Source organism: Panicum virgatum, chromosome 3K, assembly GCF_016808335.1.
Source record: "Panicum virgatum strain AP13 chromosome 3K, P.virgatum_v5, whole genome shotgun sequence".
NCBI lineage: Eukaryota > Viridiplantae > Streptophyta > Magnoliopsida > Poales > Poaceae > Panicum > Panicum virgatum.
In genome coordinates, this window is record NC_053138.1 from 59,454,370 (window position 1) to 59,512,907 (window position 58,538).

General features: G+C 46.7%; 5 protein-coding genes across 9 annotated transcripts; all 5 read right to left on the reverse strand.

The window, feature by feature from the left end:
- Positions 1–14,008: 14,008 nt before the first annotated feature.
- Positions 14,009–16,572, reverse strand: LOC120699956 (cyclin-D5-2-like). Of its 2 annotated transcripts, none has more exons than XM_039984069.1 (5): positions 16,052–16,572; positions 15,878–15,964; positions 15,461–15,773; positions 15,227–15,363; positions 14,009–14,838 (listed from the first exon to the last, which is right to left on the reverse strand). In XM_039984069.1, the coding sequence occupies exons 1-5, from the start codon at positions 16,373–16,375 to the stop codon at positions 14,629–14,631; spliced, it is 1,071 nt and encodes a 356-aa protein (XP_039840003.1). In that variant the 5' UTR covers positions 16,376–16,572; the 3' UTR covers positions 14,009–14,628. The 2 variants fall into 2 exon arrangements, with proteins under 2 accessions (XP_039840003.1, XP_039840004.1); XM_039984070.1 differs by having other exon boundaries at positions 15,470–15,773; positions 16,052–16,569.
- A 4,719-nt stretch (positions 16,573–21,291) lies between these two features.
- LOC120699954 (cytoplasmic tRNA 2-thiolation protein 2-like) lies at positions 21,292–24,182 on the reverse strand. 3 transcript variants are annotated; one of them, XM_039984067.1, is made up of 8 exons: positions 23,796–24,139; positions 23,174–23,522; positions 23,005–23,091; positions 22,794–22,915; positions 22,640–22,718; positions 22,077–22,471; positions 21,796–21,868; positions 21,292–21,667 (listed from the first exon to the last, which is right to left on the reverse strand). In XM_039984067.1, exons 1-7 carry the CDS (start codon positions 24,107–24,109, stop codon positions 21,823–21,825), a joined length of 1,392 nt encoding a protein of 463 aa, XP_039840001.1. In that variant the 5' UTR covers positions 24,110–24,139; the 3' UTR covers positions 21,292–21,667; positions 21,796–21,822. The 3 variants fall into 3 exon arrangements, with proteins under 3 accessions (XP_039840001.1, XP_039840002.1, XP_039840000.1); XM_039984068.1 differs by having other exon boundaries at positions 21,292–21,671; XM_039984066.1 differs by having other exon boundaries at positions 21,299–21,868; positions 23,796–24,182.
- Positions 24,183–24,551: 369 nt separating this feature from the next.
- LOC120699957 (transcription factor RSL3-like) lies at positions 24,552–29,552 on the reverse strand. The gene is made up of 4 exons (XM_039984071.1): positions 25,612–29,552; positions 25,291–25,518; positions 25,052–25,183; positions 24,552–24,961 (listed from the first exon to the last, which is right to left on the reverse strand). The coding sequence occupies exons 1-4, from the start codon at positions 26,071–26,073 to the stop codon at positions 24,875–24,877; spliced, it is 909 nt and encodes a 302-aa protein (XP_039840005.1). The 5' UTR covers positions 26,074–29,552; the 3' UTR covers positions 24,552–24,874.
- A 140-nt stretch (positions 29,553–29,692) lies between these two features.
- LOC120699958 (adenine phosphoribosyltransferase 1-like) lies at positions 29,693–32,144 on the reverse strand. The gene is made up of 6 exons (XM_039984072.1): positions 31,838–32,144; positions 31,178–31,288; positions 30,960–31,052; positions 30,704–30,853; positions 30,426–30,484; positions 29,693–30,017 (listed from the first exon to the last, which is right to left on the reverse strand). The coding sequence occupies exons 1-6, from the start codon at positions 32,067–32,069 to the stop codon at positions 29,958–29,960; spliced, it is 705 nt and encodes a 234-aa protein (XP_039840006.1). The 5' UTR covers positions 32,070–32,144; the 3' UTR covers positions 29,693–29,957.
- Positions 32,145–32,831: 687 nt separating this feature from the next.
- On the reverse strand, positions 32,832–51,308 carry LOC120699959 (kinesin-like protein KIN-12F). 2 transcript variants are annotated; one of them, XM_039984073.1, is made up of 38 exons: positions 51,015–51,308; positions 50,305–50,926; positions 49,779–49,934; positions 49,617–49,700; positions 49,417–49,536; positions 49,092–49,205; positions 48,915–49,007; positions 48,659–48,819; positions 48,503–48,577; positions 48,310–48,397; positions 48,169–48,227; positions 48,012–48,075; positions 47,853–47,918; positions 47,612–47,773; positions 47,251–47,355; positions 46,922–47,157; positions 46,763–46,832; positions 46,618–46,683; positions 46,478–46,540; positions 46,282–46,361; positions 46,136–46,208; positions 44,427–46,010; positions 43,972–44,286; positions 36,123–38,471; positions 35,912–36,019; positions 35,642–35,802; positions 35,475–35,562; positions 35,287–35,361; positions 34,966–35,199; positions 34,787–34,885; positions 34,640–34,711; positions 34,508–34,569; positions 34,307–34,418; positions 34,098–34,208; positions 33,841–34,011; positions 33,690–33,755; positions 33,472–33,591; positions 32,832–33,228 (listed from the first exon to the last, which is right to left on the reverse strand). In XM_039984073.1, the coding sequence occupies exons 2-38, from the start codon at positions 50,923–50,925 to the stop codon at positions 33,097–33,099; spliced, it is 8,415 nt and encodes a 2,804-aa protein (XP_039840007.1). In that variant the 5' UTR covers position 50,926; positions 51,015–51,308; the 3' UTR covers positions 32,832–33,096. The 2 variants fall into 2 exon arrangements, with proteins under 2 accessions (XP_039840007.1, XP_039840008.1); XM_039984074.1 differs by having other exon boundaries at positions 32,846–33,228; positions 34,508–34,566; positions 51,015–51,307.
- Between the last annotated feature and the right edge of the window lie 7,230 nt (positions 51,309–58,538).

A 58,538-nucleotide genomic window follows, 5' to 3' on the forward strand; every position in this document is an offset into this window, starting at 1 on the left:
ATTTTCTCGACTCCTACTCAGGTTACCATCAGAACGCCTTGAAGAAATCGGATCAAGACAAGACCTCCTTCATCACGCCAATTGGGGCGTACTGCTACAACACCATGACATTCGGCCTCAAGAACGCGGGTGCCACATACCAGAAGTCCATCTAGAAATGCCTCCAGGGGCAGATCAGGCGCAACGCTGAAGCCTACATAGATGACGTCGTCATCAAAACAAGGTTCAATGATCAGTTCATTGCCGACCTTGCCGAAACATTTGAAAATCTCAGGAGATTCAAATGGAAGATAAACCCCACCAAGTGCGTCTTTGGCGTCTCGTCCGGAAAACTACTCGACTTCATCGTAAGCAGTCGGGGCATCGAGGCCAACCCAACTAAGATCAACGCTCTCAGGTTCATGAAGCCACCTAGGTGCAAGAAGGATCTGATGAAGCTTACAGGTTGCATGGCTGCCTTGAGCCGGTTCATCAGCCGGCTCGGCGACAAAGGCCTACCCTTCTTCAAACTTCTCAGGAAGTTTGACAAGTTCAAGTGGAATGAGGAAGCTACTGTAGCCTTCCAACAGCTTAAAGATTTCCTTACAACTCCACACGTCCTCACAGCTCCAGAAGATGGGGAGACCCTGCTCCTCTACATTGCGGCAACCACCCATGTGGTTAGCACCGCCCTGGTCGGCGAACGAGATGAACCAGGCCACGTCTACAAGGTACAACGACACGTCTACTTCATCAGTGAAGTACTCGGCGAGTCCAAGCTACGCTACCCCCAAGTGCAAAAGCTCCTCTATGCGATTCTCATCACGTCAAGGAAGCTGCGGCACTACTTCCAGGTGTACAAGATCAGGGTGGTCTCCTCCTTCCCACTCGGCGACATACTACACAACAGAGACACCAACGGCCGAGTCGTCAAGTGGTCGGTGGAACTCGGGGCCCTTTCCATCGAGTTTGCCCCCCGCTCCACCATCAAATCACAAGTCCTGGCTGACTTCATCGCCGAATGGACGGAGATTCAAGACCCCCCACCCGATGAACGACCCGAGCATTGGGTCATGTACTTCGATGGCGTCCTCAACCTTGACAGCACCGGCGCAGGCATCCTCTTCATCTCTCCGAGAGGTGAGCAGCTAAAATACGTCTGCAGCTACTCTTCAAGGCCACTAACAATGCAGCCGAGTACGAGGCCCTCATCCACGGTCTCCGCATCACTTCCTCCCTTGGCATCAAGCGGCTACTCGCCTACGGCGTCTCCAAAGTCGTCATACAACAAGTCAACAAGGACTGGGAGTGCTCCCAGGAGAAGATGGACACCTACTGCAAGGAGATACACAAGATCGAGTCCCACTTCTACGGCCTTGAATTCCACCACGTCCTCCGCGACTACAACGTGGCAGCTGACGTACTCTCCAAGCTGGGCTCCAAGTAGGCTCGTACCAGCTAGAGTCTTCGTACAGGCTCTCAACTCTCCCACAATCAAGATTGAAGAGGAGCCTCCAACAAAGCCTGACCTAGCGCCAGCCCTAGGCCAGGAAGTATTTGTCGCTGATCTAGATTGGCGAGCTCCGATCCTCGATTTCATCATCAACAACAAGTCCTACCCGAAGGACAAGGAGCACGAGTGACTCGCCCGCCGAGCCGCAAACTACGTCGTCATCGGAACCGAGTTGTTCAGGCACTCAGCCTCCTTAGGGACACTTTCCAAGTGCATCTCCCAACAGGATGGAGTCCGACTCCTTGGCGAGATCCACTCGGGAATCTGTGGAAACCACGCAGGATCGTCAACCCTGGTTGGCAAAGCTTTCAGATCGGGCTTCTACTGGCCGACGGCCATGGCCGACGCCTAAGTCATCGTCAGACGATGTCTCGGGTGTCAGTTCTTCTCCAAACAGTAGCACGTCCTGGCTCAGGCCTTGCGGACGATCTGTCCATCTTGGATATTTGCCTGCTGGGGACTCGACTCGATGGGACCGCTCAAAGCGGCACAAGGCGGCTTTACCCATATATTTGTCGCCATCGATAAGTTCACAAAGTGGATTGAGGTTAAGCCAGTTTCATCTACGTCAGCAGCCAAGGAAGCCGAGTTCATCGAAGAAATTACACACAGGTTCGGAGTGCCCAACGGGATCATCCCCGACTCGGGCTCCTCCTTCATCGGATCCGAGTTCTGAGACTTCTGCCAGGACAGCTGCATCGACGTGTACTATGCCTCCGTGGCTCACCCAAGGTGTAACGGCCAGGTGGAATGTGCCAACGGCTTGATCCTCTAGGGGATCAAAACCAGAATATTCGATCCGATCGAAAAGTATGACTCCAAATGGATCCAAGAACTACCCAGAGTAGTATGGGGGCTGCGCACGTAGAGAAGTCGGGCCACCGGCTACTCCCCCTTCTTCATGGTCTACGGTTCTGAGGCTATCCTCCTGATGGATATTGCCTTTGGTGCCCCGCACACCCAGAACTACGACCAAGGCAAAGCCGAAACCACTCGGAGAACCGATCTCGACTCGGCTGAGGAGCACCGTCTCACGGCAGCCCTCCAACACGCCCGATACGAGCAACAGCTCCGTCGTTATCACGACAAAAACGTCCAGCACCGCGAGTTTAACGTCGGCGATCTGGTACTCCGCCGGGTCCAGACCCTCGGAAGCAAGCTAACTTCCCCATAGGAAGGCCCCTTCATCGTGAGCAGCGTAGTTGTCTCAGGGACCTACAGGCTCCAACGCGAAGATGGGACAGACATGGGCAACCCATGGAACATCGAACACCTTCGTCGTTTCTACCTGTAGAAGAATACTAAACAAAGCTATGTACTCGACCCATCAGTTATTAATAAAGTTCAAAGTTTTTAATTATTTGCATCTATCTTACCTCCCCCTTGATTCGTTCAGCACGCCCGGGGGTTGCGCGTCGGCCAGCCCGACTCGCCCAAGCCTACTCAGCGTAGGCACCCCCAACGTAACCGGCTATTGCGAGAACAACCCAGCTAGTCATGGAACTGCCCTGCGTCACCTGTTACCAACTGCGTGCTTGATGACCAGCTCTCAACCCGACGCGTAAAGGCACATCGCAGGGTCGTCTTTCCTAACTAATCGGCTAACTCTGTAACTACTCGGATTACGGAATAAAACATACTTCAACCTTGCAAATTTATTTACATACAAAATAAATATTGTTCCTGGCCATTTACTGACCATCTTTCTCTCAGCTCGCGCAGCTACAGGTTGAGGTCGGCCACCACGCGCTCCGCGATCGGCCGGGCACTGGAGAGGTAGTCCGCCCAGGCGAGGTCGGAGGTGTCCGGTGCCATCCCGTCCCCCTTTCGGCTTCAAGTCGGCCTCCGGGAAGTGGGACTTCACGAGTCCCGGGGTGATCTGGATTGCGTCCTCAGTGACTTTCTTGACGAAGCCCTCCAGTCGCCCCCACACCACCTCCAGTCGCGCACTGAGATCCTCCGCCAAAGCCGTGCCGTCCGGCTCGAAGGCGGCAAGGATGGCGTTCACCTTCTCGGTGAACCGCTCCATGTCATCCTGTGCCTCGGCCAGCCGAGCCTCCGCGCTTGACAAACAGATCAAAATTCAACTCTGCAGGAGTTCGGCCAATAGAAAGCAGGGTGGTTTCCGAACCATACCTTCGCGCGCCCGTCGCTCTAGGCAGAGCTTGTCCTGGACAGCTCCTTCCCGTGCCTCGGCGCCCTCCCGGCTCTTTTGCAGCTCGGCATTGGCCTTGGTGCAGGCCTCCAGCTCGTGCTTCAGGGCGCAGACTTCTTTCTCTAGTCCTAAAAGGGTACCTATTAGCCCGAACGCGAAAGAGTCGGCATAGAACGTGGCACGTTCCTTACCGCGCTTCTCCTCCGCGAGCGCCTTCTCGGCCTCCGCCTGCTGCTTCTCCAGCAAGCGGTTCTGCGTCTCTAGCTCCTCCACCCAGAGCTTCAACTGCTAGAGTCAGCCGTCAGCGGCCGGCGCCTCTTGCAGCTTCATGGTGGCCTGCCGGCTCAGGCTGGCCAAGGCCTGATGACGAAAGCCACGTCAACATACAAGCAGACTCCAACAGTTCACACAACAAAGGGAAAAAACACTCACCTCAACCGACTCCACCGCTCGACGTGCGGCGGCCTGAAGCTCTTCCACCAACCCGGTCACCACGTCACGTCCGGCCTCTTGCTGCTCTGTAGGGAGGGCCCCCGGTGACCCCTGGTCCCGATTGGCTGGGAACAGCTCCCTGCCCGGGCTCTCAGGTGGCAGACTTCGTGGCGATGCGGGTGGTGTCCGCACCTCCCCCACCGACGCCGCCTTCTCAGCCTCCACGACCACTTCCTTCTCCACCTCCTGCGCATCCGCAAGGCAGGCGCGGATCCTGGGTTGACTGCTCACTGACACGAGAGATTTAGCCGCCTCGACCTTGGCGGCCTCATCAGCGGACTCCTCCGCCATCCTCTTCACGCCGCTGAGCGGCGCCTTCCTGCAAAACTCAAAGTTTTGCCAGATAAGAACAAAATCTTGGACAAGAATAGGATACAAAGGCGACAAGTTCAAGAATCACTTACCCCCCTCTGCGGCGTACGTTGAATGACAGTTTCAGTGGCGCAGGCGGTGGCTGTGATCGGCCCGCGGTCATAGGAGACCCGATGCCCCCCATCCGCGTCAGCCCCAGGGCTGCTTCGCCCTCCTTCATTCAGGTGGCACCGCCAGATGATTGGGGGGTGTCTTCCGCCCCCACCTCCTCGCTTCCTGTTGGCGCTCATTAAGTACCCATTTTGTTATACAATTAGGAGAGGTTTTGGTAAATTCTTCGGGATGATTCATGTACTAACCCGCCACTTGGCACCCGAACTTGACCGTTTTCGATTTTGTCCTAGATTTTGGAGCATGTTGTATTTTGGCAGGAAATTGGACATTTTCGGAGATGTTTCCACGAGACCCATGATCACGCAATAACACGAAGGAAGACAAAGGCCAAAGCCCAAGCAAAGGACCAAAGGCCATGACGACTAGAAGCCCGTTCATGCACATACACCCTCCAATGAAGCCCAAAGGACAAAGCCCACAAGATGAGATCGAGATACTTTGGGGCTAAGCAAATCAAATAGAGATTTAAGGAAGGATTCTCTATCCTATCCTTTCCCTTGAAGAAATCTCGAAGATAACGACATCCAACGGGGTGCAATCGTGAAAGGTATAAACTCTAGAAGACTCCAGAAGACTTGGGGAGAAAGGAGGATGCGAGGCGGCGAGAAAATGGGCCAGGCCGGCCGGCCTGGGCCCATTGAGCCGGCCGGCCCAGGCCCTTTCCAGGGAGTCTCGGCCTCCCCTTCGACCTAGGGTTTCCTGAGGCTATTTAAAGACCCCTCCCACAGGCTCACGCAGAGATCATTCGGGGAGACGACGTCAAGGAGCAGAATCATTTAGACACAAGAGAAAGGCGACATCGGAGGCCTCATCGTCCCTCGGCGCCGCTGCAAGTTGGAGAACAGCAAGGGATCCATCACTTGCCGGAGATTTAATCACCATGATCGACTACGCTTCGCCTAGCTTCATGGGGTAAAGTCCTCGTTTGTTCATGGGGTTGTAAGGAGATCTTGAGTTGTAATTGCCGAATCTTTTATGAGATTGATCTATCACGATTCTTGTTGATGGTGCTTTGATGCTTAATAGTTTGCGACTTGGCTTTGGGTTTGCTTTGCTCTTGCATGGTTTACTTAGATTACATCAACTATCGTGTTCTTGTTGATTCATTACTAATTATCCTCGTGTAGTGACAGTATGCGGGAGGGAAAGGTTTTGATCTTGGAACACACCTTTGGTAGATTAGATCCATTCTTCGTTGCTTGGCGATTACATCTCTAGTGATCCTAGACCCTATGGACAAATGCTCTTCATATCTTGTGCACACACCTATCATTGCTCACTAGTCTAGATTAGATTAGATTGGTTAGATTAGATCTATTTCACACTCAATCACTCAATATAGATCTTTTACCAACATCATTAGTGCTTAGTTAAGCATAGTATTACACTTGTTTCGTGGATTGATAAACCTTGGGGAAATACTCTAAGGGAAAAGCTACACGATCCGTGCGCTTGCGGTACGTAAATTGGCGCTCTAAGGAGCGTCAACACTTCATGACCTCGAGGCCGCGGCAAGGTCCCCCCCTCGGTGGGGCCCCCTCACACTGGCCTTGGAGGCCGAGACCTTCCTCACGGCCTACCTCATCTTGCGCCGCGCCGACGCGGGCAGGTGAGGAGGAGCAGTGGCCCCTGTCACTTCAACATCCGACTCATCCCCGACGGACAAATTGGATGACATCTCAAGATCCGCCGCCTCCGGCTCCTTCAGATTGGCCGGGGCGACGGTGTTCTTCCCAAATATCCTCCTCTGGCAGGGGAGCAGGGGACCAGTACTCCAACACTTTCGCCTGCAAGAAAGAAGACATTCCGAGTTGATTACAACCCAACGGGTGCGCTACATACGGAAAGCGAGACAGAACAACACGGAAACAAAAGCAGAACAACTCTAAAATAGAAAAAGAACAACTCGGGAAATACATAATACTTACGGCCCTGGTCGGCCGCTTCAAGCAATGTGCCTTCGGGCACCCTTTGTCATGGATCGCCCCTTGCATCGTGCGGGTGACCTGGTTCGAAGCTTCATCCCGGGGAACTTTGCGGTTCTGCCCCTGGGTCGGGTCTTGGCGACCCCAGTACTCGAAGCCGGGGTGCACCTTGTCCTGAATCGGCTGCACCAGCCGCTTACTGAAGGACAAGGCCACCACGGCACCTGTCCGCCCCTGGGCCGACAGGCCGACGATCTCGTTGAGGAGGAGCGTCGCCTGGACCATCTCCTCCTCGGTTGACAACTCTTCCCAGCACGTGCGGTACTCTGGCGCGCGGCGGCCCGAGCAGGCAGACAAGGAGCCGGGTTCGACACCACGAACCACTCCTTGTTCCACCCCTTGTTACTGTCAAAGAGTTCCTTGGCCGGATACGAACGGCCCTGGCGCAGAGAGAAGGTGGCGCCGCCCACCATGTTGCAGCGGGCGTTCGATGGGTACCCCTTCAGGTGGTACAATGCCCGCCACAAATTGAAGTGGGGGGTGATGCCCAGGTACGCCTTTCACAGATGGATGAAGATCGCAATTTGCGCAACAGAATTTGGCTTGAGATGCGTTACCTCAAGCCCGTAGAAGAAAAGGAGCCCGCGGAAGAAGGCCCCCACGGGCAAGGCGAAGCCCTTCTCACAGAAGGACCGGAAGACCACTGTCTCCGTGCGGTCCTCCATCGGGAAGTCCTCCCCTTAGCAGCACTTCCACCCAGAGATCTCCTTCTCGGGGAGGAGGCCGCGCTCCACCAGATCTTGGATGTCCTCCTCCCGTAGGGTGCTTGGCACCCACGCCTCCGAAGGCGGCGGCACATCGCCGGCGCTCCCCGACGCGGAGGAGGAAGACTTCGGCAAGACACTAGCCATTCCGGGTGGCTGCGTGTGGATCGGATCTGCAGAAGGATGGAGAAGAGATGGGTAGCAACAAGGAGGCAAGAGGGTGAGTTCTAGAAGGCTGGAAAACGGGTAGCCCTCCGCGGGCCGGGCCCTTCCCTTAATAAAGATAACCGGACACGTGTGCAACAGCAATCCCGAAGATCGCGTGAATCGACTTTCCAGAAACCGCCCGAGTCGTACTCAGCAAGGAGTGGGTCCCCAATGGTAACTTTTTATCCGTTGAGGCTGAGGTTAACGGTAAAAATACGAATTACCTGGACGGTCAAACTGCCCGACGTGTCTCCGCGACTCCGCCAGCGACCCTGCTCGGGGGCTGGGCGCCACGATCTATCCGGCGTGTCTCTGCGACTCCGACAGCAACCCTGCTCGGTGGCTGGGCGCTGCGATCTACCCGGCGTGTCTCTGCGATTCCGCCAGCGACCCTGCTCGGGGGCTGGGCGCCGCGATCTACCCGGTGTGTCTCTGCGACTCCACCAGCGACCTTGCTCGGGGGCTGGGCGCCGCGATCTACCCGACGTGTCTTCGCGACTCCGCCAATGACCCTGCTCGGGGGATGAGCGCCGCAATCTACCCGGCGTGTCTCCGCGACTCTGCCAGCGACTCTGCTCGGGGGATGGGCGCCGCTATCTACCCGGCGTGTCTCCGCGACTCCGCTAGCGACCCTGCTCGGGGGCTGGGCACCGCGACCTACCCGGCGTGTCTCCGCGACTCCACCAGTGACCCCGCTCGGGGGTTGGGCACCGTGATTTCAGAGTTAAATCTGGTCTAACGAATGACTGGGAGTATGATAAGACAACACGAAAGCCTGGGCGCTCTGGTAACTTGGGAATTCATATGAACAAGACTTCTTTATTGACCCTCGAAAAGCTTCTTCGAAACCTTTCGAGGCTCGGGGGCTGCACCCAACGGGTGCGCCCAGGGGCGCATCCCGTTGAAGACTAGAAGGGGACCAGACTCATCATTTGAGTACCAAAGGACTTCACAACAAGACGCCCATCAAGATTCAGTTCAGCCCTTTAGTACTCGGGGGCTTGACGGAGGTACACCAGGGTACCTTCCCGCCGAGTAGTTATCTCCCGATTGGGTACCTACTCGACCGGACCACTCGGCACGACTACCCGGCGCACAGGCACTCGGCTGGACGTTGGAAGGTTCCTCCGAGGATTAAGATCAAGGCACGGATATGGATTCCGGATATCTAGGGATCTTAACTGACCTGATTCCATGTAACAACCCGAGTAGATATCCTTCTTTACTTGTAACCCACGGCACCTGGCCTATAAAGGCGCCGTGAGGGGACCCATAGAAAACGGATCATTCTTTCATCGTCGTCTAGCTCATACAATACACAAAACACAGAACGTAGGGTATTACGCTTCCGAGCGGCCCGAACCTATCTAAACCCTAGCGTCATCATGCAACCATCTGACTCTTAGCTCCGGAATCCCCCCTTCACGTACAAATCTACTGCCGGGCATACCCCTGGTGGACTTGCCGGATAAGCAATCCGACACCGCCCCCGCCGCAACTCCTCGCCGGAGCAGCCCGCCCCCGTTGCTCCTCCCATGCCGGCGAGGCCCGCCCCCGCCGCTACTCCTCGCCGGACCGGCTCGCCCCCATCCGCTCCTTCCCGCCCTCGGGTCCCGCCGCCTCCCGCCGCATCCCGCCCTCATCATCCCATCTCACTGGTCGAGCGGTGCGGCCATCGGCGGGCGCGCGCCTACGGCCCTCCTTCGCCCGAGAAGACCGCCGTGGAGGAGGCGCGAGAGGATGCCGAGGAGCTGGACGCCAAGGAGGAGGCCCGAGAGGACGCCGTGGAGCCGGACGCCTAGGATGAGGTGCGAGAGGACGCCGTGGACCAGGACGTCGAGGAGTGTGCGAGGGAGAGGCCAAACTGATTTGGAGAGTCAATATGGAGAGTCCGTTGGTTCTTTTACACATTGAATAGTTTTTTATTTTTTTACCTAGTCTTTTATCTCTTCATTTAGCTAGAAGTTTTACCTAGTCTCTTGGAGATGTCCTAAGATAGGTGGAGAAAAAGAAAAGCCGTAGAAAAAACAGCGCGGGTCACGTGCAAAAAAGACGCGAGCCATGCAAAAGTCTAGAGCGGGCCGATTGATGGGCCACGGTCGCGCGCTCGCCAGTGAACGCAATTGGTCGGCAGTTAACATTTTCCAAAAAAATATCATGACGTCGGCTCCAATACATTCCTGGGCCGAGAATGGTCACAACCCATGGAGGACAGTGACAGCCTGGAGCCCATGGGCTATTGGTACGAAATAAACTCGGCCATATTTTTTGGGACTGAAAAAAACGCGGGAATTTTTTTTAGAATTCTCCCAAATTTAAGATTTTTCCAGTTCCTAAACAAAAACACAATGAGAAGGGCTGCTGAAAATCTCCAAATTACAGGTAGCACACCTGTGACCTGGGACCTGCAACTGCTCATCTTTCTCTGTATAAAGTATACTTCGTTACAATATACCTGTAACGCATAGCTAAAGTATACTACGTTGGATCCTATAAAATAAAGTATATTACGTTGGATAAGTGCTGCATTGGAGATTTCATTGCATCCACTGATCACAATTGCACTAGAAAAAAAACACCAATTTCTCCTTTTTTTCTATTCATATGTTTTAAAAATCCTATGTGCTTGTACCGTAGACACACCGTAGAGTACACGTACTTGGTACTCAGTTTTTCACAGAGAAAAATGAATGAGGGCCTGTTTAGTTCATTTTGCAAAAAAATTTGCAAAGGAATCTTGGTCATTTGATGTACTAAATGAAGTCTGTTTGCAAAACTTTTTGCATAGATGGGTTGTAAATCGCGAGACGAATCTAATGATGCTAATTAATCTATGATTAATTAATAACTAGCGGATGGTTACTGTAGCATCGCTGTTGCAAATCATGGATTAAGTAGACTCATTAGAATCGTCTCGCGATTTACAGCCCATCCATACAAAAAGTTTTGTAAATAAACTTCATTTAGTACTTTAAATGACCAAGATTCCTTCACAAAATAATGCGTTTACAGCGTTTTTGCGTTTACAGGTAAAAACTAAACAGCCTGAATACGGTCGAGATCGAGCAGGAGTTTTTCTGTACCGACCGAGTTTTCAAGTACGGATCCGGTCGCGCTCAGGAACCGAGGCCGAAGGCGGTGGCTGGCAGCCATGGGGATGGCAAGGCATGGCTCGCTCTGATCAAGTAGGCCTGGGCTGCAGCCTGTCCCCGATCTCGAGGTTGACCAGACCAGCCTTGTAGCCGGCAGCTGCACGGCCTCCTCATAATGCTCGCCCTCTCCAGCTCTCCTCCATCACAGAACAAGGCCAACTCCCTACGGGTGCTGTTCCTGAATTGCTGCTCAGGCAGGCAGGCTAATGCTCATCAGCATGATCATCTGTGGTTGGTTCCAACGCAATCATTTTCTTCATTTCTCGAACGGAAAATCCGAATCGAGAAGGTTCTCGTGCTTCTTCGAACAGATCAGGATCTGTGGTTGAAGAATTTGCGGTCGGTTTGGTTAAATTGATTGTCTTCTTCGGCGTAGTAGTTTAGATCTATGGTTTTTATAAAAGGAAAAAATAGTGTAAGAAAACTCGTGTCGATTGTTAGAGTACTACGACAGGGTAAGAATCGGGACCGCACGCCACACCACACCACCCAAAGGAGAGACAGTTCATCACATTCACAAGCAGTGCCATCACGCAAGAACCAAAACAAGCAATACAAAACAAACACCATGTTTCCTTGACCAGATCAGGATTTGTGTGTGTGTGTGTGTGTGTGTGTGTGTGTGTGTCACTGTGCTACATGCTCTCTGTTGTGTGATGCATGGGAAGATGTCTTTGTGCTGGCCTCTTTGTCTTTGTGCAGGCTTGTTTCTAGTCTTTAGACCACACCCCAAGTGCTCGCCCCTGCCCCTGCAGCACAGTGAACAGCCAGGGCCACACCCTGCCATTGATGCAATGCAAGCAGGCCATCTTTGCCCCAGGCTTTCAGTTGAGACATGAGACTCACAGCTGTACAAACTCCAACTGCCATACCTCATCTTATTCCTTTGCTAGTTTTTTACCCTTCAATTTCATCTTCATGTAGTGCATTAAATACATGAACACGGGGCACACACTGCAAGTTAATTAGAAGCAGATCTAGGCATCTGTATCGCCAAAAATTGAACACAAGTAATTAGATCGACTTTTGATCATACAAAATCTTGTACGATCTGAATACCGCCAAAAAAGATTGTGGTTTGCTAGGACCAGGGGCAGCCGGCCATCCAGTGTGGTGGCCACTCACTTCTAGGTGGCAGCTGTGGCACTCCTTTGAACCAACAAAATTTTAACCAAGCTTTGTCTCCAAGCCTGTTTTTGACTGCATTGGTGACTGAGAAGCTGTGCAGGTTTGTGAACCCTTTCTGGATCCTCATGTTTATTCACCCAACAACCATATGCATATGCACCTCTAGGTTTGGGCAGCCCAGATTCAGAATGCAGGCGGCAATAGTATATCCTCTGTACACTTTAGTTACAAGCTATCAGGTTTGATGCTATTGGTTGACACATGCATTATTGTAGATTATCTTTAGTTGCTCGATGCCCATCTTAACATTGTACAGTTGATTAGTTCAAGAAAATACGCTAAACATGTTTGATTTGATCTGCTTTCACGGACTTGTAATTTTATAGTGGTCCATTCTTCTTGACCAGAGCTCAATCCCCGAGGTATGATAGGTTATACATAGATCGGTTTGAATGAAAATAGAAGTATGGTAAGGGAAGTGTTTGCCCAAATTTAGGTGTCCCATTTGTTCTTAATACAAAGACAGTTTATTTCGATATTCTCATTTTTCTCCCTTTTGGGACAAAAAGGTGTTCAAACTTGGGAAATGATAAATCTTGTTTATATTTTCTTCATCATTTTTCCTTAGATGCCACAGCTTACGTTTGATCAGGCCTACGACATGAACATGTACTAGATGATCAAAGATGATTTCCTCTTATAGAAGGGCTGGATTTTCTCTTCAAACACATTTGATCTACAAATGAATTATATTCTAATGAAGCATACGTATTTATTTATCTATAGGAGCTAAACAAACATACCTAATAAACTTTTTCAAAATGAGCTCCATGTTCCAAGTGCCAGCTGGCCGACCTTCATAGAACACTGTTTGAGAACAGCACAGAAGCATTTGTGACCAACTGACCATGTTTCAATGCAAGGAACCACTTTCCTTTATATAGCAACATTTGATAAAAGCCATGAAGGCATATGAATGAGAGAGAAAGAGAGAGGTTTGGCAAGGCCATGGCTGCAGCAGCCAGCAGCCAGCAGGCAGCATGCAGGCCTGCAGAGGTGGTGGTGGTGGTGGACTAGTGGCTGGCTCTCAGCTCAGAAAGCCACTCCATTGCCCATGGGGGCAGGCCAGGCATTTTCATTGCCAGAGTGCAGGTGCAAAAGCTCTTTTTACCAGCTGTAAGGCAGGATGCAATGTAAGACCTGCATTAGATAGTGGATGAGGCCAGAAGACCAACTTTAGGGTTTAGGGTTTATCATGGGGGAGAGAGGGCAAAAAAAAAAAGGTTGTGGATGTAAAGATATCATCATTATTGTATCCATGAAAGCAGTAATATTTTGGGCGTGTGTATGTTCATCTTTGTTTGCACGTTCATGGTGGCACATTGGTGTGACCTTCTAATTCTTACATTGACTCACGTATGGGAATTTGTGTTTGAACCAGTTTCTTTACAAGAAACCCATGGTTATTCATCAATTATGTTTTGCACCAACTTGGTGACCTATGATATTCACATACACCTCATGATCGAGTTTATGCATTTGCCATGAATAATTGGTATTATACATGAAAGACCAACTATACCATTTGCTGAAAGATGTCACATTTCACAACCTTTTTTGGTAAATTTAGTTGCTAATAAATTACAAGTTGCATCAGTGTTCTCCACATCCTCTAGGTGTCACAAATATCAAGCTTGTGTAGTTCCACACAAACCAAACAATAAGTTAGAAGTCACATCACCATTGCTAATCTTTGGGCAATTATTGGCATAAAGTTCTAATCTCCTGTATCTGTCTTGTACATTAATACTCCCATTCATATGCAGCACTTGTAGTGTGCTGTGCATGCTTTGCTCAGCACGCACAATAATGCCCAAAAGGCCACAATGTACTTGCTAACTAATCATGGTTGAAAATGGCTTTCTTTAGGCACCGGCCATCTCTTCCTTTATATTACTGTGGATTGTGCAAGCGCTGTGCAACAGTGGGGTTCGGCCAAGATTCATCAAGCATGTGCTAAGCTGGTTGCAATGTAACAGGGAAAAGGTTGCATTGGATCCTCCTGAAGAAAAGGCAGAGCAAGAAGAAGCACCGGCATGGCCCAGCCAAAACTGAATGAGTGGCACTGAAAATTGCAGCAGTCGGCAGAACTGATCAAGAAACCTACAGGGAGGTCACGCACTCAGGCTGGCAGAGCCGCAGAGGCATGCACAACATGATGCAATCTGATTCCATTCCACAGGAACAAGAGGGGTTACACAAGTACACAGGGTTGTTACAAACCGATGTAACCCAAGCAAGTGCAGAGTGAAACACTCACACATCCACTTGCGCAAGTGAACAAAGGAAACAGCTCTCTCTCTCTCTCTCTCCCCTATAAACAATGGCAAAACCCTCAACCTCAGTGTTGTTACCACTTGTTTTGCAACTTCTCTGCAGCAGCATCTCGCCATATGCAATGCAAATTGCATTGCAACATGGCATCCACATTCCACAATGACTGACCAAACAGTGCAACTTTGAAGTAAAGTTGACTGGAATGTGCCCCATTTGGGCACTGGCATTGGGCTTATTAACCTAAGCTCTCCTCTCCATAGGAAAGCTCAGCCCTATGCTTTGTTCTTGTTCATCTCTTCCACCTCTCACACAAACCAAACCAATCCAATCTGACAGCAGCCAATGCCAACCCATGGCAATGGCTCAAAGAACCTAAAAAACTTTTTTTTGGCAAACATATATAAGTTAAAAGAATGAAAAAAAAGGGAAGATCAAACCAAGCCCCCCTAGACATCTGGCTAAAAATTGTGTCCCCGGTGGTGCTAGCTTCTCAACTGATGCCCGGCAGCTCCAGCCTAATCCGCTTATTCCTCGCTGCTACCGCCGTCGCAAAGGCGGCGGTGTCGGTAACATCATCAACAAGAACAGAATCATATGTACTACTGGCAACCTCGTTGGAGCCTGAACATGGCAATGATCTCTTGTTACCCCTCCTGTTCATGTCTCCAACCATCATACTGTAGCAAGCATGTACATGCTCCTGATCAAAGAAACAAACCCATATTTTAAACCAAAAATGGTGAAGTGAAGTTCATCCAAAGGGAACATTCATATGGGCTGTGTTTAGTTGCAAAATCTCTCTCTAAACTTCACTATTCATCTATCACATCAAATCTTTTGCCTCATGTATGAAGTAATAAATGTAGGTAAATAAAAAAAACTAATTGTATAGTTTTGATGTACGTTGCGAGACAAATCTTTTGAGTCTAGTTAGCCTATGATAAGACAATATTTATCACAAACAAACAAAAAATACTATAATATGCTACAGAATCCGATGTGACCCTTTTTACCACTTTTTGCGGATCTAAACACAGCCATGGTCAAAATGCTACATGATTGTTCAAAGATGCAAGCTAGTGACCAACCTTCTCAATAAGACAAGACGGAGGAAGATAGCTCATCTTGGAATCCAGTGCCTCTTTGGTCAGTAGAGGTCCATAGGTTGCTGCCAAGATTGCAGCTGCAGCCACAGTGGACGGCCTGTGATCAAGCACGCTACCAGCTACACAAACAAACCAGTCGTGGATGTCAGAGCAACGCAAGACGGATCACTTGATGTCAGAAAAGCGGGGGAAAAAAGATTCGATTTTGATGTGTACCAAACCAACCTTCGGCCGTGGCAAAGATGAAACCGATGGCCTTGAGGGCGACGCGGCCACCGGCGCCGGCGCCGCCGTGCGGGTGGAGCCGCGAGGAGAAGCAGGGGAGGAAGTCGAAGGGCGTGACTGCGCCCATGCGCCACCCGAGCGTGGACAGCACGAGCAGCTCCATCCGGCGGATCGACGCCGAGCAGAAGTCGTAGTCGCCGGCGTCGAACTCCGACAGCGCCGGCACCCGGCACTCCTCCATCTTGGCGGCCACGGACACGCACGCCACGGACAGCAGCCGCGCCGCCCACGGCATCGCCTCCCTCTGCAGCCACCAATGCAATGCCCGGCGTCAGGCATTCATTCGCGCGTCCCCAAATTAAAAGCAGAGGCCTTTTTTTTTAGAAAAAAAGAAGAACATTTTTTTACATCGACGCGTCGCCGGAGGAGGAAGCTATCGAAGTAGGCGATGGCGAGGTAGGCCGTCCGGTGGCCGAACCCGAAGAATCCGCGCGTCTGCAATCAGATGCCATGCCAATGAGCCCAATCTAATGGTGTCAATGAGGTAGAGCTAAGCTAATCGGAAGAGAGGCGGCTGCTCACTTCAAGAATCCACTTGACGGCGGCGAGGCGAGCTTGCCGGAACCACTCCTCGGAGAAGACGAGCTGGTGGTCCCCGTCCACATCGCCGTCGCCGTCGCCGTCGCCGTCGCAGTCGGGGGCGGAGTCGGAGGAGCAGCAGAAGCTGGCCTCCTTGAACACCAGCTGCTCCAAGTACTCCTCTTCCTCCTCGTCGCGGGCATTGTAGGGGGAGAAGAGCTCGCCGTCGTCGACGGAGCCGTCGCCGAGGTCGGCGCCGTCTTCCTCGCAGGTGAGCGAGAACGCGCACGCCGGCCAGTCCTCCGCCGCCGCCTCCACCGGCATCATCTCGTCACCACGATTAGTCAGTCAGTTACAGTGCGGGTCGAGCAAGCGAGAAGCCGAGAACCATGCGCGAGAGGCGCGAGCTCTGGAATCTCTGACGCTACGGTGGTCGCCGGCGAGGTGGCGGCGGCGGAGGCGGCGTGGAAGAGGCCGGAGTGGAGGAGGATAGAGTGAGATGGCAACCGAAGCCTCCTCCCCCCTATTTAACTGGCTCTCGATTCACTAATTTTATAACCGCTTTTTTTTCGTGTTCCAATGTTACCCTCTGCATTTTGGATATTGACAGTTTTGGTAAATTTTTGGTTGTGAGGGTAAAATTTGAAAGTTTTGGTAAGGATTTTCACCTGGTGCTAAGAGTACTATACAGTACGGCCTGGCGTATGTGAAGCGCATTCATGTACTCGTACATATGTCACCTTAACTTAATGGTCATTTACTCTAAAGAGTGAGCCTAATCATACTTTACTATTGTGCTTTCAGCACTCTTCAATTCTTCATTTATTATCTACTCTATACAAAATACAAGAATGTGTACAGTTCTTTTTGTAAAAAGTATTCACAATCATATTTTCCATGCTCGCTATTTTTTTTAGATAAAGGAAACATTGGTCTCTGCAGCTGCTGCACACAATCAAATTTTTACAAAATTCTCAGCACATAAGGAATTAAAAGATTTGTAACCATCCTTAAGTGCTTAAATGGTATCGATGCTTCAGGTATTTGAGTTTGTTCCTTTGCCACGAATGCACTTCTAAAAATGAATAATACTCTTTCCCTCACTTCCAGACTCTAGGTGACTAGGTCTTCTGTACTTGCTCATGGGGTCGCAGTAGGGTGTGCATACGTACGTTTATATATAGAAAGTGTGTACGTATGTGTGAGTGTCTACATTAATACTATATTTTAAAAAAATCAATCAATTTGTAGGAGGATTTAGATTGTTTTGCATTAGTTAATCATGCATGTCTAGAACCGGTTTAACATAGATCAATGCACATCATCCGAGGATAATCACAGGGGCGGATGAATCAGTTTGTGCATAAATTAAAACCTATGTGGAGTGGTGGTTAAGAGGTAGGGAGAGACAAACCTAGAAATCGATTTGTTTTGGGATAAACACTTTGGCTAGCCATTGATTTATTTTTGGATGGAGGAAGCGCGTGGCATGACGTGCATTCTCGCAAAGTAAGTTAGCGATTTTATATTGTACATGCCTATGAACAGTAGTCGCGGTGAGAAAAATCTTTAAGAATTTGTTAACACAATAGTAGGCTGCAATATCACGGGCTTAAGCTTCCATACAAAGGATCGTGCGAACAAGATTATGTGTTTTAGTATGTAATAGTGTCAAGTGTGCATCCAACTACCCACATCTCAAAAAAAAAAACAAAAATAATATCCACAAGCTCCACCTGACTAGGCATCCTGACGTTTCTTTTTCAGATAGAGGTTTTTGGTCCCAGGATAACCCTAGAATCTAATCTAGTAGTGGTGTGGGAAAGGCAGGCTGCAGGCTCTCTCTCTATTAAAAGGGGATTTGATTGAGAGGCCAATCTCAACCACCTCCCAGCATCATCTCTCCCAAAAATCCTCAGTGCATCCAAAAACAAACAAATCAAATCGCAACGCTCCTCCTGAAGAAATGGACAAGCTGTAGGACAAATCACCCGGTTTGTGGGCCCAGGGACGCAAAATCCATTCAGAAAAAAAGAGGAGAACATTTTTTGAAAGCGAGCAGAGACATAATACAGACACAGCGTGGAGATGCTCAGGACTCACGCGGCTAATCTATAGCATCTTGCAAACACCACACAAACCTCATCACAATATCACACAAAAGCTTACCCCAACACTTCATCATACAGTACAAAAGGAAAAGCTAAAATCTTGTCAAATCTCTGATTTTCACTTTAGCCAAAAAAAAACAGTGAAATTCCAAGGAAATTCAAACCTTGCGGTGTCTCCAGTGTCCATTTGCATCATGCATGTCTATACTTTTCATGCTCGTGAACTAGGGCAAGCTGTCTTCAAGGTCACAGTCATGCTGTCACATGACAGGGACGACGAGGGCGCAAAAATGGCGGGCAGTGAGCAAAACGCATGAATCCAGGGCCAGTGTCTCGGACTAGCCCCGTTCTACACGCATCGTCCAAGATGCGGATTCAGTACCACCCCGATTGCTGCCGTTGGAATACAAAAATTTTAAGGGGAAGGAAGGTGCCAAGATTTGGGCAGAGCTCACTGAGATCAAGGCAGCCAGCAGCCATGGAGGATGGACCACCGGCGTTTGCGTCTGGTGATGCATCGCCGACGGCGAGGCTCGGCTGGGCAACAGGACGACCGGGAATCCGCGCCTGAAAACGAAGGGTGAGGCGTAGCAGGATTGGATCGTCACAAGTGTCTGGGTTTTCAGATGAAGAGGGGAGAAAAAACAAATCCCAAATTGCAGTGTTGGGAAGCTTGAGATCTGACCTGAACCGTATTGGCGGCTCTTTTGATGGACTGTCTGAAGCTCTGAAACACTGAAATCCTGCTCAGTAAGTTGGAAGGCCCAAGAGCTTCAGATTATGAACGAGTTTAGCTGAAGGATGAGATCGTATTATTGTCGTTCAACATGCATGGATTTGCAGAATTGTAGAAACCACCAAGAAAATGAAATTTCTGCAGGGAATCAAAATTCCAGAGTTCACTGCTGCTGCCGTGTTGATCCACTGTGACCGACGGTCCTGCATGTGGAACCAGCACGCTGCATTAAAGGTCGTACAAGCCATGCTGCACAGCAATGTCGTCTGCGGTGGACAATTGTACATGAATGGTACAAACCAGCCATGACATTTGAATTCGATCTCGTGGACATGCAGTTATGAATTGCAAGCCAGCAGGTATGTGTCACGAATCAAGCAACCCAGGACACATCTTATCAAGTCTGCTACAGGGCCCTGCATAGCCCAGCCTGAATTCAGGCTCCCCAGCCGCCACTGTAGAGAGAGAAAGCCAGAGTGTGTGTGAGAGAGGCCATGTGTACATCCTAGTATTCAATAATTCAAGAATCAAGCCACAAGTGTTGACTAGAACCTCACCAGTCTTTCAAATTATTACTAGTATTAAGCAAACCTAATGCAGATGAGATGATAACAGCAGCAACTAGCAAGTAAACTAGAACCAGAGAGCGGAGTTATTCCAAGTGTGCAGTTGTGCACCCACACCCAGCACCCACTTTGCTGAAGCATGTTTCTGAAACTGCACTGATGCTGCTATCTACTGTGCCACTTGCAGATTTTTTCCCCCACTCACCTATGTTTTCTTTGACCAATGCTTCAAGCTTTTGGATCAAAGCATGATAATAGAATAAACAAATGAAACCCAGGTTTGGTCATGTCAATGTCACGGGGGGCCCTTAGCATCCTCCCCCCTCTCCACATTTCAATGACAGCAGAGGGCTGTGCCAATCACTAGGGGACACAATGGGCCTTTGCTTGTTAGAATGAAGTAAGCAAAAGTGGGCACTGTGTGGATGGAGGTCTTGTCCACTAAACACACTAAAGTCACACAGTGGCTAAACTCTACAAGTGACAAACTTGAACATGCTAGTTGTAGCATTAGCTTAGGTTAGCCTTTTGAGTCACCAAAACACCAATTATGCTACAGTATGAACTTGAAACTATGATATGAAGCTAGGTACTAGAAGAGCAATATCTGATAGCTCTGTTTGTTACCTTTTGTTTCCAGGCCTATTTGGGGTCGGGCTTGCTGCCCAAAGCGAAAACAATTGCTGATGAAGCACCGCCTCTGCTGTTGATGGTAGTACACGCAGTACCACTGCCATGCAACGTCATGGACAACAATACCACAAGGATGGGTTGATTGGATAGCTCAGGACAGAGTGCCTGCCACCCGTGCTGCATAGATCTACAGAGATTTTAAAGCACGAGTTCAGAAGCAATTTTGGGTGGCAATTGCAACTATTAGCAACTAATGAATCCTTCAAACAAGAACAAAATATAGCACTTCTTGCTGCTTCTGATAAGTACAGACCAGTCACCAGAGCCTGAAGGCTATTTGCCCAACCTGCAGAGAGTTATGGACCATTTTCGTGGACTATCAACCAATATCTACATTATTTTATTCCCATGCTTTGTAGTTAGTACAATGAAGAACATTTGAAAGTTTGAAATATTTTGTCAAGCTCTGCCAGAATCCATCAACATCATCTATCAGCAGGCAGTCGGTTTTATAAATCCTGCTCCAATCCAACCATCTAAAATGAAAGGCTCTGTAGGCCCTTGCGGGACTTTGTATGCACTTGTGTTGTCATCATTGATGAAAAGCTGGATAAGCCCTTGCACGTTGGCTAAGATTACTGGCCAAGCTTTATGCCAACCCAATCAGATTGAAGTGGCTAACCAAAAGGTCTAACCTTTACAAGCTTTAACCTAATTACTTGGTAAGATATAGGTTCCCAATGTTTGACCAGTGTATGGGTTCAGCAACAATGAGAAGTGCACATGGATGCAAGCACGCATGCGATGCATTTCACAAGAAAAGTCTCCAATACACTTGTAACGTGGTGGTTAGTAGAAGAGACAATGCACTAAATTGCAGGGGAAAAGACAGCCAAAGGTTTAGTAGAAAATGACTTACTGTCACTCACAGGAATGAAATATTAGAGTTATACATGATAATGTAGTGAAAAGCAAGTTGTTTAGATAGTTGCCCAAAGCAAAACGCAAGGGACCACTTATCTGTAGTGTCATTACCATTTGTTTAGATAGTTATACATGCGATGTGTATATTTTTTTTTTGGGAAGAAAGTGCGATGTGTATATACTTGCATTTGGGATAGGATTTGGATGTGCATCCCTTCAGCCCTACGAAGGACCAGGATGCAGGTTAGTCTAAAGAGTATCCTTCGAATCCAATACAACGGAAGTAAATACAAGATTTATACAGAAAATGAAAGGTCCAAAGTTCATCTTGGTGCAATCTTTGCTGGCAGAATAGTTGGCACAGTACAGACCAATCAAAATGAAATCACAAGTGGGAAACCTTCAGCTATCCAACCTGTGCTGTCTTCTAAAATCAGTGGAAACTTACTGGCACGAGATGGTTTGCCTGATTACTATACATTCCAGACAAGTCTGAAGATTGAAGAATTACAGAATACCAGTAATGTATAACAATTGTAAGGATGTTTCACAAATCTGAATAAAGCAGTGGCATACTGGAGAGAAACATTGCTATCCATAGGTATTATGCATGGTGTGTGAGGTACAATCAGAAAGGGATCTCTTCTGGCTTTCTTGCACAACAGACAAACGGTAGTAAAACATGTGTCAGTATAAACCAGCACTCTGACGTTACCATATGAAGAAAAAAACGTGACTGGGTCAACTTTAATCATGAAATCAAGCAAATTTTCTCACAAGTTTGGGTTCACTAAATTGATAGTTTCAGTTTACATCATCTTCTTCCAGTAGGTAGTCCTTTATCTGATCTCTGAAAGAAACAGTAGCGCAGAATCAGTGCACTGAAGAACAAACAGGATATAATATTAGCAAATGAATGGAGTGCTGAACATAGGCTAAATATTATGCTAAGAAGCTGTACAGACGGTTTAATGTTTTCCTTTAGTATAACAGTGAGAACCTGCACTGTAAATACCCAGACAATGAGGCAGCCTCTAAAGAAAGAACGTCAGCCTCACCTTAGTGAGCTATTACTGACAGATGCAGCGTCAACTTTCTCAGTCCAAGACTTCGGTAGTAGTGAAAAGAAATGTTCGTATGCATCTGTAGCAGCTGGTAGAATCTGGAAATTGCAGCTTTGACAGCAATGAGCAGTATAAAGATCAATTTTCTTCTGGGCCTTGTGCTTCGTGTTTTCCAAATTCTGGAATTCTGATTCACTGAACGGGCTTCCGCATATCAGGCAGAGAATCTCTGAGAAATTAGACTCGTTGGTATCAACATTCTGAAACTTGGGACGAAGCCGTGATGGCAGGAAATCATGATAGCCGTTTGCTGAGAACTTGTTAAAAGAGAATGGCTTAAGCTTTTGTGCAGTTCTTAAAATGGTATGCTCTCGAGAAGGATTCTCTTCCTGTAAATAGAAATTAGAAAATGTTAAAAATTATGGCTTGTGGTGCTCCACAAGATATTCATAAAAGTAGTCACTAAACAAGATTATAGCTTCAACTTTAGATCAATTCAGAATAGCAAAAATTTTAAGTCGGTAAGCAAGTGGCATGCAAAGAACAAAATGGCCTACCCTTAGCCGTGAAACAAAGGAGGCAACTAAGCTGTTGATGCCACTGCAAGGCCTATCAAGAAGTTGCTGCGTCTTTAAACTGAGCATAGAACCCATTAGAATAAAAGACATTTTGAGGGGACAACAGGCAATTAGTCAAAACAAACAGTCTTACCTATCAAGTTCACAGAGCAAGCTAAGCTCTTGGGCTAGGCAATCATGGAGTGGAAGAACCACAGGTACTTCCCACCGTGTATCGACATATTGGACATCAGCTGGTAAAGAGTAGCCTTGCCCCTGAGAACAATTGGTAATTCAGTCATGCACTCAACACTCTCTCATGATCTTTTCAACAACTATCAAGCATCACCAGATTAGCAATATACCTTCACGGTGGCAGATAGCACATGGCATGCTCTTCCAGAAGCGCATGTCCCTAGCATGATCTTGGTGTAGCCATTTTCCAGTGCAATCTGAGCAAAATATAAACATGAAATTGCAAGTTCCATACCAGAAAGGCACTTGAAAGCATGGACAAGCACTGAAAGGAAGCACCTTCTGCAGTGACAGCATGCGCAAGCAGCAAACAAAGTCATCCCTCCCTGTCTCATCATCGATCATGCTGAGCACCTCCTTCAGCCTGGCTGCCTTGTCCTCTGATGCGGATGAGAACACATCCTCAAGAGGGGCAAAATGCACTTGCTTATTGCCTGGGGACAAACTGGACACGATCGACTCGATATCTTCAGCCGCCGTCTCAGTTTTGTGTTCCGGCCTCACCGAAAGGGCACTCTCGTCGACAAATGCAACACCAATGCCGAAGGCCGGCAGGGCCTGCGAGTTGCTCGTCTCCCAGCTCTGGATTGCCTTGGACTGCATCTCGTGTATGAATTGCAGAGACACCCTGGGTTATGCCGCAACGCTTTGATTCAATGGGACTTATAACAAAACCATGCAAGCCAAGCAACATATACGAACCTAAAAGGCATATAACCGTTTATCCTACCACTCAATACTTTGTAACAGAGCTCACACCAAATGCTATAGAATGATCTTTTTCTGTGTTTATTAAGCTTGTATATTGATTTCTGCCTCAGTGAAAAATTCTGCCCAAACTACCCGGGTAGGGAGAAGATACAGTAATGACAAGGGGGAGAAACTCTGGAGAATCGGGGACCTGGAGGCGGGGCCGCCGGAGAAGGCGAGGAGGACGGCGTCGGTGGGGCACACCATGGCATTACTAGTGACGGCGAGCTTGAACTTCCCGAACAGGTAGGCCCGGAAGCATTCCCGACACATACCAGCGCCTCCGGACACCGCGACGGCCGGGCCGCCGCCGTCGCACTTGCCGCACGTGGCGGCGGCGCCGGCGGCGATCGAAAGCCGGCCCATCCTCTCCGCCGGATCGCCCTCCTCGGCGCCTGCGGCGGAGGGGGAGGAGCAGTGCGGGCCGCAGCCCGCGCCGCCGCAGGCGGAGGCGGCGGCGGCCATGGCGGGCGCGAGGGCGAGGAGGAGGAGGGTTCGGGCGGGGGCGGCGGCCGGCGGCGCGTGGGTCTAGGGGTTTGGGATTCCCCTTCTCTCTCTCTCTCTCTCTTCGCTCACGTGCGCGGGCGAAAAGTCTATTGGGCCTTGGTTTCAGCCCAAATAGAGTTGGCGAGCCCAAAAACGAAACGAAATTTGAGGATCACTGAGCCCAACGTTATGATTGGATTACATGTTTCATATTGGTAGTCTGAAAACATTTGACCGGAAGGAATTTGAACTTTTGAATGGCGTGCATTGTAAATTTTGAACCAGAGTATATAGTAGTATAATTTGTGCAGTTCGTCTTCTGTCTTTTGCGTTTATTTATCATGTGCATTGCTCTGGTCAAAGACTACGTTTTGAAACGTTTAAAATGCAAGCGCCAAGAGGCGAGATTCGCAAACCGTCAAAGGTCAACGAAGTGCGGTTGTGGTATTTGGTGGTCCTTTGTATAGGTCTGAAGAGACAAAAGCTTGTACAGTTTACATAAAGGGGACAAAAAACTCTCGGTTTACTGACATTGTTAAAAGATGCCTCTTCTCAAGACAAGAAAAAAAATGTCCCTGCAATTTGGGAGTAAAATCGTCTCTTCGTGTAAGTGGTGAAATAGGCAACTGTAAGTCTGTAACTCCTTGCCTTCAGAAGTTTCAGAACCTCAGCCTAGCAGTCTGCTTCCGTACCTATGGTCCTTGAACTGTATAAAAAGTTCCTTCATCACGGTTCGCATTTTGATCATCTATCCATCTTCAGATCGATCCCGATGTTCATCCCGTTGTACGCGATCGGTGCATACATCCACATGTCGTCCGAGCTCAGCAGCTGCAGATTCAGAGAAGGAAAATGTCAGCGGAATGTCGTTGGCCAACAGTATGGATGGTGTCAGCTGAATCAGACCCTGCAAATCCTCACCCTGATCTGAAGCTGCAGGAACTTCACATAGTGGACTGCCTCCTCAAGCATGGTGCTGATATCTACTTTGGTCCCGTTGGGCACCAGGTTCTGCAGAATCTTCAGCCTCTCATTGATCCTTTCCCTCCTTTTCTGCATAACCAAAGAACAGCAACAGTATTGTCAGATCCAGTTATAAAGAGGAGTGATACTTTCATGAACAAACAAAATAGGATGATCATATAGTAGATTAGTAGTACCCTTGCATAGATGCTCTGGGGTTCAGTTGTTGCGCCGCGGCTTGCCCGAGCCTTGCCCTTTGGACGAGCATCAGCATCTGCAGACTCCAGAGAGGCATTGGATTCACTGTCAGATGTGCAGCAACTTGCTGGGCTTCCACTTGCGATGGCCATACTCGCATCCTCATCTCCACTCTGTTTGGTCCTCTTTGTTCGCTTTGTTTCACCTTTCCTTGCGCATTTCCGGCCCTGCATTCATTCATTTTATGAAGCATTTACATTAGTAACGAGAGGTTTCTAGCTGTAATAGTGATGGTCAGAAGGATAATCATGAATACTTACTCTTGTTTGACCATCAAGTTCTTCAGCCAAGTGCTTTCTCTTGTTGGCTGCACTTGCTGAGTCGAGCATGCGAATGCTTGGGTCATCCAGATCCTCGCAGCTCCCGTCACCATTCCCATAAAAATTAGGGGAGTGGTTTGAGAACATGTTGACAAACTCGGTTGCACCATACTCCTGGACCGAGTTCAGGTCCTCAGGTGCAATGCAGGAGCTGATCCTCAGAGCTTCATTTGAGTCACTGAAACAGTAGCCCTCATATGCAGGTGGGACAGCAAGGCTGCTTCCAATGTTGTCACTGTATGCATTGGAAGCTTGATCGGACCAAGGCAGTTCATGGTGGCCTTCCTCACCATGGGAGGGGAAGGCACCTAGCAGCTGCGCCATTACCTCCGATTCCTCTCCATGCGACAGAAAGTCGAACTCGGTCCAACCGACCTCAGCGATCAACCCTCCAGCCTCCATTGTGATGTACAATGGGCACCTAGAGGTCAGGATTGGTTGTTAATGTGATTGTGTGTCTGAGATGTTTGCTGGATGAAGATTAATGCACAACTGTGGAGGTGCTTTTATACTGTTCAGGAACCAGAATTCAGAAAGGTTGCTGAGCGTCATCTTCAAATTTAAAAAATGTGACTATGATTAAAGAAATGGCAGTCCACAGTTGGGGTTGGGGTGAAGTTTATGGCTATAAGTTAACGATTAAAATCAGCCAAGGTACATCATGGAAATGTGAAGGTTACAAGATCAGAAAACTTCAACTGCTAGCTGGTAGACAAAACAGAGGCTTATCCAAGATTACAGTGTCTGAGAAGAAGATTCAATGATTGGGGACACTTCACTAATCATTGGTTCATCAAGGGGAGGGAGAGGAAGCCTATCATCAGTAAACAGAGACATGGAGTGATTCAGAAAATATAATAGAATAAAAGAGTGATGCTGGTTAGGGAGATAGAATAAAGAAAACTGGAGATGCAAAGAGAGGCCTGCACGAACATGGTGGAGGGAATCTGAACATTCTTTAGAAACTGAAGGAGATATGCCAACGCCTCCGCTGATATCGAGGAATGATGCATTCTTCAATGTTGAAATGTACTGGCGTTCTCTTGCTGCAGAACTCCCAAAGCCTCAATGATTGTCCGTACTGCCAGCGGCAGAAAAACAGACTTCAAAGTAAGGCAAAATGTGATAGTTGAAACACAGGAACTATGTTAATCCAGTGAAATTTTCGGAACTGAACATAGATAGCAATTAGTCCATTCCTACAACCTAATACAATGCAGTTCTAAACGAAATTTAGACCACAGCAGTTTGCAGGAAAAAGACTGAACAAGTGCAAAAGGTTCATCAGATGGTGTATAAAATGATGCCTTTGTGAAGGTCAACCAAGGCAGAAGCTGCAATAAGAATACCAAAGGCCTCAAGAAAACTCAGTTGGATTTTAAATCCAGATTATAGCACATTTTGCGATTCGATGAGCATGTGCATCATCAAAATGGAAGCAGCAATGTAGGTCTCCACATAGGGTGTCAGGTTTCCGCAATGCCCGACAAATCTGAATCTGCTGGAGATCTGCTGCTGATATCCTCATCAGCAGGAAGTGATCTGCACCCATCTAGCAATTAAGAGCTGCACATGACTCAGATACACCACAATGTACAAATCAGTTGTACTTCTGGCATGTCCGCAAAAGGGACTTCTTGCCTCTCTTTGTCAAACAGAAACAGCTAAGATGCTGGCAAGGAAAATGATTTTAGGGAACAAGATGACTAGATGAGATTTGTTTATGGTCCATGATTCTTACCCTTTAGCTGTACGAAAGAAGCGATGGTGCCTCTAATGTTATGCGGCCAAACTGCACGAGTACACATTATAGAATACCTAAACAAACCAATATATAGCAACAATAGCATCAAAACAAAGAACATAATATATGATGATTGCCAAGTAAACACCTATGTTTATTTTCTGACTTACACAACATTCAACTTCAAAGCATGAGAAATCCAAATTTCTTGAGGGACACCTCCTTTGGAGATCCAAAAAGATATTCTCTATTTCTTAGCTTGTAAACTAAGTGCAGAAAATGGCACCAATAAATTATGCCAGCTGATAGCATTGCTTTGTTGTGTTTTCCGGAAGAACAGCTACAGCTTGAGATTAGTATGTTTGCTTGCACGAAATAACTATATCTTGAGTTAAGATCTTTCATGCATTTTTTTTTATTCTCAAAGAAATAGGAGTATCATGATCTCAACATTACTTACCCTAAAATATGAAATACGACCGGCCAATAGTTTTGAGAAACAATGAAGCAAATAAATAGGGAAAAAACAAACTCATGAAATTGAATATTTAAATTACCTGCGAATAGTTAGTCACCATCACTGCAGTGAATTCCAATAAAGGCCGAAGGCAGTTGTATACCATAACAATATGAAATGATCACCACCCACTGGATGCTAATAAACTTAATATATTACCACACAATACTAATTTTTTGTCACTTTCATTGACAACATGAATGTACCATTGTTTATAAAGTTGATTGTATTGATTGACTTACACAAATGCTAACATGTTATTATTCTCAGAAGCCAAGTTCTATGAAGGATTGTAGATCAGAAAACAAAATAATCGCATTGGAAATAAATCATGAGAAGGTAATCAGTAAAAGCTGAAGCAAAGAGTAAACTAGTCAAGCAGACTTTCCGATTACCAAATTATGCAGCCTCTGCCCTGATAACTTGGGCAAGACAATGTACCACATATACAAATTGCAGGGGCAAGTACTATGTACCTTTGATGCAAATTGCAGGAACAAAGAACAAAGTCACATTAGTTCATGAAAACCATGTGTATAAGCAGGAACATAGACAAATAAAGTCAACTAATCTCCTCATTAAGATGACATAAGAGAATATATTGCAAAAATATTCCTCCATTTTAACTGATGGGGAAGTGATCATGCTCAGAAAGATACAATGAGAAGTTCTGCATGATTTTATTAAATTAACACCATTTTTGTAATCAATAGAAAGTTAGAAACACAAGTGAAAGGGAATTTCCGAGGAGATAGATTTCGCAGGGATTCATTGGCATCCAGAACCATGAAACAAAGAAAGATCAATATTTGATCAACCTCATAAAACTAACAATTCACACCCACTCTGATCACAAGTACAAAAAAAACAATTACTGTAAAAAGCGAAAATGAGTGTCCATGAGACAAGGCAAAGAAGTCAAGGTAAACAGATTGACTTTCAAAAGAAAATATAACAAACTACAAGTCAGAGATCATATACAAAAAATTCATGTCAAACATAAAAATAACAGATGATTGGAAAACCAATTGTTAAATACATAACAATCTTCAAGTCAAATACGACTTATACATCATCAATCAGGATGTTCAACAAAAAGCAATAACAATTCATTTAGAAACTAAAAGTGGTAGGCAGATAGCGCTGTTCTCTAAAAGTATTCAGTAAAGGCAGTATTCTCTAAGGTTCAGTTAAGGAAATAATTCTCATTTTAATAAAACATACAAACTGACAAAGATATGTTACAATACAATTAACAGTCTACTCCAGAAGCACCTTTCACAGATAGGTAGAGCAGTCTAATCATAGCAAGACTCACAGGAAGGACTGCACAATGCACCCCTAAATGTTTTCACTGCCAACCAAATGCATGCTTGAAGTTAATATACTTAGTCAAATATTCACAATCCTTATCACCTGAGCAACAAAATTGCCTCCACATGTTCAACACTTTGAAGGCCAAGGTTTAAAAAAAATCAAGTTGCAAACAGGAATAATAGACCAAATGACACTTGGCATAAAAGGAGATGGCAAAAGGCATACAAAGCAGACACGAATGAAACTATCTGAATCAAATGTTATCAATAGTCAGGGAAAATAGCATCCATGATCATCAGGGAAATATAAAGCATGGCCACCAGGCCCCTTAGCTTGCCAGTAGCATAATCTCCTCAAGTCACTTCAGATGCCCACCTCCAAACATCAACCACTATTATGATGTGAATAATTGCACCAAGAAACAAAGTAATGCTGCTAGCAACGACAACAAACTCCAACAAGGATTATCCTCAATTGACGTGAATAATTGGCACTGTTTTGACATACATAAGCCTTACAAGGACCAGCAATCACGTCCACATTGACAAATAATTCATGGCCTCAAATTTAAAGATAAAACTTTATTAAACATCAGCTAGGAACTAGCCAATGTAACATGAGATACTCTGTCATTTCCAGAATGATTCTAGAGAGGGAACATCAACTGGGCCAACTCTGAGATGTCCTAAATTGTGTGCTCGTGTTTCATCAGGCTCCATCTGCTTTCACAAGGACAAAAACAGGCCTGTCCCCTAGCTTGTCCCGGCCCTAAAATACAACATACAGTTAGAATGGTAAACAAAGATAATTTCTTATAACATGCACTCTAAACGTTTTTCCGTCATTAGCTAATTTCCATTTTGCTCCTAGATGATTAATTATTTAGCTGTAGAACTCTGACACCTGAGGTGGTAGTCCCATCTATATGTACTTGAAAAATTAGATAATCTTGTGAACAATCAACTTCCAGACATGACTTCAATTGTCCCCTTCCGTGCATTAGTGTCAAATCATAATATCTGATTTTACCCTTTTGTATGATGGCAGTTGCCAGGAACATAGTATATCCACAAATAGAGACTCTTAGTAAGAGCATGACAGCCACTCCACTATGGTATACAAAAACGTTTTTCTGCATCTGACCAGAGACATTGGTGTATCAGAAGCAAATTATACCTTCAATTCCGGCAATTCAATGACACAAGCACACTCAACCACCTTTGCTCCAACACGCTCTGAAAAGGAAAGGGACACAATTGAAGTAAAAAAACCATCAGTATAGAATAAACAATAGAAAATTGATTCGAAGTGAGAACAGAATAGTAACCATGAAACAATAAATCAACTTTGCTCATTTAGGATGATTTTTCGTGATAGAAAGTATTTAACTAACTGGTTTACAACATTGTGTCAACAACAGAAGAATCAAAGTAAAACTGAAGACAGCAGCTCACCAAGAAGTTTGACAGCTGCACACAGTGTTCCACCGGTGGCAATGAGATCATCGACAACAAGTGCTCGATCATTAGCATCCACAGCTCCGACATGCATTTCTATTTTGTCAGTGCCGTATTCCAAAGAATATTCTTCAGAGATCACCTCACCTAGTAAATAGATAGGAGAGTGTTTAGCTACTTCATTCATCTTGAGCTCTGAGAATTGTCGTTCAACCAGTAACGACACCAAGCAGTTAATGGTAGATATACAGACCTGGCAACTTTTTCGGCTTTCTCAAAGGTACAAATTTTGCACCAATGGCTAAAGCAATAGGAGGGCCAAAGATAAAACCCCTAGCTTCAACACCTGTTTTTTCAGGGCAACAATATATGAGAAATGTAGGGTTGTTGATTGCGTTGCTTACATTTCAGACCTTTTCATCGTAAGGTCATCTGATGCCAAAAAAAAATGATTGCATAAGTATACATTACCAGCAACTACGGTGATCCCTTGGTCCTTGTACCGCTCAACAAAGAGGTCGATCGTGTCGCGGAACGCCTTGGGATCCAGGAGCAGCGTCGTGATGTCCTGAAACATGATCCCTGCAACGAAACAAAAGAGAAATGACGCGTGATTACAGAGAACAAGTGCTGCGTTTCCCACGCAGAGAAAACTGCAGATTATTTTTCAAAACCGCCGAGAAGCACAGAATACCACACTACACGGAGACATGTTAACCCAGACGTGAGTAGCAGCTAGCCGATCCCCGCGGGCTGCTAAGCAGCACGCAGTTTGCACGTGAAGGTAAACAAATGATTAAAACAACTACTTTTTTCCTTTTGCTTGGCCATCACAACTATTCTGTTTCTAGTACTTTTTATATCATTCACCGCTTTCGTAATATGCCGTGACGCCAAGCTACGCGCTTCAGTTACCGCTAGCTCCGGAATCCCGCGCACGCACGTCAGCCCCCACGATGCTACTCCGTACCAGTACTGGACAGCAAATCTATGCCACGAACAGCCGCGAGTCAACGGCGGGCCACGCCGCCGCCGCCGCCAGCCGCGTGCACGAAGCCGATCGGTCGAATCGAGCAGCGCAGGCCGCAGGCCACCCACGCGACGATCCTGCGGGGTGGGAGGGGGGCCCACCTGGCTTGGGGAAGTCGGGGATGACGCGGATGGAGGACGCGATCCCCGCCACGCGCGCGTCGCCGGACGCCATCGCCACCGCCGGCCCGCGCCGCCTGCGCCCGCCTGTGGGGCGCGCGCTCGATCCGGTGGCGGAGGCGGGCCCGCGCGGAGGAAAAAGCGGCGGCGCCGACGCTGCTGCTGCCGCTGACGACGGGAGGAGGCGGAGGCGGGGCTGGAGCCGCAGCGGCATGTGCTCCTTTTTATCTGGGCCTCGCCTCGCCTCGGGCCGCCGTCTCCGACCCTGACATGGGGGGAAAAGCCGCCCGAGCCATGTCGTGGTGGGCCCTCGGCGCCGTCAAGTGGGGCGCGCGTGGTTCGTGCCTCCACCCACCAACCACGGGCCGCGGCCGACGGCACGCCGGCTCAGGCGCGTGCACGAGGCCGGGCGCTTTTTTCATTTTTATATTAAAAAATAAAATTTTAAAAATATATATTAAATAAAAAAATTTCAAAAATGGATGTCTGTGGGGCCCGTGACGGCGCCAGGGCGGCGGCTCGGCTCGTGCCGGCACGCTGACCGCTTGCGTTTTCGGGGTTTTGGCAGGAAAAACCTCGCTCAAATTCAGCAACAATTTTTTTTTGAAGGAAATCAACAAAAATAAAAAAAATCAATCTCCACAAAGGGGGGAAAATTTACTGGCTAACTTCTACAGATAAAATATTGACAGGGACAATGCTCATTTTGGCCGGCGATTAGGAGGTGATGACGGCAGTGACTTCAGAATGGTAAGGACGAGAAAGCGGAAAGCCCATCCTCAACCTCCAGCAGCTGTGGCTATAAAGTTGGGAGTAAAGCCCATCCGCGACAGCAGCTTCCACATTCCACAATCAAGAATTCGCAACTCTACATCTCTGTCCGGGTTGGGCAGCTGCAATGCAAATATGCATAAACTTGGCACCGTGAACGTGTGTACAAAGTGCATTCCATAATTTCCTTTCCATTTAAAAAAGATAAGGCAAACAAAATTTCCTTTGCAATTGGAATTTCATTGAATACATACAAACATAACAGATAAGTCAGCAGATAAAACATCAGCACTTCAGCAGAGGAAGATTTGTTGAACCAAAACGAACCCTAATCCTCGCTACTACCAGTTCGGCTGTACTAGGGGTAGGGGATGCGTGCGACCTGCAGGTTTGCTGTTAGCTGACGACTAACTATAGTTACAGACAATGTGTTATGTACACTTGGTTTTGCCCGTATCGGCCCTGCCGTGTCACCGGAATGAGGAAATACTTGGAGATCTGCTCAGACCCGGTGATGTTGATCCGTCCTTTGCCCCAGATCTCAAAGACGATGAGTCGCTCTGGAGCTCAGATAGCCGGGCTTTTTCTCGCAACAGTTTGCACTGCACAAGTTGCAAGTTTCAGTAATAGGTCACGTGACAACATAGAATTACATATTTGCTGTTCTTTCTTCACTGTTTCGCGAAAAAAAAAACTTAACCACAGAGGCTGCTTCAAAATGATAACACAAAGCAGCCAATTCCAATAAGACAAACATTTGCTCTGTTCCTTTTTGGGCACCAAACTTACAGCAATATCTTTCCCAGCATAATGAAAGCTAGGTCAGCTAAATTCAGACATCATACCTTCAACTTTAGGTCCTCAACTTCACTTTCGAAAGATGGAATACGGCACTGGAGCTGATTTAAGCATTCCAGAGCTTTCAGAAGACTCGCATTTGATTCAGGGTTTACAACTCCAGCTACCTGTAGAATAGCAAGGTTAATGTTTGGTCATGTAATTTGGCAAACTCGTATCAAGCAAAATATAATATTACTTCCTAGAAAAGAATATTCACACATACCTTTAGAATGCTAGTGCATAAACTTGACAGATTTTCTGCCAGTTTGCTTCTGTCTTGTTCGCTTTCCTGTTCACAATCAGACAGTGTATCAGTGTCGCCAGTCTTCACAACTGGCATAACTCTTTGACAAAGTAGTACAAAGTAGACGCACATCTAATTTCTTCCTCAAGAGCCCTTCCTCTTCGATCTGCTCATACGGATCTTTCCCATTTGAAACCCTGTAGCGCGCAAGCTCTTCCTTTGTTCGGGTAAGGATGGAACCTAGCTGTTGCAGCTTTGCACTTAGCTCTTCATTCTGCCTTTTCAGCAGGATATTCTCTTCCTGTTGAGTGGTTGGAGAATGCATAAGCGATCACAGAGGGAAACACCAATGTTCACAAAAGGGTAAGTACCAAAAGTAACCAATACCTTTGTTTTGACATGATGATTGATTCGAAGCTGAAGATTCTGTTGTCTGGTAAGCTTCTTCACTTCATCTTCAAGATTAAGAATGATGGTTTTGTAGTTCGTATTCTCAGCCTATAAATGTACCAACCAACAATAATTGCTAAATATATCATAAGAAAGGGGAAATAAACATGGTCTTCCTTTTGCAATCGGAAGGTGATTTTCTGTACCTTTAGCAACTCTATTTCCGCGACCATAAAGTGTTCTCGTTGTCGTAATTTCTCAATATTAATGCGGGCAGCTCCAAGTTCTGATTGTTTCTGATTTATTTCGTCAAGCCAACTGTACCACAAAATTAAGACATGTAAGTCACTAGCTCACTGTAACCTATTATTGGAATTCTAATAGGTCACATATGGTGAAGTACCCACCTCTGTCTCTCTTCAATGAATTCATCAAGCTGCTTCTTCAACTTCATCAGCTCATTGGACTGCTGAACATTTATGTTCAGGTAAATGACAAGAGGTAGATAAGTTGAAGAAAAACTATTGTGGTGAACTTACCTCTTTAATTTCCTGTGCTTGAGGAATGACCAACTCAGTTGGCTCCATCTTTTTCTGGTTGTCAGCTAGCGCCTGTACATAGTTGGTTTAGATGCGTAACTGAAAATATTTTTACAAATGAACAAAGAAAAAGAACTGTATTCTCACCGCCCAAGTTGTCATGTTCATTTTAACCCCAAGCATGTCACGAATCACATCGTGTGTCATGCTCTCAGTTGTAGCTAATTTCGCGTTCAGCATGAATATCTACAAACAAAGGAGCACAGATAAGTTGGTAAAATAATTGAACGCAGAAACAAAAAGTGGAATGCGAAGAGTAAACTCACCTCCCTTTGTCGGCTAGCTGCTATACCTTCAAGTTCCACAATACGTTTCTTTGCAGCACTTAGCTCTTCATCTTTCTCAGAATTCATTTGCTGTACAAAGCCAATGCCAATACATTTAAATGGAGAACCTGAACCCCGAGGTTTTGAGCTAATCTTCTCTTGTCTTGTGGAACAGGCATGTGCCGAGGAATTGTCGGTCTTAACCTGTTGTGCCATGGCCTCCAGCTCCATCAACTAACCAGATCACATTTCATTAGCTTTCATTAGAGGCGGAGCTGTTAATAAGTTTAGTTCTTCAAAATAAACAGACAAAACACTTACCTTCTGCTTGTATTCTCGTGCTGCTGCCTCAGCATGAATATTTAACTCTGAGATATGTGCCTTGCACTGAGCAATCTACAAAGAGAAAATAAAATCTTGCTGAAACCCACAACCGGGACTGAATGACTGAAAGTCAGGAGGACTAATTAAACTGTGCAAGTGAGCTGATAAATGATTAGCAAACCTACCTCTGACTCCTTTTCAGAAACCTCCTTCTCAAGTATTTTGATACTCTCCTGAGCACAGAGGAGATCATTATGAATATCTGTCGAGTGTCTGCAAGAGTATCAAGGTTAGTGCTGACAATTTCTGTTCCAGCTGTAAGAAATGTAGCAGAACTGCAAGCTATAAAGACCTGGACAAGTCAGCTAAATCAACCATTCCATCTTCCATATAACTCTTAGATTTTCCAGAGGGTGGCACAGTAAGGATTTGTAGCCTAACTTTCTGCAGCTCCACTTCTAGTTCTTCTCGCTGCATTCTTTGCCTCTCTGCTTCTTCCTTGACTATGTCAACCTTATGAGAAATAAGCAAAATCATTGTTGAGAAAAACACACTTTCAAAAAAATGATGAGAGTACAGTAAGTAATTACTAAATATTTAAATAAAAAGTAGCACAACTTACTTTGCTTTCCAAAGCACACACAGTATTCTCAAGTTCTTCAATGGACCTCTCCAAGAGCTTGACTTCTTCATCCTTCCCTTCAGCATATGCCTTCTGTTCCTCCGCTATCTGCAACTTTCAATGGAATCGAAATGATTTTACCAAACTCAAGAATACAATATGTTTTTAAGGAAGATACAAAAATTTTAATAATAAAATATGTTATGAGCACCTGCCGAGATTCAGTAGCAATTGCTTCACTTTCTTCAGCAAGTGCCTGAGCCATCTCCAGCTTCTCTTTCAAGATAAGCAACTGAGTGTCACAGCATTGCTTTTCATCTGAGAGTTTGGAGAAGTCATTTTGCAAACTATGAAGACAGATATTCCTCTCATCAATGAACCCTCTCAACTCAACTAACTCTTCTTCAAGTCTTCCAATGGCTTCTCTTTTATCAGTTAACTCCTCCATAGCATAACTAAGCTCTTCAATATGCTGGACCTCTGATTTCAGTTCAGCATTCTCCATAGAAACAGCGTTTAGCTCATCAAGCTTTTTTGCCAGTTCCTCCTCTAGGACGGCAACCTTGTTATTACTCATCAAGATTCTAGCTTCTAATTGTTGCCTATCAGAGATTACGTCATCAACTTCAAGTGATTTAGATGCAAGATCTTGCTGCAAAGATTCTATTGCTTTTCTCAACTCCATAACCTCAGCAGCTTGATCTTTTGCTACAGATGAAGACTCTTGTAATAGGCTAAGATCAAATGATAAACCCTTTGCCAATTCATCTTTCCTTACTAATTCAGACTGGAGAAGAGAATTCTGGGTACATAACTCCTCAGCTGATACCTGAATGATGTCTATTTCGTTGGATAACTTGCTCACCATGTTTATTTGCTCATTAATGTAATTGTATATTTGATCGGTAATAAGTTGCAAGCGGCTTTCAATGTTGACAAATGACTTATCAGCCTCAATGTTAGCCATCAATTGGGATATGCGCTGTTCCTTGCACAAAATATTCAAAATTTCCTGCTTCAACATTTCATTCTCAGAGCTGAAACAATTTTCTCTTGTAGTGCTCAGATTAATGGCTTCGGTTTTCTGTTCCAGCTCTCTACATATGGTTGCATGGGAGGATTCCAACTCCTCCAAAGCTTTGTTTTTTGCATCTAAATTTGTTTGAAAAGATATGATGCTAGATTCCAAGGAGGGAATTAAACAATTAAGTTTTACGTTTTCCTCATTCATGGCGTGCAGATTTTCCATAGCTTCTTCACTAATTTGCTTCAGGTTCTCCAAATCAGCCCTAATGGAATTGTTCTCCTCATGTAAAATGCATATTGCAACATTTTCCAAATCCTGGTCCACTTTCCACAAAGTTGATTCTTCCATCAGTCCATCAAGGACGTTTGTAAATAAAACTTTTTGTTCTTGTAGATGTAGTTTGTGTTGCTTCAGTTCTGAAGCCAAAACAGTAGACTCAATGTCTTTTGCAATCATATTTGTCATCACCAAATCACTTCGATAATCTGCAAGCCAATGGCACAACTCGAATTCACTGCAACCTTTAATGTCAACAAAAGGTATGGAACTATTCATTTGGATCAGATTCAATTCTGTAAGCATTTTGTCCTTCAACATTCCTTTGAGAACCAAAGCTTCATCCAGTTGGTAGCGCAGTTCTTCCTTTTCTTTGGATTCAGCTGCCAAGGCACTCCTGTTTGTAGCATCAATATCTTCAATCAAAATGGAGAGCTCACTATACATGGAATTTGACCGTGCCACCATTGCTTCTTCTTGTGCTTGCAAATTCAGAATCTTCTTCTCAAATGAATCTAACCTTGTGTTCAATTTGGTTGCTTCATGTTCCTTTTTTGCAATACGACTGAAACTGTTGTTGATATCAAGTAATAATTTTCCTTTGAGAACACTACACATTTCCAGTTCATTCTTGGCTTTGTCATTATGCTCCCGCAATTTAGATATCAAAGAATTAGATTCACAGAGCCCACATTGAAGGAAATCATTTTCTGCATTCAGCCCAGTGATTCTCTCCAAAAGAATCCCCATGTGACAGAGATGCAACACGGAAATAGCACAATCTTTTCCAATTATCTCCAACCAATTCTCCTCCAACCATGTCCTGGCCAGCTCTGCAAATTGCTGAAGCTTTTCCTTCATCCATTCAACATCCGAAGAAACAAACTCAAGCTTCTCTATTAATAAATTCTGTAAAAGTCTAATGCTAGCTTCCAGCTCAAGAACTATCTCATTTGCTTCAAGCAAGCCTGATTGGAATTTCCTTTCCATAAGCAATATCCTAGCTTCCAGCAGCATCTTCAATCTGCTAATTTCACTTAGCATGATATCCTTTTCAGCAATAAACAAAGCTTCCTTTTCCTGATACCTTTCTGCTTGGTGTTTTGCCTTTTCATTCGCTTCAACCAGCGCCTTCACTGTAGAATCTGCATCACTTATAGTTGCTTGCGCTTCTTCAAACTTGGCAATAAGTGTAGCAGACTCAAAAGATTTCTGGGCCATAAGAAGTTTTGCCTCCGAAACCTCATGCTCGAGTGCCTGAAAGAATATCATGTTTATGATGTTAAGCTTTCAATATCTAGACTTGCTCCTGCGTGTACGAGGAAAAAAAATATCTAGACTTGCATTCTTGCATAAAGAATACATAGATAACTATAGGAGGGAAATAATGGATGTATTCCTCCAAACCCTAGAAGAGTGGGATATATAGATCCTATACATGGGCCTCTAGATAGGCCTCTATACATGGGCTCACATATACACCAACACCCCCCGCAGTCTGAACTACTGGCGCAGCGGTGTTTAAGACTGGACAACGAGAAAGCTAACACCCCCGCAGTCTGAACTACCGGCGCAGCGGTGTTCAAAACTGGACAAAAAGAGAGTACAAATAGAGTACAAAGGGCAAATACTCCCCCGCAGCCACAATTAGCCACTGGCTACATTGAGGCTGGAGCGAAACTCCGAGAAGATCGAGAAGGGCAATCCCTTGGTGAAGATGTCAGCAAATTGGGTGGTAGTTGGGACATAGAGTACTCGAACATTGCCGATGGCGACTCTGTAGGTCGATCTCCACATACTTCGTCCGCTGATGCTAGACGGGGTTGGTGGAGAGATACACGGCGCTGACGTTGTCGCAGTAGACGAGCGTGCGAGCGTGCTCTTGGCGAGCGGGTTGTGGAGCTCTGCCAAGAGCTGTCGTAACCAGGACGCCTCCGCCACGCCGTTAGCGACAGCCCGATACTCCGCCTCAGCACTGGAGCGGGAGACAACCGGCTGCGGCATGGACAACCAGGAGATCAGGTTGCCGCCCAGGAAGACGGCGTAGCCGGAAGTAGAGCGACGAGTGTCCGGGCAGCCAGCCCAGTCAGCGTCGGTGTAGACCACCAGCTCAGCAGAGGACGAGCGGTGAAACACCAGGGTCCACAGTGCCACGGACGTAGCGGAGACGCTTCAGCGCAGCAAAGTGTGACTCCCGAGGATCATGCATATGTAGACAGACCTGCTGAACAGCGTAGGTGAGGTCCGGCCTGGTGAAGGTGAGGTACTGCAAAGCGCCAGCCAGACTCCGGTAGGCAGTAGAATCAGCCACCGGATCAACCAAATCAGCAGACAGCTTCGCCTGAGTGTCGACAGGAGTGGAGCAGGGCTTGCAATTAGTCATCCCAGCTCGCTCCAGAATATCGAGTGCGTACTGCCGCTGGTGAAGGAGAAGACCAGACGAGCGAGATTCAACAGTGACGCCCAAGAAGTGATGGAGCTGACCCAGATCCTTCATAGCAAACTCCTGCTGTAGAGAGGAGATGACACTCTAAAGTAGCTGCTGACTGAAGGCTGTGAGCACAATATCATCGACATAGAGCAGCAGATATGCAGTCTCATCCCCACGGCGGTAGACGAAGAGAGACGTATCGAACTTGGTCTCGGTGAACCCCAATGTCAGCAAGAACGTGGCGAACCGAGAGTACCAAGCCCGAGGAGCCTGCTTCAGACCATAGAGAGACTTGTTGAGCCGGCAGACCATATCCGGACGACTCGAGTCCACAAATCCCGCTGGCTGAGAGCAGTAGACAGTCTCTGAAAGAGTGTCGTGAAGAAACGCATTCTTCACGTTCAGCTGGTGCACAAGCCAGGAGCGCGTGAGCGCAAGCGAGAGGACCGTGCGCACCATAGCGGGCTTCACCACTGGGCTGAAGGTCTCATCATAGTCCACACCAGGTCGCTGAATAAACCCCCAGAGAACCCAACGAGCCTTGTAGCGCTCCAGTGTGCCATCAGCCTGACACTTATGCGTCCAAATCCACTTACCAGTCACCACATTGCAACCAGACAGATGCGGCACGAGGTCCCACGTCTGATTGGCAAGAAGAGCTGCGTACTCCTCTTTTATCGCGCGACGCCAGTGAGGATCCGCCAAGGCGTCGCGGATAGAGGAGGGTACCGGAGAGACCCTCGGTGGCAGAGAGAGTCGCGGCCTGAGACCATAGTCACAAAGATTCGGGGTCGATGGGGTCGAGGAACGGGGTCGGCGTTTCCGGGTCGAGAAACGGTACCCTCGACCCCGAATCCTGTGACTATGCCTGAGACGCCATCCGTCGAGTCACCATGGGTTGAATGTGCAAAGGATCCCGATGGATGACTGGCGGGTGGTACACCTCTAACTCGGCTCGAGAGGGAGCCGGAGGAGGCGGCGGCGGCGACGGCTCCGGTGTAGGCGTCGCAGGAACCTCCGGAGCAGGAGGCGGCGCCGGTGTCGACGCCGAACGACGCCGGTACACCTGCACCGGCTGAGCGTACAGCTGCGGCGCCGAGCGACGCCGGTACACCTGCAGCGGGAGACACCGGGTCCGCGCGCGGCACGGCCGGCACGACCAAAGGTCCGGGGGCAGCGCGTGGCGCGACCGCATGCACCGGGGCCAAGCGCGGCAGGGATCACCGGAAGCGGTGCCGGTGTGCCGAGAAAACCTGCAGGAAAAGGACAGACAGATAACGGTAGCTGAACCACCGGGTCAGTCGGAAACAAAGACTCCAGCTCGGGGTCAGGAGAAGGTGTGGAGGAGGTGGAGTAGGGGAAATCAGACTCGTCAAAGACAACGTGTCGGGAGATCAGAACGCGGCAAGAGGTGAGGTCAAAGCATCGGTACCCCTTGTGGTCATTGGAGTACCCGAGGAACACACAACGAGTCGAGCGGGGCGCCAGCTTGTGAGAAGTTGTGGCGGAGGTGTTAGGGTAATACGCACAGTCGAAGACCCGAAGGTGGTCGTAGCGAGGAGGGGGTACCGAAGAGAGCGTGGTGTGTAGTGGGAGCAGGAGAAGCAGTGGACGGAAGGCGGTTGAGCAGGTAGGTGGCGGTGTGGAGGCTCTCAGCCCAGAAGCGCGGGGGCAGAGAGGCCTGGATCAGAAGGGTGCGCACGACATCGTTCGTCGTGCGAATCATCCGCTTAGCCTTGCCGTTCTGAGGAGAGGTATACGGACAAGACATACGCAGCTGAACACTCCGAGAGAGGAAGAAGGAACGGGAGGTGGAGTTATCAAATTCACGCCCGTTGTCACACTGGACAGCCTTAACGGTAAGGCCGAACTGAGTGGACACTCAGGCAAAGAAGTGGAGGAGTGTGGGGAAGGTCTCAGACTTGGCGCGCAAAGGGAAAGTCCAAGAGTAATGAGAAAAATCATCAACAATGACCAGATAATATTTGTAGCCAAACATGCTGAGTACAGGAGATGTCCACATGTCACAGTGAATAAGATCAAAAGCATGCGCAGCATGCGAAGAAGAAGAAGAAAATAGAAGTCTAACATGACGACCTAACTGGCACGCATGACAGAGGTGCTTAGCAAGAGCCCTAGTACATGGAACATCGGTACTACGACTGAGCTGAGCCAAAACGTCGCGGCCGGGGTGTCCAAGCCGGCGGTGCCAGGTGGTGGAAGAAGGCGTCACGGCAAAAGCAATAGACGAAGAAGAAGTCGAAGACGGAGCAGCGGAAGCAGGAAGTCGAAGGCTTCGCCGGAAGAGTTGGCGCGCCCCGACGGCCCCCACCGGTACCGATACCCCAGAAGCAGCGACGAGCGCGGTGGAGGTGGACGAGGGCGATCCGGGCGCGAGACCCTTGGTGATCTCCTCGAGGGCGAGGTCGTCCCAGACCTGCAGGAAGGAGGGCAAGCGCCTCTGGTGGGCGATCCAGCTCTTCAGGTGGTCATAGGTGCCGCTCAGGCCCCGCAAGACATTGAGCACCAAGACCCGATCGGACACCGGATCCCCGAGGTCGTGAAGAGCATCGGCCATACCCTTCATCCGCCGGCAGTACTCACTAACGGAGAGGTCCCCCTGCACCAAGGTGCGGAAGGTGGCGTCGAGCTGGAGGGCGCGATACTCGGCGTTGCCGAGGAACTACCCCTCGAGCGCCACCCAGGCCTGCCGCGCGGTGCCACCGTGGGTCCTGACAAGGTCCTGAAGATCTAGGGAGATAGACCCGAAGATCCAGAACATGGCGACGCTGTCGAGGCGCAGCCACGCCATGTCCTGCGCCTCGATCGGCGTGTCGAGGAGGACGTGGTCGTCGAGGGCGTAGCGGCGGAGGGCGAGCAGGATCTGATCCCGCCAGCGTCCGTAGGACTTCGGGTCGAGGAGGACGGTGACCAGGGCCCTTACGTTCTGGACGCCGGCGGCCTGGAGGTGGAGCTGGGCGACCATGGGGTCGGTCGGGTCGTACCGGGCTCCAGATCCAGCGGGCGAGGCCTGGCGGGAGGAAGAGGCGCCGGGCTGGCCGGAGGACACGCGGAGGAAGTGCTCCGCCTCGGCGACCCGAAGAGCGGAGGCATCGGCCGCGGCGCGCTCGCCCTCCCAGGCGAGAGCAGCCGCGCGGAGTCGCTCTTGGGCCGCCGAAGCCTCCGACTTGGCGACGAGGAGGGCCGCGGCGAGAGCGGCGTCGGCCTGCTACCCGCGGAGGGCGGCGCATCCGCGGGCAACATCCCGAGCCCGGTCCACGCGGCATCAGGCGCGGCGGCGGCGGCGGGCTGCTTGCCCGCGGCGACAGCGGCGCGGGGGGCCGTCGCGGCGGCGGCGGGATCCTGCAGTAGCTACGCCGCGGCCTGCAGGGCGGCCGGATCGGCCCCCGCGGCCTGCAGCAGCTGTGCCGCGGCCCGCAGGACGGCCGGATCGACGGCGGCGGCGGCGGCCACGTAGGGCAGCTGGGGGCCCTGCTGGGCAGCGTCGGGCAGCGGCGGCCCGTTGGGAATCCACGGTGAGGAATCCTGATCAGCTGATAACTTAAGAAAAGATAAGGACTTTCTGGAGGAAGTGCATCCCTGGTGCCTCTCGCTGAGTCCCTGGAGCTAAGGACATAATGGTTTTAGCAGCATCTAGATGCAAGGATTATCTTTTCAAAAAGTGTGAATGTAACTAAGAAAAACTCTTGTAACTCTATGTATTCTTCATAATGCAATAACATGCTGTTCTCCTATGTGTTCGAGAACAACAAAGAAAAGATAACATAGTTATCGATCATAGACTTGTAGTTATTATCCATAACAAATTAACATATTATTTATCATTCATCTCTTTCAGAGCCAAACATAGTCATGTCTTGTATCCCATATTTTCAACATTTGATAACAATTAAAAGTTTTCAATTCAGATCACCATAGAGTGTCAAACACTATGGCATATACACCCTTGAATTCTTTGCTAATTCTATTAATGAAGGGTGTGTGACCATTTTAAACCAATGGGGCAAAAAAAAGGTGACCCAAAGGAGCTATTTTATTACAAATGACAAAACATCAACGATTGCTCTCCTTTGTGCAGGGAGCAGATATTCTCCTTTTAACTGTCAAACATAAGTATTACAGAACGATAGAATTATTTTACTGGAGGTCTACTTTTTTGCAAGAAAGAAGAAATGATTCTGTGAATAAGCTAAAATACTATCTAACTGAAAAGGAAGATAATATGTTGCTAACAAAGCACAAAATCTTTTCAGGGGTGGGGTGGGGGGACTTTAAAACAGAGCATAATGGCCTCTCAAATGTTACCTCTTTTTCCTCATTCCAAGAAATAAGTGATGCATCATTTCCTAGTATCTTTACCTCCAGCTCTTTCAATCTACCTTCATAATATCTTTCTTTTTCAATCATCTCTGCATTCAATTTGAAGACCTCACCCCTTAGGTCTTTAATTGTTCTTTGACTCTCTTTCAAATTTTCTTTTTCTTGCAGACATTTAGTCATTTGAGACTGCATCATCTTCATTCCTAGAACTGTAAACTCCATTTCTTTACTGAGTTGGCAAAGAACCTCAACATTTTGCTGGTCCACAGGTTGGAAGGCTTCAGGTTCCCTAAGGTCAACCTACACCATGAAGTTAAATATGGTCATATCCTGACTGCCACTCTTAATTGACATAAATTGATCACTGTGCTGAACTTACTGACATATAACAGTGGATTGTGTGGTTCACCTTGTACCAAATAACAAGAGCATTAGCTTACCCGATCCTCCAATTTCAAGTCTGAATTCTGACAAGTGGTCTCTTCTGGGCTGATAGAAAGGCTTGACTGCAATGTATTGAGTCCGACTCCAAGCTCACGTATAATACCATTTGCCTTCACAATTTCTGACATCAATCTTAACAAAATAGTGAACTCTTCATTTTTCAGCTTCTCAATAGCCTGGTCCTTGTCCTGAGTCTGACTCAACAAATCAGCCAAATAGCTCTTTGACTGGTCTAATTGTGACTCCAGCCGATGAATCTCTTCTTCCATCTCCCTATGTAAAGAAGCATAGTTTTGTTCAAGAACCATCTTCTGCACAAATGTTTCAATGGATTCATCCAATAAAAGCTCCATTCTCTGAATTCTTTCTAGTTGCTGACTGTTTACATGTCCTTGTTCAGATACTTGTGATCTTAAAATATACATTTCTTTTTCTTGATCACATTTTTCCTGCTGATGTACTTCATTTATAGCCTGCATTGCTCCTCTTAAGGACATTAACTTCAAGTCTAAATCACATTTTATATTATCTGCCTCTTTCAATCTGTTCTGAAGCTCTTCAAGTAACTCATCTCTTTCAGATATACCACGACACATCTTCTGGACTTGTTCCTCAACCCATTTTCTTTTGAAAAAAGACTTGGAGATAGAGGCAACCTCATCAGAAGCTTCGCTTAGAGCTGCATTTCCATCCACAAGGTCAATTTCAATGTTAGCAGCTAACCTGTTCCAGTCATTGGTCAACAGTTCAATTTCCTTTTCTTTGTCCTCAATCACAGAAGAAAGGCTTTCATTCTTTTTCAACACCTCAAGTAACTTATCATTCAACTGCATTATCTCTAACTGAAGTTCATCTATGCTTTGTTTTGCTAACAGATCTTTTTCATTGCTTGCATCTAGCTGCTGTTGGACTGATATCAGCTCTTCCTCTAAGCGCACAATCACCGCAGCTGTTTCAACCTCCACCTGTCTGCGGACTTCATCCATTTCTTTCTCAGCAGAACAGTGAGATGCCTGATCCCTTTGGTACATTGTATTTAAGTTTCGTACCTTCTCTAGTGAAGCTTGCACTCTTTTCAGCTTTGTCTGCAAAGGTGAATCTTCATTATCATAACACTTCAGAAGTTGTGTTTTGGGTTCCTCTTTCGTCAGGTATTCCTGTCTATGGAGGATGTCAAGCTCATTGTTTAACCTTGAGATCTCCATATCCCTCTTCTCCAAAAGCTCTATGCTTTGCTGATTATTATTCTTCAGCTCATTCAATTCATTTATCAACATAATCTGCTGTGATTCAAGAGCTTCAATAACAGATCCTGAGTCATTCAATTCCCTTTCCAAGGCCTCATTCCGCTTACATGCTTGGAGGATACGTATATTTGCTGATTGCAGCTCATCACCTAAACAAGCTGATTTTTCCTCAACTTCTGCACGGGATGTTCTCTCTTCTACAAGAATTGTTTTTATTACATCCAACTCCAGCTGCAGATTTAATAGCTCCTCCATCCTTTTAAGAGTCTCATCAAAACAGTTTTCCATCTTTGCAGATGTATCAGAATCAAATTGGTGCCATGGAGATGAATTCTGTCCACAAAATCAAAAGGCAAAAAGTTTAGATTATTCTCTTTTCACCATCACCACAGGAAGTATAGATAAGTCCAGGCTTAGAAGACAAGAATATAGATAAATTCAAGCAGTAGTGTGCATACCTCAAATACTCTAGGTTGTTCCTCCTTTAAGATTTTTAGAGCATTTAATTCTTTCTCAAGATCAGCCATTTCCCTGTGAATTAAATAATAGAAATTTCAATCAAGAGGAACTCATGGTAATGCTTATTATGCAAATATGCAATTACCTTGTTAGTTTTCTGTTTGATTCTAAGCAAGCTTGCAGGTCACGCCTACATGCTTCTAATTCTTGGTTGGTCCTTTTTAACTGGACATGGAAAGAGGGATAGAACAAAATCTATTAGTACATATGGAATTGTTAACTGTTTATTTTAGTCAATATGGCTAACAAGAAACAGATAAATCTAGAGGCCAAGAACATACCTCCATATTCATATTTAAAATTTCAGACTCACTTTCAAGACCAATGCAATTCTGCTGGCTGTCCTGAAATTGGAAAAGAAACTTTGAGTAAACTGATAGGGAATATAAGTGTGCACAGAGAATTTAAAGAGGAACTCAACCTTGGATCTGGCAGGAAAGATATTTTGTTGCTCAGTTTCTATCCTCGCTTCAAGTATCTGTGAAACCTATCAGTGCAAGGAACAGTTATTAAGAGAAATAGTAGACTGTACCAATTAGAATTACAAAATAAAGTTCAATATATACCTGATTTCGAAGTTCAGCAATTTCATTCAGTAAGAGCTCCCTCTCCCCTTCAGCGAAGAACTCTTGGGACCTATAAATAAACCGAACTTATTTTACTCCAGTGCAACATGATCCCCTTAAATTGCAACATATGTGCATGCTGATCAAGATTAGACATACCTCTTCAGTTGGCTTGAGAGACGAATATTTTCTAGCGCAAAGCGAGTTACTTCGGGATTTTTATCTAGTCTTGCCTTGAGAAGGTCAATTTCTTGTGACAAGGTTTTGTTTTCTTCCAGGAGATATGATTCTGCTGGCAATTTTTTGTTCATAAGAGCATCCATCCTATGAATCTTCTCATCTCGAAACTTAAGCATCATCTTAGCAGACCGTGCATCATGCTCTCTCTGGCGAACCTATGCATAAATCAAAAAATAATAATTATGTCGAACTCGCAAAATTTATGGGTGGTTGTTAGCGAAGTATTTTTGTTGTCACAAGAAACTTGCCAATTCATTCAACTGTTCAATTTCAAGTTCAAGTTCCCTTATAGTGTTTTCTGCAGCTGATTCTCTCCGTAATGCTCCTGCTAATGCTTCTTCCAGTGATTTCAACTGCAAAAAAATTATGTATCAGCAAATAAAGTTAGTTTAATTGATGACTTGAAATGTGGAAAAAGTCTTTCCTGCAGTACACAAAAAACCAACACAGAACAAAGCCATGTAGCTAGGTATGTTTCTGCATGTTCATGCTGAGTAATATTAAAAATCACAATTGATCTCAAAGTAAATGTTCAGCTCTGATGGCGGGCATACAACATATAAAACTAGAAGTTATGAGATACAACAGACAAAACTAATGACAGCTTACCTGCTTATTTGGAATTTGTAATTCTTTCAAAGAGCTTCTGTTATTGGCATCATTATCATTCTTGTCATACACACTACTATCATTAACATCACCTCTAAAAATATCAGCAGTGAATGATAATGATCTGGTGACATGTTGACGCTTGAGGACAGCAAGCTCTTCCTGATAGATGACCATTTCTTTAGTTTAGGATGAATGTTATATGGAACAAAAAGTAGATCTGAAATTTTCCACGCATCACCTTTAGGAGACGTATCTGATGTTGCAAAGCAAGCACATCTCCGGAAGCATCTTCATTCACAACCGCCTTAAAGTTTGAATGAGAAAGAATTGAAAGTTGTTAGTAACTTAAGACTTTTTTTGGAAGGAAGATAAACAGGCTGAACAGACATATACTAACATTGTTCTGAATGAGCCTTGCACGCTGAGCAAACTTTAGAGTACTAAGTGTTTCGTTAGCAGAACTGTATGAACATCCAAAAAGGAGATATTACAATACTTAACAAGTTCACAAACATTTGCCAAGTTAGACAGGACATAGTTAAAGAATTCATTACCATACTGAAGGGCTGACATTTGCAATTATCATAGTTTTTGAGTTTCCTCCAAGTGAATCCTACATGTCAAAAACAAAATAATCCATGCATCAAGGGAACTCAGATATAGTGAAGAGTAATATGACGTGTCAAGATTATTACCTGGAGAAGAAATGTCAATCTTGAGTCCCTATAAGGAACATGCCTTTGTTTCCCGTGCGCAAGATCAACTAAATTCATTATCACAAGACTGCAATAGACAATTCGCAACTATATTCATGGTTGAGTAATAGAACAGAGAAATTTCTTTCATGGAAAATAGCTCATCAGAAAGTTTTTAGTCATTAGCACGAACCCAAGTGTTGATAACGATTTATTGATATTAGCAGCTTCCTTCAGCCGCTCACCTTCTGCACCAGATGTCCTCTGCCTGATTCAAGTGGATTCACAAGAATTAGGATTGAGGTGAACACAGTATACTGTGAGAAAACTTACCAAATTGTCTTCTTACCTTTCAGATCCAGCAAGGTCAACAAGATTTAATCTTGCATACCGTAAATTAGATGCCGAATCTTTCTCCCACCTACTCTCAATGATACAAGTGAAAACACTGTGGGAGCGGCTACTCTCACGATTCATATTTGTAGCAGCCACTTTCCTATTTGCAGAACCCTAAAGCAGATTTTGAGGCAAGCATGGTATTTTAAATACAATGAGCTAACTGAGAATATTCACAAGACATAAGATCATAAAACAAATGTACTTACCTGCATTAGCAGTTTTATTATGTCACTGACACAGCCAACTTCGAATTCAGTCAAATTTTCAACGTAGACTTCCTTCCTTATATCTTCTCGTAGCTGCACATATTTTTCTTACTTAGTCATATAAAAATGGTGTCACATTGAAAGGTCATCAATTGAAGCCACAACATGAAAGCTTACTTGGAGATTAGAGGAAGAAGGATCTAGAAGATCTGTAATTTGCTCATTATATATCTCCAGGAAAGAACACTTGCAACTGTACTTGAGCTTCTCATCCCTCCTGCTCTCTTCTTCCTGCAATTTTGGATTTCCACAACATGGGGATTATGGTACGTGCCATACTTTCCTTTTTTTGTGAAAAACTGCAGGGCAGTTCCCAAGCACTTTTTCATTTACAAAAGCAATGATATCTTCAAAACAATGAGATACATGATCATGAGATCATCTAATCTGTTATAAATAATGCATTATTTATATTCAGAATTGCAAAAGAGAGAAACATTACCGCTCTAATTCTAGCAAATAAGAACTCAAAAATGCGTGGTGTCATTCCTCGGTCTGGACTAGGCCTCACTTCCAGATCAGTTATTTCGCCAAGCATTGTATATGTTTTTCCACTTCCAGTCTGCAAACAATTGAAAAATTCAAGGGCTAAGAAAGCATTCCTTTTGCAGCAAGTAAAACACAAATGAATTTGATAAAGACCTGTCCATAGGCAAAAACACAGCTGTTGTATCCAGCCATACAGTTCTCAACCATTGGTAAACCAGCAACTCGAAAGAGCACTTCCTGCAAATGCAAACCTGGCAATCAACCACAGCCCAACAACCATATGTGGATCACAAGTCAAATTGGTTTCAAGCTAACCTGGTCCACTGTTTCACAAGCAACATGGTCAAAAGTAAAACGAGTTTCAGGATGCCCAATCCATGTGATGCTCTGGGCACTTTCTTGTTTCAAGCACCGATTGTAGCTATGTAGGTTCTTCTCGTTATTATTTAGAGGGCGCACACGGATAACAACCTGCAAAGTGAACCACATATGAAGAGTGTTTAAAACTGAAAGCTCACAGAGAAAGCAAAAGGAAAAAAAAAAGAAAAACTCAACCAATTTATCTGTCAGATACCACACAATTACTAACTGAGGAATATTATTTATGCTACTCTACACAATCATAACTAGATCAGCAGAAGTGCTAGTTTTTGCCCATTGGATGCATCACCTATTTGTACATTAAGTAATATACTAAAAAGTTCGATCTCTATCTTCCATCAATTGTGTAATCTGAGAGCAAGGTGCAAAACATCTCCACATACATAAGCATTGAATTTCATGATAATTGGTGAATGTCCCAAGATATATCAGCAAAATATTTGCAGACGATGTAGTTCACCTGCACATTGTTGTCCATCCAGAACGAGGGGTCTTCCCGGAGCTCGAAATGAGGCACCTCTGCGGAATTCACCACCGTCGCTGGCCCAAGTGAAAGCGGCGCTCCCCTCCCTGACGTCGAGAAACCCATCCCGAACCCTGCCACCCTGGGCCCGCCGCCGCTCATGGGCGGCCTCGACCCGCTTGCCCCAATGCCGTACGCGGGCTTTGTCACGCTCTTGGTCGGCGTGCTCTGCGTGGACCCGCCCTCCGAGGCCGCCGGCACGGGCGCCTTGCCGCGATGCGCACGGGGTGTGGTCATCGCGCTGTAGGCGGTCGCCCGCGGCGGCGGCGGCTCCTCGCCGCGGGGCGGGACCCACCCGAACCGGCTCCGCGCGGCGGTCATCTCGGGGGTCCGGAACGGGAGCTTGGAGGGCGTCGGCGCCGGCGAGTCGGGCTTCCGCTTCAGGCCGGACGCGGGCGGCTGGATGGCGAGCAGCGGGGGCCGGGAGGCCGTGCCGGGGTCCGCGGCGACGGCCGCCACCTCCGAGCCGTCGCCCGGCGCGTTCTCGTCGTTCCCGGCCTCCGAGGCGGAAGCAGCCCTCGCCGGAGTTCGGCGGGGCGCGGCGAGATCCCGCACCATTCTGCGCGGCACAGAGCACGGCAGCTTCAGAGCTCGGCACCGGAAGAAACAACCCCCAAAATCTCGAGGATGAGGCGGCGGAGGCGCACCTGAGAGGGGCGGAGCTCGTGGACCCGGAGGTGGTGGCGGCGGTGAGCAGGAGGATGGCGAGGCGGCGAATGGTGCCCCCGCCGCCGCCGCGTCGTCAGATCCGCGTCAGACGAGCGGCGAAATTTCAAATTCCGACGGGGCGAGTAGTGAGAATTCCAGTCTCCAGATCGCGCCGTGCTCGACTCACCTGGCTGAGTGGAGTCGCAGGACGAAGGCCGGAGCCACACCGCACGCAGCGCGCCGCGAGCTGCCCCTAGCTAGTAGTGGAACCCCCTCTAGAAGGTTCTAGAACTCTCGCCCCCTCCCTCCCGCCCCCCTCTCGCCGTGCTGTGCGAAGAAGAGACTGATGACTGGGAGAGAACGGGGGGCGAGCGGCGGCGAAATGTTTATGCCCGTTGGGAGGGAGGTGGGCCCCGCGTGGGGCCGGGCCAGCGGGATTTGAATCGAGGTGGAGGCATTCGAAACGGACGGCTGAGATCTCAGCCGGGGAAGCGGGTGGACGACTGGGATGGGATCACGGGGGGTGCCCCGCGAGGCGGGTTCGAATTTGGAGGGTCCAAATTACATGCACGTACGTACAAGGGTAGTACCTAAAAAATGACAGCGTTTACCATCTCTGTTAAATTATTATTAAATTATTATGCGCCGTCTGATTGATAGTCGAAACTAGGCCACTATTTTTTTTTCATAGTTATGTGTTTTTTTTCTAATTTCCTTGGGCCTGGACTGTTCCTCCTATCCCAAGTTTTTCTACTACATCTGGATGGCCATTTCCCATCCTTCGAGATGGAGCTCCTAGGTAGTATGCACTTGTCTTTTTATCATGCTGCGATAAATTTAGTTATTAATTAATTATTCCGTACACATTTCCATCCGTGTTTATTGTCCTTTTTTTTATTTTGCACCCCACTTCCATATGGTCTTGATATTTGTTTGAATCCTTAATTTGAACTTCTTTTAACATTATAGTTGGTATTCTGGTCGCATGATCCATATATTTATATATGCACTCTATTCTACTGGCGGTGGTTATTGCTGATTTGCTGTAAGAGAGAAGTACTGGTGCCTGGTGCTAGTTTGGTGTGAGAGAAAAGCATCGTTGATGGTTGCCAGCAGAACAAAGCTATGGTGGCACATAGAGGTGGGTATAGATCCAGTATCTATGAATTAGAGTTTATTTGTTTATTTGTTGACCACATGCTTTTATAATTTAGTGAGAATTTTTAGGATGAAAACATATCAGGTGCAAAACAAACTCTCCGTGCAAACCATACAAATTTCAATCTGAGCCATCGAATCAACATCCAAGGGGAGGCGCGTAGAGGGATGGGAGGAAGTATTTGTAAAAGTGTGATTACTCAATCCAAGAGTGCGTGCTACAAACAATGAATGAGAGGAAGCCCTACTGATCTGGAGCCCCACCTCGATTGTTTGCTCGAGGGATCTTATCATCCTTTTAACAGTAGTTGGAGCATTCATAAATTCATACAGCTCGATAATTGAAAATGAGATACGTAGCCTGCTCAAAGTCAAATACTACAATGCACCAACAATAGTTCTATAAATAATGGATACCACCACTAGGGCCGTGTTTAGTTACGCTCCGTAAAGTTTTTGAAAATGCATCTTTCTACATTTGAAGTACTAAACATAGACTAATCACAAAAATAATTACAGAACTCGTCTGTAAATCGCGAGACGAATCTATTGAGCCTAATTAATTCGTCATTAGAGGTTATTTACTGTAGCATTATTGTAGCAATTTAGCGTCTGATTACAGCCTAATTAGGTTCATTAGATTCGTCTCGCGATTTACAGGCAGCAGTCGCAATGCGTTTTTTTATTTCGCCTAGATTTAAGTCTCCATGCAGGTACCAGAAAAAAAATTGGAATTTTAATTTTTGCATCTAAACACAGGCTAGGACAAGAAGGGGGCTCTCCTCCATGAACTAAAGCTTCACAGGAGTCGTAGATCTTTAAATAATCTTGGTTTTCCAACGCCTTATTACATTTTGAGATGGAGAGGATACAGTTTTGGTTTTCCAACGTCGTCATGTAGTTTTGGTCAACAAAATGGAAAATTTATAGATATACGTCACATGACTCGTAGGATCTAGTACCACAGGCCTCTCCTATGGACGCTGTTCTTTTGGTGGCTGAGGCCCATGTGCCAGTGTCCTAAGTCATATATATATGAGTATGTGGTCCCCATACCAGATTGTGTTTTAGTCTAGAAAGTTGGGATGCAAAGAGATGATTCTTGGGTGCACCTCCAACTCTCTTTACTTTAAAATTTTGTACTACTTCTCCAAGTGATATCCTATTTTGAAAAAAGTACTAAAAAGGGTTGGAGGTGCACGGTGCACCTAAGTGATACCAATTTGCACCCCTACTGGAAAGGTTTTTAAGGAGTTCTCGGCTGGAATAGCCATTATGTAAAATTGATTATAAAATAGTTTTTACTGCACAATTGACAACTAACTTAACCCCAACCAAGCATTGAGGATTGACCCATGAAGCTAGGATGTTCAAGGATAAAGACGTCGCATTTTGTTGGCACTTATCGATTTGGATCAGAATATATAGATATTATAAAATAAAAACAACTTTTCTTGAAGTCAAGTTGTAGAGTCAGCATCCCGGCCGGCCCAAACGTTGAGGTTTGACCGTGATGAAGAAAATTCAGCCAAGTTAGCGTTTATATTTCCTGAGATTATGTTGCTTATGATAACTAAGAAGATAGTATATCATTCCATTTGATAGCACAGATTGTGATTGAGACGTGCATCCACATATATACCAGAGCCGCATCATGTTGACCTGCGAACTGTGGACTGAGAGACGCGATGGGATTCCCAAATAACTGACCGGCTAGTTTTGCATCATTCCTTCCTCCATTCGTCTCCCCCACGTACTGTGACAGCACCGCCAAATTAAAACTCTAATTAAGTGTAATGGCCGTCATTTGAACAGATCGGACGCATTAGCTTAACGGTTTAATTTGGCGATCCTTTCTCAACCCACGTCCCGATCGAAACAACACCGATAGTCCCACGCGAAGATGAGCGCAGATGGTACAAACACGACAGAAACTCGAAAAATACAGCAAATATTCATAAGACTTTACCTTAAGTTTTACAAATCAAGTTTGAATAAATACATAATTTACAAACTTTGCATTACTGAAATCCGGGTTCAACTAGAGAAAAGGGGCCTACAACTACCTAAAAGTGTACCCTAGGGAGATCCCAAACTAAACGTCTGGCCCCACAACCTCCCATCCCTCTACATCCCGGCGGATGAACTTAGCGCAGCAGGGACAAAAGTCTACGTCCGCGTGTCCTGCAGTAATGTTTCAACAAAAGCCCTGAGCAACTAATACTCAGCAAGACTTACCCGACCAGTGGGTATAACTTAGCCCACATATCTAGACATGCAAAGCTTTTGGCTGGTGGTTAGTTTTACGGAAAAAACGACTAAGGTGAATCCTTATTTCCATATTTTAGCTCATGATTCTATATATCTTGACCATCATCTAAATTTGGCATATCTAGAGCAAACATGATAAAGCATATGCCATACATACTCCCACTCGATACTACGCTGTGACGCAGTGATCAAGGTGCCCATGTCCGAGAGCGACTGACGGCGAATCGATTCGATTTAACCTTGCAAGGTGGACCTAACCAACACGGCACGCGTATGCCCCGTCGGACCACACGCACCAACCATTCCCCTTCCCGCCTCGAACTACAGAACCGCCCCACCTACATATAGTCAGCTGAGCTCAACGAGAAACCACCAAAAGTAAACAGATGCATCTCGTTTCTCCGTGACTACTCGACTCGCCCTAAGGGGTGGTGATGAAGTTCTGTACTTTCGAAGCAAGATAGTACTAGGCTTACCGGTTTCGACTACCTCCAACTCCCGGCATGCGGTTAGTACAGTTCAAACATGATCAGCAGGGCCGACAAACGGCTCGGTCCTTAACCGACACAAGCGGAACTACACCTCTCCCGCCCGGTCTCAGATTCTATTCTTTCTTTCATTCTAAGACTTCCATCCCAAGATGAGTAACTCATATATGGAAACATAAAAACAACCTATATCTCGCGAGTAACAAAAAATTACTCGACTTCTACCGAACCCTATTTAGCATAGCTTATCTATCGTCCTATACATACTAGTATAACTCAAAGAAACCTAGGGTTCATACAACTAGGATTTCAAACAACTCCTAAACATAATGCACAAATAATAAATACATATCTAGGTGTTAAAATTTGAAGTAATAGGATGTGCACCGGGACTTGCCTTCAGTCTGCTGCTCAGAGCTGGGGTTAGGCGGGCCTTGGGCCGGGTTCTCACGCCTCTCCTCCTGGGCTTGCTCTGGCTGCTTCTGCGGTGCCGCAATCACCTCGAACACGACGTCCTCAACGGCGGACGCTACACGAATGCACATGAAATATTTGAGTGCAGCTCAAGGATGCAACTATTATACTTCAACTGGAATGCCCTGCGGACTGTCCGCGCCCAAGTGGCGGACCGTCCACAGTACAACTCTGCCGACCCACCAGAACCAACTACCACTCTGGACAAATTTCAATCTATACGGCGGACCGTCCGCTCCAACATAGCGGACTGTCCGCAATTTAACTCTGCAATACTATCGGAGGCAACGACGCCTCTGGACAAAATTTTAATCTCTACAGCGGACCGTCCGCAGTTCACTCTGCCAATTCCATTAGAGATGATAACGTCTCTGGACAAAATTCTAGACTATACGGCGGACTGTCCGCTATCCAATAGCGGACCGTCCGCAGTTCAACCCTGCGAACCCCACCAGAGACAACATCGTCTCTGGACAAATTTTGATCTCTACGGCGGACTGTCCGCTCTCCAATAGCGGACCGTCCGCAGTTCAATCCTACGAAAACACCAGAGACAACATCGTCTCTAGACAACTTCTAACCTGACCGGCGGACTGTCCGGCCCTCCTAGGCGGACCGTCCGCGACTCACTTTTGCAGACCACCCGATAGGCGGCAGTAAGCACGGCGGCAGCGGCGACGGCGGTTCACCGGTGCTGGCGGCGCACAACGGGAGGGGGAAAGAGGCCAGGGGGCACAAGTGACTCACCACGAATCCATTCTCGTGATTGGTTCGGGCGGAGGATGACCGGAGAAGCGGATCGACGGTGGAGCAAAGCTTCAAGCACCTCCAATGGTGACCGGCGGTGGTTGGGCGATTCCGGCTGGGGAGAAGCCGGGCTGGGGGTTGGGGAAGGTGGAGGAGGTGCCGGGGAAGGTTCTCACGCGAGGAATTGAAGTATGGTGGCCGGAGGAGGGAGATCAACGGAAGGGGGCGACGACGGCGCGAGAGCTCGAGCGGAGCTCACCTCTGGTCGTCATGAGGAGGAGAAGAGAAGATATGACAGGCGGGTCCCACAACCAGGATAAATATATGGGCGTTACTCTGGCGGACCGTCCGCCGATCCCTAGCGGACCATCCGCGGTTTTTTCTGGGTGTTACAATCCTACCCCCTTAAAGAAATCTCGTCCCGAGATTTAGAGTGAAGTTACTAATTGGAACAGGAGCGAAAGGTTAGGTACCTCGATAAGTTTGTAGCAACTCCGGACACTTGGATTGAACAAATTCTTCCGTTTCCCAAGTGACTTCCTGCTCGGAGTGATTGCTCCATTGCACTTTATAGAAATCACTGGTTTGATTCCGAGTGACCCTGGTCTTGTGATCAACAATTTTGAGTGGATACTCCGGATAGACAAGATCGGGCTCCAGTTGCAACTTTTCTATGTCAATCACCTTTTCTAGAACACGGAGGCATTTCCGGAGCTAAGAGACATGGAAAATATTATGAACCGCGGATAATTGGGCTAGAAGTTCCAGGCGATATGCTACCGGCCCGCACCCGCTCAATGATAGGAAAAGGCCCAACATAGCGAGGTGCGAGCTTTCCCTTCACTCCGAATCGCTGGACTCCTTTCATTGGAGATACCCGCAAGTAAACATGGTCTCCCACTTGGAATGAGACGGACTGACGTTTCTTGTCTGCATAACTTTTCTGTCGGGATTGGGCTATTTTCAAATTCTCCTGTATGAACCGGACTCGTTCTTCTGCCTCACTGACCATCTCAGGGCCGAACACATTTCTTTCCCCGGCTTCTGACCAGTTCACTGGAGTTCTACACCTCCGCCCATATAATGCCTCAAAAGGAGCCATTCTGATGCTTTCTTGATAACTGTTGTTATAAGAAAATTCCGCTAAAGGCAGGCATTCATCCCATTTCTTGCTATAAGAGAGTACACAGACTCTAAGCATATCCTCCAGAATTTGATTGATTTGCTCAGTTTGACCATCGGTCTGAGGATGATAGGCGGAGTTGCGAATAAGCTGAGTACCCAGAGATGCATGCAACTGTTCCCAGAAACGTGCAACAAACTGCGAGCCTCTATCTGATATGATTGTTTTGGGTACTCCATGAAGACTCACAATCTGAGCCATATATATCTCAACATATTGGTGAGATGAATAACAGGTCTTCACTGGAAGAAAATGAGCGGATTTAGTGAGGCGGTCCACGATAACCCAAATAGAGTCATATCCCTTTGACGTGGGAGGCAAACCAACAATTAAGTCCATACTAATATTCTCCCACTTCCACGAAGGGATATCCAATGGTTGTAGCATACCAGCAGGTCTGAGATGACTTGCTTTGACTCTTCGACAGATATCGCACTCGGACACATATTTGGCGACCTCACATTTCATCCTGGTCCACCAGAACCGCTGCCTGAGATCTTGATACATTTTGTTACTGCTTGGGTGAATGGAATACCTAGAAAGGTGAGCCTCATCAAGAATTTATTTCCGGAGTTCTAAATCCTTAGGTACCACCAGCCGGTTTTTAAACCATAAAACACCCTCGCCATCTAAATGGAAACATGCCACTCGAGGGTCATTCTCTCTGAGCCTTTGCCTAATCTTTTCCATGCCAATATTGTCCTTCTGAGCTGCAATAACTTGATCTCGAAGAGTTGGAGTGAGAACAGTGTTAGCAAGAGTACCCTCAGCTACAATAGCCAAATTCATCTTTTCCATTTCTTGACACAAAGTTTCATGCAAAACTGTAGCTGAGATGCAGTTGCAACTTGTCTTGCGACTCAATGCATCGGCCACAACATTTGCCTTGCCCGGGTGGTAATGAATCTCCAGGTCATAATCCTTAATTAACTCTAACCATCGTCTCTGGCGCAAATTTAGCTTGCTCTGGGTGAAAATATATTTGAGACTCTTGTGGTCTGAATATATATGAATCGAATTACCCAGAAGATAATGTCGCCAGATTTTCAATGCATGGACCACTGCTGCTAGCTCTAAGTCATGAGTAGCATAATTCTCCTCATGCCGCCTGAGAGCTCTGGAAGCATAAGCAATCACCCGCTGATTTTGCATAAGGATGCAGCCGAGGCCCGTACCTAATGCATTACCCAAAAATGTCAAGG

Bases quoted from the DNA above. Each gene is read 5' to 3' on its own strand.
- LOC120699956 (XM_039984069.1), bottom strand. From the start codon at position 16,375: ATGATGCCGGTGGAGGCGGCGGCGGAGGACTGGCCGGCGTGCGCGTTC. The intron at 15,965-16,051 runs GTGAGCAGCCGC...ATCTGATTGCAG, and splicing joins CCGTCAAGTGGATTCTTGAA to ACGCGCGGATTCTTCGGGTT. The intron at 15,774-15,877 runs GTAAAAAAATGT...TGGTGGCTGCAG, and splicing joins TCCTCCGGCGACGCGTCGAT to AGGGAGGCGATGCCGTGGGC.
- LOC120699954 (XM_039984067.1), bottom strand. From the start codon at position 24,109: ATGGCCGCCGCCGCCTCCGCCTGCGGCGGCGCGGGCTGCGGCCCGCAC. The intron at 23,092-23,173 runs GTGCTTCCTTTC...TATTTTGCTCAG, and splicing joins GCATGCTGTCACTGCAGAAG to ATTGCACTGGAAAATGGCTA. The intron at 22,472-22,639 runs GTAGGCCATTTT...TTCTATTTACAG, and splicing joins CCTTTGTTTCACGGCTAAGG to GAAGAGAATCCTTCTCGAGA.
- LOC120699957 (XM_039984071.1), bottom strand. From the start codon at position 26,073: ATGGAGGCTGGAGGGTTGATCGCTGAGGTCGGTTGGACCGAGTTCGAC. The intron at 25,184-25,290 runs GTACTACTAATC...TTGGTTATGCAG, and splicing joins CCCAGAGCATCTATGCAAGG to AAAAGGAGGGAAAGGATCAA. The intron at 24,962-25,051 runs GTGAGGATTTGC...CTGAATCTGCAG, and splicing joins TCCTGCAGCTTCAGATCAGG to CTGCTGAGCTCGGACGACAT.
- LOC120699958 (XM_039984072.1), bottom strand. From the start codon at position 32,069: ATGCCGCTGCGGCTCCAGCCCCGCCTCCGCCTCCTCCCGTCGTCAGCG. The intron at 31,289-31,837 runs GTGGGCCCCCCT...GTTTCGTTGCAG, and splicing joins CCCCGACTTCCCCAAGCCAG to GGATCATGTTTCAGGACATC. The intron at 31,053-31,177 runs GTAATGTATACT...CTGAAAAAACAG, and splicing joins AGGGATCACCGTAGTTGCTG to GTGTTGAAGCTAGGGGTTTT.
- LOC120699959 (XM_039984073.1), bottom strand. From the start codon at position 50,925: ATGGTGCGGGATCTCGCCGCGCCCCGCCGAACTCCGGCGAGGGCTGCT. The intron at 35,803-35,911 runs GTAAGTTGTGCT...ATTTCTCATAAG, and splicing joins TGTGTGCTTTGGAAAGCAAA to GTTGACATAGTCAAGGAAGA. The intron at 35,362-35,474 runs GTAGGTTTGCTA...TTCTCTTTGTAG, and splicing joins TTTCTGAAAAGGAGTCAGAG to ATTGCTCAGTGCAAGGCACA.